General features: G+C 37.1%; 1 protein-coding gene across 1 annotated transcript; it reads left to right on the forward strand.

Moving 5' to 3' along the window:
- The first annotated feature begins 8,364 nt into the window (after nt 1-8,364).
- LOC140239866 (uncharacterized) lies at nt 8,365-53,472 on the forward strand. Its single transcript, XM_072319686.1, has 15 exons — nt 8,365-8,411; nt 34,293-34,383; nt 35,821-36,046; nt 37,281-37,406; nt 38,396-38,506; nt 39,591-39,762; nt 40,337-40,408; nt 42,201-42,272; nt 43,524-43,595; nt 44,204-44,275; nt 44,857-44,931; nt 45,808-45,882; nt 46,812-46,883; nt 49,368-49,445; nt 52,368-53,472. Exons 1-15 carry the CDS (start codon nt 8,365-8,367, stop codon nt 53,470-53,472), a joined length of 2,466 nt encoding a protein of 821 aa, XP_072175787.1.
- The last annotated feature ends 18,617 nt before the right edge of the window (nt 53,473-72,089 follow it).

The raw sequence follows: 72,089 nt of genomic DNA on the forward strand, positions 1-72,089 counted from the left end.
TATAACACCTACGCTTGCACACAAATACATGTATCCCCATTCCCTTAGGCCTACAGTAAGTATTCATCCTACAATTAGATGCACAGAGAAAAACAATATGCTCAATGAGAGTAGACTTTCCTATGTTTGACCATAAAAGAACATTATGTACAGTACATGTACAACATACAGACTGTACAGTGGGATATGCCAGATCTAGAGTTCAGCCAATATTCTGTACATAAAAATTTATAAGGGACTACAAAAAGCATTCAGCTTGTGTGTTTTGAAATGTATGCATGTCACTAGACAATACTCAGAGAGGCTGTGTTGTATTCTTTTGTCGGGGCTTAGAAATAATCAATTTTCCTTCGAGCTCTCTAGCTGAATTAGGGAGTCTTGGTACGTATGTACGACATGTAGTTCTGGTACGCCCACTGCATCTCCATGGTAACAGGTACCTGAAAATTTTATCTCTCCTCGTGAGCACACAGTAATTGATACCACTGCTTACCACCTAGATGATGCGATAAGTGTGTCCTTTGCGCCCCTTTGCTTAGGCTAATCTGATAAGCAACTGGAAGTCCCTTTATCAATTAGAGTCATTAGCACAGAAGAGAGCCTAATGAGGACAGTGGTTGGCACCATAACCAATTCAAATCAAAGTATTAAAAACAGGACCTCTTTAAAAGTGTGCTATTATGATAAAGGTAAAGAACAGAACATTGTGGAATTTCAGTGTTGGCTTTTATGTGGAGAGAGAATGCCACAATGCTCTTGGTGTGAGACAAAAACCACTATGTTCCACAGGATATTATACCACAGCTTGAACATAAAACAGTTTACATCTCTTACATTTCTTATTTGTAGGTTTGAGGACTTTCTTTTCCAATGGAAATGAAAGAAAGAAAAACCCTACTTTGATTAATTGACTCTACATTGTACACTGCTGTATGTCATCTTGAGGTCTTGATATTAAAATGGGAATGTTAATTAGATGTATATCAAAGGTTATACATTTTCTAGAATGTTGCATATCTGCTATGGACAAGAAGTGTTACACACTTTTTTTTCTATCAAATTCAGATTAATATTTGAGATGATTAAAATGTGCTTTGGTGGACAGAGCTTAAAGTGCAATAAGATGTATTGCATGCACATACATTGTAGTTACAGGTTTGTACAATGTACATCTGTAGTGTACATGTACATTACAATGTACACATGTAAGTCTGTAAAATTGACCTGTTGTTTGGATCATCGTTTTAGATAAAATCTATGATGTTGTATAGAGACTGTTACAATAATTCCTAGAATTTTCGTTCAATCCAGTTATGACTGTTGTAGACATTGATGGTGTGAAGGTACAATAAAGGCCTACTGCAACTACACTGCCCTACTTTGGCAAAAGGAAGCAAGTGACAAAAGTGACATTTCTCGTAAAAGAGCAAAATGTGTCTGTCATTAACAATGACGTCAATGGACTATCATGATGTCTTATCTAACATATCTCTGGATAGTAGGATGAGTGTTTCAGCATGAAATTTGGCCTGGAAGAAAAGCTCATTATGTGAATTATGAAAACATCAATAACTCAAATTTGGATGGTACAAGTATGTCACTAGCTTCCTTTTGCCAAAGTAGGGCAGTACAGATTAGTAATAGTGTCACTCCATTTTAGGTAGTGTATGTCAAATGTACACTGTACATATTACATGTGAATAAAAGCATGATTCTGGGGGTAACTTGGACACTTTGCTGTGATACATTGTAGAATACCAGGGCTAAAAACTTTGACCAATCATCTGCTTTAAAAATCCAAACACAACTCAAGGCATTGCAGCAAACAATTGTTTTTTGACAAAGGTATGATTTGGGCACCATTAGGTGACTTTATTTAGCTTTGAGTGGGACAAGCCTGAATGTACTGTACAATGTGCAAGTCCAGACAATTTTGACTACACTGTAGCTGTACTCAACACCTTTACATGTACGATAATGTAGTGCAAAAAAAAAAAAAAAAAAAAAAAAATGGACCATGCCGACCACAGATTCTGTATTTTGTCATTTAATTCATTTTTCTCTTTACTTTTGGATGTCATTCTCTTTAATGCCAAAACTGTGAGTTACATACATTGTATCAAAATCAATCAAAAGTACATAAAATTGGCAACATTTGCATGCTTTCAAAATTTGATAGTGTGTGTTTGTGTGAGTGCGTGTGTGTAGGCCTATTGTAGGTAGTGCAGAGAATTTTTTTTTTTTTTTTTTTTTTTTTTTATCTGAGAAGATTCAGCAATTCAGGAACAGTTCCTATTTATCCAAAGACACACAATTCATTGATCATTGCATTCAATAGTTTAAATTTCTGTGAAGAATTTAACACCAACACCAAAAAAGCTGATGGCATGAAGTCATAAAGAGCCTATAGATATGTTAAAAAGTATAAATCACCCGTCAAATCTATCCGGATATTTTGGTGGGCACTTGCAAATCCAATATATTAATGCAAGCAATTGAACTTCTCAGCAACCGTGTATAAAATGAGACTTCACTGTATAGGCATCACTGATAGAGGGCAGTATTAACAAAACACTTGAGGTATTGTTTGCCCTTCAGACTACTAGTAGGGGGCGCAAGGGATTTTTGGTTCAAATTTTTCCAAAAGCACCAAAATTTGGCACACATGTAGCCCAAACCATACTATTTCGATTTTTGATGGGCGCCAAGAAGGGCGCCCTCTGGGGCGGCCATATTGGCAAAATCCAATATGGCCGCCATATAGGTTTAAAGGTCACCTGCATTTGAAAACATAAAAGGGTTACAATCATTTAAAAAGTCAAGTTAAGAGGTTTTCTGGGTCAAGGAATTCGAATCTGAAGTTGTTTTTGTGGTTTGAAGTCAATTTGTCCTTATAAGGTCACCTTAAGGTCATAAAGGGGTCAAGCCATTGTATTCATAACAGTTTATTTTTAAAAATGGCTTGTCGATGGTCAATATTCCAGGAATGCCAGCCTTAGTAATAGAATTGCAGTTGTCGACGGCTGAAAAAAGGCGTATTTCTTGTGAAGGGCGCCCTCCAGGGCCGCATATTTGCAAAATCCAATATGGCTGCCACCTACGTTTAAAAGCCAGTATAACAATCAAAAACCTTTAAAGTGTTACAATAATTCGAAAAGTCAGCTCTAGCGGTTTTATGGGTCAAGGAATTCGATTCTGAAATTATTTTTATGGTCTGATGTCAACTTTTTCTTGTAGGGTCTCCCTAAAGGTCATTTGGAGTCAAACCATTATAATTATTTACAATAGGTGATTTAGAAAATGGCTTGCCTATAGTCAATATAGGAGGAATGCCAGCCCTGCTAATAGAATTGCAGTTGTTGAGGGCTGTGAGAGAGGGAGAGGTGGGCTTTCTCACGAGTAACATCAATATGAATTATCTGCTTTCGTATTAAGATTTCAAACACTAGGTATACACCCATGAATTATAATAAGAACCCCTTTCTGAGAGTAATTAGGTTTAAGGGATCTTACTTAGATCCTTATTTCACAATTAAATTTGAAGACTTGGTAACCCTTCAATTTCATTTTTAATGATTACTTACGGTGATTTTTTTTTCTGCATCATTTCAATTATGGCCTGTTATAATATGGCTACACAAGCTTTGAAGTAAGGTTCTGTCCAAAGCTATGGAATATCATAGTTCATGCCACAATCATTCCAATAACTATTTTTACATTACAGGCGCTAAGAAGAAATGTCCTCACCGACTGGTCATATTTGAGGAATTCAATATATTTGCATCTCCTTTAATGACAGCCAACAGAGCTAATTAGAATTATGGGTAATGCCCTTTCAAAGAGTTGTCAAGATTTGATTATTGGATTATTATTTTCATCTTCATCTGCAAGGAATGCAATAAAAACATACATATATGAGAAATAGATTCCTGTTGCTACCTAATATATTAATAGTTTAGCAATAAGGGGAGGGGGCTACTCTATATATAACAGCGTTCTTGACGTTGCCACTAAAAAGAGAAGTGTTTTTATTTCTCTGTTGCAGTTCAGGGATCCTCAATCAGAATAGATATTCATAATTCAGATTAAAATTCATTGGAATAATAATTATGAAGATCACTCCTAATCTGGATGAAAAAAGGGAAAAAATCTGCCGTGTTTAAGGGAGTTTTTAGTACATCAGGTAGGCATCAATTTGCCATTTTCGAACTTGTGTAAGAAAGTTCGACTCTAAAGTCCTTACAGGAAATTTTATGTGCCTCCACAGCTAAATATGCCGTTCAGAGAACATGAAGGTCCTGGTGACGCCATGTAGGGAACAAGCATATTTCACAGGTGCCACAGTGACACCATTAATAGGGTACAGATTAGATATGCTACAGTACAACTTCATGGCACCTTCTAAGGTCTACTGAGATTCTATCCAAAGTGCTTGGACGCAAATTGGTATGAAAGCACAAGACTTTATAAGTTGGTATCTCGTTGGTCTAAAGACTATAGGTTGCAAGTCTACTCTCCGCAACATCTCTGCGACGCATCTGGAGACGAGCCCAATCTCCAGGATTTGCCGGAGAATCGAACATTTCCGATTTTTTACAGAGACTATTTTCGTCTTCCAGCTTGTCTCCGAGACGTCTACGAGACGTCTCTGAGAAGTCTCCATCACTGTGTCCTGTCGTGGGGACTAAATTTGTCTGCAACATCTTCGAGATGTCCCCGCATATTGTGGAGGCCGTAATAACGTAATGGCGACGAGATGGAGAAGTCGCTGAGAAAAGACGTATCTAATAAGTCCCTGCGACTACAAAAGTCGTGCCAACATCCCCGTGACTTCCAAGCAAATAAGTTGTCCCTTTGTTTGAAGACGTCTTGGACGTCGCCCTGGAAAACGGTTTAGTTGTGATAGCGAAAATAATTTCTTCGAGACGCTGGCATTGCGACAATGTATCCTCCCGTCAGATAGGCCCTCAATTCCCTCCCCCACCCCCACTTTAAATTTGCAGCAATATCAAACTACTGACCATGGCTCATCTGACAACTGCTCTACATTGTGCATTTTCACATTCATTCATTCATTCATTTCATTTTTTTCCATTTCCATGTTTTCCACCTCCCAATGCATGACTTGAAACAGCTGTGGTGCAGAAGAATGAAATTTGGTACTGAAGCATTGCGGAGAGTGGCTGATAGTACTAGTAATTGCCATGTACCTGTGCCATCTTTCCTCCGACTCCACTCCCTGAAGTCAGGGATGACATCATGACCCATGCTGTCATGATTCCAGTAGAAACTCACTTGCAGCAGCACTCATTTTCGAAATGTTGATACAGCGCCTCTTGAGCAGATAGGGTGGTTTCTGATGATCTGCTCTCACGTTATGACGAGATGATGCCTACCCTTGTTGACACTGGCTGCCCCATAAACCTTGTTGCTCATCAGTCCTTGCTGGACATGAGCACGATTATTAAAGTAGTTAATGTGTCAGTGAGCTCTGGTTTGATGACCCATACTACTTAGGCATTTTGCATGCCACATCAAAGCAAGTCTGAAGTAATGTCACACCCTGTCAGTGCATGATGTTGTGCTCTGGAAGAGAGGTATGCTGTACAGGAAAGACCACGACCCACTCGTAACTCCCTCAGATCAAAGGGATTAAAAAAAGCACACTACCGAAAATGTGATGGTATGCTCATCCGTGCGATTGTATACTGTTTTCAGAAAATGCTTTCAGAAAACATTATGTCATCCTTTGTAAGGATATCTTTGCGTAGATCGCATCTAAGATGTTGGAAAGCTGAAGGGTTGTGAGATCACAATTCCTGTTGGATATTTCCGTCTCGAATCAGGTGCTCAGGATGAGTTGTCCGTCCAATTTATTCTTGGATATCTGTGCGCTGATAAATGAGGGCAGTTCTCTATTTTTCAATCGTAATTTTCAGGAAGACGCTACGCTCTTCCAATCATAACTTGAGATTTGAGTGGTGCCATCACCATCTCTTGTCAGAGGACCGCACAGTGTTGCTGCACAAAAATGTTAAGATTATTTTCTTCAGGATGAGTATCCCATACAACATCAATAGGTGTTCAGTCTCCCTAGTCATTTGCGCTTTCAGTTTAAGAAACGGTTCCGTTTGATAAAAAGAGAATTAAAAAAGATAAGAAAAAACCTTCAGCTGAATTGTCTTCACCTACTCTGATAAGATACTGCCATTAAAGGACTTTAATGATCGAATTTAGTTAACTGCCCCTAGAATACTGGTCTGACCTGGATTGAGGAGCTCCATTCCCTGGGAGCTTCGGCCATTGCTTCCTTCACTGAAGAAGCAGACGCTGTCTTGTCAAGGGAGAGCAGGCATACACCAATTTCAGCAGGAGGAGAATCATATCGCTTGCCTGCTGGAATGTTATGTAATTGACCATGAAAGGTGACGAGGTGGCTCAGTCGGTAGCGTATGGCTTGCGGTCTAAAGACTTGTGTTCCGGCGCGGGTTAGAATCCCACTTATCTCAAGTCTAGCTGAGCAATGGTGTGTGTAGTAGAGGCACAACACTTTGCACCTCATCACTTGGGTATAAAAAGTGGAAGTCCCTTGTGTGTAAGAATCACAAACCCAGACAGATGAAAAGATCCCGAATCGGCATTCCTTTATCGGAAAACTCAAGGTGCATAAATCGGTAAAGTGGTCCACCCCAAGTACATACGACTGACCAGCTAGCTGTATACGGGCTATCCAGCTATCTCGTCAGAAGGAAAAAAGAAGACAAAATAAGATTAGGCGTGTTATTACCCTCTTTGCCATTGCACCCTGATTCGGCACCTTGGAATAGGATGGCGGCCGTATCTAAGCATGTATATATATATATATATATATACAGTATATATATATATATATATATGTATATATTATATTGAGACAAAGAAAGGAAAAACTGATCAGAAAACAATTTATAAATAGTGAAAACTTTGAGCAAAGAAAATGAGAAAAGAAAACGAAACCAATGGAAGCCCGTTTTCTGTGCTCAAAGATTTCAATATATATATATATATATATATATATATATATATATATATGTATATATATTACATATATTTTTTTTCATCTATTTGCCATAATCATTATTGATATGTAGGGGGATGGAACCGCTCTTGGCCCTAATTGACCATTGAAGGAGTATGGAAGAGGTGACAAATGGGACAAAATAGGGGTACCAGTGAATTGCAGTTGAATGCTCACAGACACCATTTCGAAAAATGCACAAAATGCCTGATTTGACCCTTATTTGACCTCGAAAGTGACCTTGAGAGGTGAGAGTGACCTTGAATTGCAGAAATGATATTTAGAATCTCATTCTCTAACCCCGTAAAATCTTCCACATGGGATTCATAACATTACTCAACCTTTTCAATTTGTAACTGCAGTTGACCTTTAACCCGGATGGCGGCCATATTGGATTTCACCAATATGGCGGCCCCAAGGGTTTTTAGTCTTGGCGCCCATCAAAAATCGAAAGAGTATGGTACAAGGGACCTATGAGCCAAATTTGGTGCTTTTGGAAGAATCTGAACCAAACCGCCCATTTTGAGCCCTTAGGCCCCCAACTATACAGCAAACCTGAGGGAAATGTCAAGTGTGTGTATATCATGGCACATCAATCAAAATATATCCTTAGCTTTGATTCTCAAATCCAATCAATTTATAGTGACTGACTTTACCTTTGTACAATACAAAGGACATTTTACAGCAGGTTTGTATGAAGGACTATTAAATAACTGTAGATAATAAACATAAGTGTGGCAAAAAAGGAGAGAGTTAATGGCCAAGTTCAGAGACCTGTGTAAGTCTTGAGTATGGATTTGATTGAATTCAAACTCACCACATAGTTTACATCAGAATGTTAACATGTTCGGTTCAAAAGAATACAGCTGCACAGGTGTATGTGGTAAGAACTTCAATGAAGTGCTGAATGTACATGTACACCCTGTCTTCTTATCAATTTGTAAAGGGGCAACCCTTTCCTGTTTGTTGTTCTGTTGTTGTTGTTGTTTTAATCAGAATTTTTAAGTGCTGTATACAATGTATCTACTCAAAGTGGTACTTAAACCGGAGTAAGGTATACACTTTCTGTACACATGATAATTATTCAATATACCCCATGTACAGTTCACTTGTACCCGTAATGGCTACCAACTACTGGATCCACGGAGCGTCGAATGAAACTGCAATATCCTCCAAACTAATTCACCAATTGATAAGATGCATCATGTTGTCCTCCTGAGTCCAAATATGACTTGTAAACGCAAATACCTGGTGCATAAAAGTACAAGGAAACAGGTCACAGGCAGGACGAAATTAATACACAAAAGATGGGAGCCCCGCGAGAGGAACTGCTGCATGAGCGCTTTGAGTTCAGGTCAGTTTTCAAGTACAGTATGTCCCCCAAAAAATTACAATCAGATTTTCGCATTGATAACATCCAATATGATTAAATTGTCTAAATGCTACAACGCACTTCAGGGTCTTAGAATACAACATTTTATTGTAGCTCTATTTTGCAGAAAACCCCATTCGATGACGGTTAAGCGGTCAGAGAGAAATGTGGATTGTTGTAAAGCATGTCACGAGTCTGATTCTTCCAAGATTAGCACTTCGATGATCTTTGTGTGAATACAATAGACAGAACTTGGAGGGAAGAGATTCCCGACATCCTCTACAAAATTCCTCATAATTCTCCTTGACCACTGAAACAAATCAAATGCCACTGTAAGATGTGGGCAGTGAGTTATAGTTTCATACCCTGAATTTGTATTTAGATTGATTCAATATTTTTAAAGATATCATTGCGGACGTTCCCGTTGTAATTTTTTGGGGGGACACACGGTATCTGCAGTGTATCATTAACATCTGAATTCTACTCGGGGAGGTTTAACTCCTTTGTAAAAGGTGGTACTGTATCTGTCTTTTCAGGACAAGGACCATTCCCGTTTAACCCGTTGAGGAAAGGCTGATTTTGCTAAAACATGCACTTCCCATTGTACAGTATGTATGTAGACACTTGCCTGAGTATACACGACTCGTCCTCAACAGGTTAACCAGGCTACATTTGTAATGCTGCTACGTTATGTGTAGAGTCTTGTTCCTTGCCATCTATGGCCCATATATTATTTCACCATTTCTTTAATAATTCTTAATTTTCTCTAGATACAGAACTGGGGACCGTTTCATAAAACTTGTCATCACTGACAAGTTGTCATAGATGTGACAAGCTACTGAAATCCTTGCATCTGATTGGCCGAGAGCAAATTTGTCATAAATGTGACAGTTGTCACTGATGACAAGTTTTATGAAATAAGCCCCAGATCTTGTTTGGAAGTGAGTAAAGACTCCGCCAGGATCCAAGTGATGATGTTGTACTGGTCTGTGGAAAACAGCAGTGCTCTTGATACTTTCAGATGGCCAGGATTCAGTTCCTGTTTGTCAGCGTGGTATACCTGTACATGTCCATGCAAATTGCTGTAGCAGTGGGACAAAAGGCAGAATCTTTCCTCTGACACTCGGGCAATTTATGTAAAGAGTATTTTCAGAATTCTGGGAAGAGGCTTGAATGTTTCACTAGGCTATTCATTAATATGGTGACATGGTGAAGAAGGCAGACATGTTTTGTCTCCCACTGGTGAAAGAGCTCAGGGTCATTCCTTGAAGCTAGAAAAACAATTTGCCACAAATGTATCATAAGAATTCAATAGCATCTTTCTTTGCTACCACCTGGCTACCACTGTAACACTCAGCTGTTGACATCTGGAGTGGTGTGCCAAGAGGTGGTCTGTGCCTGCTTATTGCATTAAAAAATTAGGGTGGATAACACTGGGTACAGGTAGTGTATAGCATGTGACTTTGAGCAACAAGCCTTAATCTTGGGTGTGTTTACAAGATCTGCCACACCCTCGACCCTTCCCGCCATGTATCTTGTGTACATGTGCAGTAATTGCTTCCATGCACACTATAATATTTACAGATAGATCACAGCAGAGATTTCTCCAATCTGCAGTGCAGTGTTGCCGATGTCCGACCATTTATAACAAGAATGGCCTACAAATACAATGATCATTACAGAGTGTCTAGTAAATTACAGTTTACTAGCAGCCATCATGGAGCTACAACAAGTACAAGGTCTTCTCCTTTTTCTGGTGTAGACTCTCCAGTGTTCATGATCCAGTCAACCTTCAGGTCAGAGTGGGTAATGTACTGGCATCCTATTGAACATCCCAACAGTAAAGCTTGAGTTGTTATGCAAGTTATTACAGGATGCAGTACATGTAAACATTTGATACCCTCAGACTATTCATATTGCGAAAACTTAAAAGCATTAATAGCACAGTTCAATTCTACGAAATCAAAACATAAAATAGTGTTACATAAAAAAACAAGAAAATATTAAAGCATACACTGCAAAATTTCAACTTTTACAGCAGTATGAACATACTGTCGTATGTCTAAACAGTATGCTTTGATTATGTGTAGGCACCTGTATTTGTAGATTTTATCTTCAATGATATGAATCACAGATTGCTTTGGCATTCAAACTATAACAACGTCACCAAAAGCGCTATTTGTGTAAATTATATCTTGTGGTTGTGGTCACTAGACTAGAACTTAGACTTTGGAAGTTAGAGTAAACAACCCGGTTTGCGGCATGCTTTGTACAGAGTGCCTATTTGCACCAAGGGGCCACTTTATTCATTGATGAAAAGGCCCAATCTGGTGTCACTTCCCACAACACGTCGACAAAACCTTGCGAGTAACTGCGACCAGCCCGAACGTGAAGTGTTCGCACAGTATAACTGTGTACAGGGAGCACTCCGGGGTTAAGTTGTAACTCCTGCTTACGTTCTGCAGTTACATTGTAGGACTTAATGCCTAACCCCAGGGCGCTCCTTCACACAATTCGTGGGACTAAGCACACATGGACATACATTGTACATGATGTTCATTAACCCCGGCGCGAGGTGCTGTTACTACTAACTTAGAACTAGAAGTACATTTGTACGTGTTGGGGTTGACCGACAGATCGGTCTGTATCTGGTTGTGTATGTTCTGCGGAGACTGCGTCTGGTTTCACGGATCCCCTCTGGAGGAGAGCGATGTCAAAAAAATGAAAGACTCCTCCGGACAGACGGATCTTTCTGTCTAGTGAGCGTCGGGGTCGCTATTGTGGTTAGAACAGATGTTCATTAGAATTTCTAGCTGTTTTATTCATGAATGAAAGTGCCCCTGGCAGAAAACAGAAATACACTAACATTAGGCACCAAGGCCTGCCGCATACAGACAGGGTTGTTTAACTAGTAAAGTACGTAAGTAACGTTTATACAGAGACTGTTATCTAGAATCTAGTGTTATTAGTTACCATTGCTAGATCTTGTATGTGTTGTCTGATCTAATGTCGTAATGAGAACAAAACTGACAAATCCCTGGACCCTGGCCTGCGTACACTACTAACGTTAGTTATCTACCGACCAACACTCGCTGTATGTAGCCTGTACAACTGTAAGTCACCCTTGGTTATTTTTAATGTTAGTCCTTACCTATGTAGGAAGAGATGTCAACATCTCCATAGTCAGGGGACATTCCATTTGGTTCACCAGACATTCTTGGTTGGTGTGTATCTTTGCTAGTCCTTGAACCTGTGACTCTTGTGAGTGTGATAGTGATAGTGTCAATGACAATGGCTTGATGCAGAGCCGACGTATCAGTCACAACCAGCTGTTTCAACCCCTCACGTTTCGATCCCGCTATTAAACGTTACACAAAACTTTCTCCGGCCTCGATGGAATGTTGAAATGACTGCGAGTGTGATACGAAAACCGTGCACAATCACATGCCTCAACCTTGTCCGAGTTGTCGTCTGCAGCTCATGCAGTTGGTCTCCGTTGTGGAGCTGATGCAAAAGAACGTGTAGGCGGAAGGTTACTCTGTCTCGAAATGGTATCGGCTAGCAGCTAGTCGTAACCATTGATAGAAAGTTATCCCGTGACTTATTTTACTCTCAATCTTCTGTTAGCTCGATCCGTGACATAAACTCACTGACACTGTGTTACTTTCGCTGGATCTTCACGGTGACGTTCGCTGGCCGCTGCGCTCAGCTTGTTTGAATGTGAGCCCAAGGAACACTGTGATTGTGTGCAGGCTGCTGCTATTTTATCATGACAACTGTATAACTTTTCTTCTATGCTCTATATCACCTATCCACCTCGTCCTCACAGTTCGTCCGACTGACAGCTATTATGGGAATATTAACAATGCAACTCCGGTTCTTCTAATATCGACTTCAGTAATATTTTCCCAACTATATTCTGCAGACGTGTTGATGCCCTACGACCCCGGAAGAACTACCTGTTTAGCTAGCTTGCTGTGTACGTGTGTGTACTGTGTGTTGCAATTCTACCGATCAGACCAGTCCTGTGCATTACCGCTGCACGCTTCACACGCACAGAACTCTTACACAGCTGAAAGAGTTCTGTGTTCACACGCCGTGTTGTGGTACACGCCTACTTCTAAGAACGTAGTTTTAGTCTACCACCAAGGAACATCAAAATAAATGCGTACAACGAAAGAAACTGTATAGGCCTATGTGCTAAATATAGACATACCATAATTTACACTCAGTGAAAAAAAAAAAGTAAACTCTTTTTCGAGCTCAAAATTTTCATAGATGATTTTGATGAAAATCAATGTGTCATAATTATACCATATCAAAGCTAGCTATCAACCCAGTTGGTCAAAGTGAACACATTCGTTTCTGTCCTATGCAGGGCACAAAAGTGAAAATTGCAAAAATTAACATGTTGTCTTTCATTTGCAAGCGGCCTTAAAGATAACAATGATAACAAAAGATTACTTGAGAGACATGAATAAAATAGCAAATAATAAGTTTTCGCTGTCTTTATCTCTTTAGAAACCTCAAACAAAATCGAATTGGGAAATTAGGCCTAAAGGAGGAAGATAAGAATTTGCTGTCAACTTAAACTTCAAATGACATAGGGAGTAAGGGCACAAATATGATTCATATAAATAGAATATCTTTATTTCATTCTTTTGATTTAGTAATTTAAGAATTCATGAGACAATTCAAGAAGTAAATACTATTTACAAATTTTATTAATTGGGAAATCAATTTAAATTCCTACAATTTTTGTCAATAGTGTTTCTTCTCTCATTTAATTTTTTGAATTTGGATTTGACAGAAAATTATTCACCTCCATATTAAGCTTTTATTGATCTTTTGGGCTTCAAAGATATTATAGAGATCATAAGTTTATTTCTGTAACTTGATTCACGTTTTTTTGAAGCGTTAAAGTTGTCTTTTGTTCTTATTGTTACATGGGAGAGCACTTACTCATGAATTACCCCGAATTGTTTGTTTTTGTTTTTACTTTTGTGCCTTGGAAGAGAAAAACAAAGGTGTTCGCTCATGTGTAAAGTTTTCCTTTTCACTGACCTATAGTAGGTTGGTCTAGCTAATTACATAACCTTTCATATGGTAGAAAATTAATATTATGATACTTTAACCTTTAGACAAATATTCTACAAGAAATATACTTGAAAAAGTGTTTACTTTCTTCTTCTTCTTCTTCTTCTTCTTCTTCTTCTTCTTCTTTTTTTTTTTTGCTGAGTGTATATCAATAAAATGGAAATGAATGGACGATGAGAGTGTAAAATACGTGGATGATCAATACAATAAAAGGGGTGAGGGTAATCATTATAGTGTGGACTGCACAGCATTGTTTAGATTGTAAAAATCCAATCTAATGTACAACAATAATAATCATAATAAGCCTAAATAACAGCAATTCTCCGATATCAGAAGAAGCTGCCATGGACTTCGATTTTTTTTTAACTGCATGTTTACTGACATCACAGCGCCGGCGGAACCAGGGGGGGGGGGGGGGCATTTTTTCACCCCGGAAGTGGCACTAGGAAAAAATAGAACCTTGACGTGTAAGCGCGGTAAGGCCTTTATTTTTATTTATTTATTCATCTATTTTTTTACTTGTCAGCTAAAGAAACCCAGAAGTGGAATGTGAAAGATGCGCGCTGAAGACCTCTTTTTTTTTTCTTTCTTTTTTTTTCAAACCCGGAAGTGGCACCAACAGTATAAAGTGCCCCCTCCCCCTCCCCCTCCCACTTTTGAAAACGTGGCGCCGGCCCGGCATCAACCGATCACCCATTTGTATTTTGGAAGGAAACCTCTTGGCTCTTCATCCTGATTTTGGGACGTATATTTCCGCCTGAATTATTATTATCAGCAGTGTCTGCAGGAAGCCGTTAGTTTTGTTTGATAAGAACCTTATTTTTCCCCTACCATACCACACACAAAGCCTGTACATGGAGACTCTGACGGCCATCGCAAATTTTAAATCTCGTGGTGAAATTTACATCGAAATTCAGAACAAATACTTTACATGGCATTGATTTATTTGCGAATTTGTCGAAAATGCCTTTTCTAAACTAATTCACAAAACAATGACATTCTATTCAAAAACTGTATCAGACATTCGTGCATTGAATTCTGCTGCAGATTTCACTAACGTCTCACAAAATTTTCACAAGATAATATTAAGCAAACTTTGCAAGCAAAATTATCGCAAACTCTGTCTTGAATATCATCGCGATTTTTTTTTTTTTCCAAGAGTTATAGCTTACGTATTCGCGGCATGCATGGCATCATTAACCTTCACGGAGCTGGTATAATCTGATAATAGTCGGGTACCTAAGGGGGGTCACCGTGCACCCCCCCCCCCCCCCAGGACTCGTTGAAACTTACATTTTCAGGATCCTCATGACATACCAAAACATAATCAGGATGTTAACAAGAACGAAAAGTGGCTGTTCTAGGTGAAATTTAATGTATTCTATTGTTTTTCATAATTTCTTATGTATTTCTTTGTTTTTCAACTTTTTCAACTTTTGTTTTTTCTTTGTTTTTCTATTGGAAATTGTCACTGATCACTTTTCTACCATAGTTAGCACAAAACTAATCAATGAAAGTGATTAATTGTAAAAATAATCAGGTTTTCATGACTTTCATGACAGAGCACCTGTTTTCCATAGGAAATGTACACAAAAGCACAAAATTGTGCCGGTTTTGGGACGACATTCCGTTACAAAAATGGGCGTGACTTCGCAAAAGTATGTAGGGAAGTTGCAAATTTGGTCTCAAAAGTTGCGTGAGACTTGAACAAAACAAAGTCAAGTAAGTTTTGAGGAGTCCTGGGGGTGCATGGTGAACCCCCCCCCCCCCCCTTAGGTACCCTACTATGTAGGCCCTATACATGTAAGCACATATATATTACATACATACATAAGGACGGGGGGGGGGGGATCCGCCACCCCCCCCCCCCTCAAAGTTTCGCGCTATAAATCTGTCGCGAGGCTTCTTGACTTTGTTTGGTCAAGTCTCGCACAACTTTTGAGACCAAATTTGCAACATCCGCGTATACTTTTGCGAAGTCACGCCCATTATTGTAACGGTATGTCTCCCCAAAACGGGCACAATTTTGTGATTTTTGTGTACATTTCCTATGGAAAACAGGTGCTCTGTCATGAAGGTCATGAAAACCTGATTATTTTTACAATTAATCACTTTCATTGATTAGTTTTGTGCTAATTATGGTAGAAAAGTGGTCAGTGACAATTTCCAATAGAAAAACAAAGAAAAAACAAAAGTTGAAAAAGTTGAAAAACAAAGAAATACATAAGAAATTATGAAAAACAATAGAATACATTAAATTTCACCTAGAACAGCCACTTTTTGGTAACGGAAAAAGTACTCATTATGTTATACAATGCATTAATCTTACCGTATATTAATTATTGTAATGTTGTCTGGGGAAACTGGGGAAACCGGGGAAACTGGGGAAACTGGGGAAACTGTAATAAAACCAAAGTAAATGTTATTTTTCTTTTACAGAAAAAGGCAATAAGAATATGTACTAACTCACATTATTTAGAACATACTGATCCATTATTCCTTAGACTAAAAGTTCTTAAAGTTGATGATATACACAAATTTCAAACAGCAATATTTATGTTCAAATACACGCAAAATCTACTCCCACTCTTCCACAACGCATTTTCCCTTAACAGGGATGTCCATGCTTACCCCACGCGCCATCGTAATGATTTCCATTTGAATAACCCTAAACTCCTATTAGCTCAAAAATCAATTCGGCATAACGGGCCTGATATTTGGAATTCACTCCCTCTCCACATAAAACAGTGCACATCTCTTTATTCCTTTAAGGCAAATACAAAGAAATATTTCTTGGCACAATATCATACTGTACAGTAATCATTAAACATGTACCTCTTATACTCAACAACAAGGCAATATTTTGGTCCACCCCCTTTTCCTTTTCTTTTACTTTGCTGCTTGACCCGTCGCCCATATTATAACATATTCAATCATTTTCTTAGAAGTGCTGACCATCAACACTTTCGCGCTTCATCACCTGCACACGCACTCACAGGCACCTCTCCTGTTTACCAAGTAAATGTATAAAACTGGATTTACACGCATTTTAACATGGCCCATCCGTATCAGTGTTCAAGTACTACAATAAAAAATGGTAATTTAACTCTGGCTGTCCGTCTGTTCAAGCACGGCTTATAACGGCGGCCCTCTGCATCATATGTATAATCTTATATTATATATTGTACTGTGAATCAAGTCATTATTGGCCATATAAACATTTTGTATGTTATTTAACGTTTCATTTGTCTTTATATACAAAATATGACTTACTATGTAATATGTCAATAATATGAAATGCAGAAAATAAAATCTTTTCAAACAAAAAAAAAAAAAAACAAACAAACTTTTCGTTCCTGTTAACATCTTGATTATGTTTTGGTATGTCATGAGGATCCTGAAAGTGTAAGTTTCGAGGAGTCCTGGGGGGGGGGGGTGCACGGTGACCCCTCCTTAGGTACCCAAGTATAATGTGTTTGAATTTTGTGTATACATCGTAACTTTTTGACTCATTGTCCAAGGAAAGATTAAAGGGCGCCGGAACTTATTTTCCTTTCTTGTTGTTGTTCCTCATCTTCTTCATCTTAGCTGCTTCATCTTATTGGGGGGGGGGGGGGGGGGGGGGGACGTGGTAATGGAAAACAAGGACATTGTAATACCATGATCAGTGTTCTTATGATAGGCCTTACACTTCAATTATAATTTGTTCTATATAATCCAATATTTTATAAAGGTCTTCTTTTTCTTGCTTTTCAGGGAGTTTGCATTTTGCTGATATGAAACGCTGTATTCGAAGAGGCGAATTACATTATGTGGAAGCCTCGTTGGACAGGGTGGCCTATTATCGTGTATATCTTCTGATTTTTATTTTGTAATAAACAATGAGGTAAATAGATATTGTACAAGACCGGCGGAAGTTAAAAGACTAACCCAAATTTAAGTATGAGTTTTTACGACACACAACAAGATTATATAGAATAGTCTTCTCTATGGCCTCATTCAAGAGAAAACATTAAAAAAAATATATTGTAAAATCATTTATGTGCAATAGTGCCCTCCTGTAATAGACCCCTCATCATTGATGCTGTATAGTATTTATGTATATCAGTATTTTTATGTTTGTTTTGTTCTTTTTTTTTCATATTGTTTCGTCTTGTGTTGATCATAATTGTTACCTTTTGCTAGGGAGACCTTTGCTTCTTCTTCTTCCACACTCTGTATTGCGCATAATGATTGATAATAATAGTTGTCCTGAATTGTTCATTCTTTTTTTCACCAGTTGTGCAAGTTGTGGAAATAAAATGAAATGTTAAAAAAAAATGTATATAGAACGTCTCATCATCTTTCAGGGAACGCGAAAGTTTATACCGTCACACTCGTGATCATTACTTTTTCATAATATCAAATTTTTAACAGCAAACTAAACGATTCAACATAAGGAATTATGATTAGGCAAGAAGTATACAAAAAGCTGCTTCGGCATCGGATAGCCGTGTGAGGGCGCTGCAACCTGCAGCAATACCAAAACCATGGAGGAATTCATTGATTGCATCAAAGAATTGAATAATCATCAAAATAAAACAGGGCCGGTGTTGCGCATATTACTTAAAATAATAGCTTGCTCTATACATTTTTCATCTTTTCAGAGGAGTACTATTATTCCATGAATAGTTTGCTCCGTGATCCTAAAAAAAAAATCAATGTAGTATTACAAATTTTTTCTTCGTCAGCTGTACTTTTTTTTTTGCTGTAAAAACATTATTTTGTATAAATTACTATTGAAATGATATTGCTTTTGTAAATCAAGTTTGATTATTCCATTCGTTATTTCGTTATGTCACATCGTTTCGTATATACATTATTCGATCATTGTTGTTGTTGTTGTTGGTTGTTTGTTTGTTTGTTTGGTTAGACATAGTACCGTCACTCTGATATTTCGTTGAATTAGTTCACACATTCATTAAGATGTTTATTTGCTATAACGTGTTATTATTTCAGTCATCCGTTAAATAAATGGACCCTATTTTGTCTATTCATTCATTCATACGTGTATCTTTTTTTCCACTCCTCAAAAACATTTCCCGCTCTTTCAACATAACGGTCTACTAGCAATAATCAGATTGACACAGCATAGAATTTATGATTGATGTCGAAATAACACCTAAGAAAAGGAGCGCATTAGATGTTTAGCATAATTATAACATTTCATTCGTAGAATATACACGCGCAAAACTAAACTCAGGTAACGGGGGTAGAGGGATTTCGTGCATGCCAATGAATACGACGTCACTCTCCTAGTTTCGTGAGCGAAACCTATACATCTTAATGGTTGATGGTTGCTTTTATTTTGTATATCAATGATGAATTGGAGGAAATAAAAGACATGCAAGGGTGGATCATAAGATAAACACAAAAACATACACAAGTACTACACACATGTACCACACATCAGAAGCGGATCTAGAGGGGGGTGGGGGGGGGGGTTGCAACCCCCCCCCCAAAAAAAAAAAAAAAAAAAAAAATCTTATCTTTTTTTAACTTGTAATTTTATTTTATTTTTCTATTTATGGCAATGACCTCTTAACTTTACCAAAAATAGTGGTGTTTTAGATGAGAGAAAGCGCCATTTTCACACACAGATTTTCAAAAATCCTCCCTACTATCGGAGGGGGGACACCCCCCTCCCACACCCCCCCCCCCCCCCTCGCTCGCTCCGCTCGCTCGGGCTAGGTCGCTATACGCTCCCTGGCATACCGCCCCCAACCCCCTCCTTTAGAAAAAGCTAGATCCGCCCCTGCACATGCACACACACACACACACACACACGCAAATATTTTTATAGACTGCCCGTGATTTCGCCGCAAGAAAAGACAATAATACATATTGCACGTTCACAGCCTGTTTCAGACAGCCCTCTCCCCACCCAATCAATCCCCGAGTGCAAGCATCAATATTGTATTTAGGCAAAAATGTTCACAGATTCTGAATGGTTTTCCTTATTGGATCGACGCCATTTTCGAACCTTGAGCATGCGCAGTTCCTTAAAATGACGTCATTACCTCGACGGCCACGTTCAGGAGGTGAAATCGAAAAGTAACTAGTGCATGGTTATTGCAGAACTGATACTTTGTACCTTTCTCGCTGGCTCCGATGGTGGCGGTCTTATAGCATGAAAATTCTAAGGCTCACCACGGGTAGGTATTTCCCCATAGAGACGTGTGTTAAGATTTAGAATTGAAAAAAAAAAATCTGTAAAATAGCTGGGAGAAATGAGGTGTTTCATCTCCACTCACCTGGATAAGTGAGATGATTATACTCCGGCTTTCATCCATCAAATTTCCAAGGGGGGTTCTTCAGCTCAAACTCTGTCCAAGGGTTCGCAAAGCCAGACTACGAGTTCTTTTCACTCAAAAATCACCTATTTTCTGTACATGCACCCAAGCAAATAATCATAGTCCCTTTAAATTCCATGAAAAAAGGCTTTTATCTTCCAACCAAAATGCAGTTTGTAGAAAAATTCATACTCAATATCTGCAGCTATTCAGTTTTGTTGTTGTTGTTGTTGTTGTTGTTGTTGTTGTTGTTGTTGGTTTTTTTTTTTAACCAAACTATACATTTCTGATTTTCAATTATTTTTTCTTCATTTATTTTAGTATCTTTCGTACGATTTTGTGAAGCGGTCAGGGACATTCCATTTTATTTGGACAGGTGTGAGCCCTATAGTAGAGGTAATATTTTCTGAATTGATTTTTCAAAATCATAAAATGTGTTTTTGATGATATTTGCCCCTACATCATATGAGAAATTGCACATTGAAGGGTTATAAAGCTTCTCAAAGGGGCACTTTTAAAAATGATGCACACTGTTTGTTTGTTTGTTTTCAAAAATAAATCTTGCAGTGTTGATTAGTTCAACATAAGATGAATATATAGATACAAGCAGTTATCCTTGCATAAGGAGGTATCATCATCACCTTATTGTCTACAAACTACACTGTAAAAGACTTTTATTTGTCAAACAGGTTAACTTTATGTATTTTGAACTATTTCAGTGGTAGCCAAAACAAAGAAATACATTAAAATGCCACAATCATTCAAAGTTGTGTGATAATGACTACTTTATAATACATGAATTCAATTACTTTGTAGTAAGATCTAGTACCACAAGAACATAATAAGAAAACAAAGTGCAGTTAATCAGAGTAAGTGGGGGAGGAAAGGGAGGGGGAAAGGGAGCGAGGGTTTGACAGAATAGATCAACATAAACCAGCAGAACCTGTATAGGATGAATACTTCCCATTGACTTAATGTGTGCATTACATGCATACTCTTATTATTCAAGTAGAGGTCATATTTCTTAATTGATTTTTCAAAATCATGAATGTGTTTTCTATTATATTTGCACCTATATCATAATTATTATGAGAAATTGCACATTGAAGGGGTGTAAAGCTTCTCAAAAGGACACCTTTGAAAATGATGCATATTGGTTTTTTTTTCAAAAATAAATCTTACAGTGTTGATTAGTTCAACATAAGATGAATATATAGATACAGGCAGTTATACTTGCATAAGGGGTATCATCATCACCTTATTGTCTACAGGCACTTTAAAAGACTTCGATTTATCAAACAGGTTAAATTTATGTATTTTGAACTATTTCAGTCATAGTCAAAACAAAGAAATACATCAAAATACAACAATCATTCAAAGTCGTGTGATAATGACTACTTAAAGGGATCGTACAGTTTTGGTTGAGACCTTCAGGTTTCTAACATTTTTTGGTGAGATAATGAGAAACCTCTCAAGAAATATGAAAGAGCATGTAATTCTATGAGGAATTCAATATTTATTTGATGAAAATTGGTTTTGAAATGGCTGAGATATCCAAAAAAGAGCGATTCTAATGAAGTGTGGGACCCACACTTTATTACGATCGCTTTGTTTTACTTTGTTTTTGGATGTTTCAGTCATTCCAAACCTGATTTTCATCAAATAAACTTTTCATTCCTCTTAAGATGGTATGCTCTGTACTATATCTAAGTTTGTTCTTGATATCTCGCAAAAAGTTAAAAGCCCAATTGTCATCTCCACCAACGCTGTACCATCCCTTTAATTATTCATGAATTCAACTATTGTACTAAGATCCAGTACCACAAGAACATAATAAGAAAACAAAATGCAGTTAAGCAGAGTAAGTTGGGGAGGATGGGGGGGGGGGGGGGGGGGGAGGGAGGGATTTGACAGAATAGATCAACATAAACCAGCAGAGCTTGCACGGGATGAATACTTCCCATTGACTTGTGTGCATTACATGCATACTAAGGGCTCACACAGGTAAATATTTCCCCATAGAGACCTGTGTTAAAATTCAAAATTCAAAAAATTCTGTAAAATAGCTAGGAGAAATGAGATGTTTCATCTTCACTCTCCTGGATAAGCGAGATATACCCTTTCATCCATAACATTTCCAAGGGGGTTCTTGAGAAATACGACAGAACCTACTAAAAAGCAAAGCTTGTTGAGTGTAGGTCCCAACAAAAGCCTAGTGTGGATAACAGGATGAGGGGCACGGGTACAGTTAAAGACCAAACTAAAGAATAAACAGAAGAGAATGACTAGTAATACTCGGGGGTACAGAAGATTCTTCTCACATAATTTCATGTGTATGATGAAATGAGAACAAGCAACCACATACTGCACACTATATAGCAGTAGCTCCAATAACAATTTTGACAGGGAGTAATAATGCGAATGCAACATTATGGTTCCAACATTCCGGCTTCCATTGAAAATACACGGGGAAAGAGTCGGAGAATGGAAGACATGAATCTTATTTGTGATATACCAATCAGCTGCAATGCAGCATGAAAAAAGAAAGAAGAAAGAAAGAAAGAAAGAAGGGGAAACTATGACGGTATTTGACGAGACCGAAGATCTTATACTATAGAAGTGGAGGAAAACACCGATAGGCAGGAATTTGAGAGAGCATGCAACTACATGTAAGTATGCATTTAAGTCTGTTCACATGGCAACAACCGAGCAGTATATCAGAACATCCATGAGCATGGTAAAAAGGAATGTTAGTGCACTTTTGTGTTGTAACTATTCAATACATGCTGTCTGAGTTTATGCTTAAAGGGGATGGCTAGTAACTGATCAGTGGGAATCAGTGGGAATGCTGGAGGATGATTGTCCCAATCCTTGTGGGATTCATTTAAGAGTACATTATATATCTATTGTTGTGTGAAAATCATTTGCTTCAGAATGGTCTCATATTCACGTAATGTGCAGTTTAATGTTTCCAGGTTAGCGTGCCTGGTCAGTGACGGTGCATTAATCTGCACATTACTTGAATATGAGACCGTTCTGAAGCAAATAATTTTCACACAACAGTAGATATATAATGTACTCTTAAATGAATCCCACAAGGATTGGAACAATCATCCCTCAGCATTCCCACTGATTCCCATTGATCGGTTACTAGCCATCCCCTTTAAAGGATGATAATGACAAACAGCTTGTAACTTCTGTTGGGGGATCATTCCAATATTTTGAACCTGCAAACATAATTGTGTTTTTAGGGGAGTGCGTGGAGTGCGCGGGTGGAAGGTGATTTTGTAAGCGTCACTCTGGAGTTGGATAGTGATGGACAGAATTGTTTCTTATGAACATCCGTAAAAAAAAAAATCAAAAAATCAGGAAGACCTTTTGAGGAAAATTTATGAATTTATGAATATTTAATTTGCAAAATATGGTTGGGCGAAAAACAAAAATGTTTTTGTTTGTTTAGGATTCCTGTGTTTCGTGACAAAAATTTGCTTTAAAAAAAATTAAAGTGATTTTTCAAGGAGAGGTCGCTATCGATGTAAAGTCCTAAAAACTTTTTAAGTACTACATTTTCTGTGCATGCACCTAAGCAAACATAGTCCCTTTAAATTCCATGAGAAAAGCTTTCATCCTCCAACCAAAATGCAGTTTGTAGAGGAATTCATACTCAATATCTGAAGCTATTCAGTCTTTTTTTTTTCTTTGCCAAACTGCATTTCTGATTTTTTATTAATTTTTTCTTCATTTATTTTAGTATCTTTGGTACGATTTTGTGAAGCGGTCAGGGACATTCCATTTCATTTATAGGTGTGAGCCCTATTCTTGTCATACGATCGGTAGAAAGAGATTTTTCTCCTCAGTACTTAGTGGGGAAAAGCTCCTTGCATATACGGTTTGCTTTGTTCAGGGCGGCCACCTCCCTGCTTTGTTGTCGTCTTGCCTTTTCGTTCTTTAGTAAGCAATGATGAAGATGACGATGAAGATGCAGCAAGGCAAGCGAGCTTTTGGAATCGCAAGAGTAGGGATGAGTGTCTTTGTGTGAGGTCAAGGTAATTACGGCTCACAAAATGATATTGTAACTGAATTATGAACACTCGTGTGAACAGGAAGAATGACCAATCAATTTACGCCCTTGTGTGTCGCGTTTTATAAAACCTTCTCTGCCATTTTGGACAATTACCTTATGAGGCTCGAACGAGAGGATGCATTAATTTATATTTAAGAAGAGACAAAAATGAAACTACTCAAAAGCTTGTGATTTGCCTCCCCCCTCCCACTTCTCAGATTTAAATCCCTTCGTATTTCACAAAGATTTCCTCTAAAGTTTCTGGAAGTTGAAAGAAACAACTTGCCGAGTTTTTCTTGCTGAAACGGAAAAAAAACTGAAATGACGCAAACAATTCATGCACGTCAGGTTCAAAAGTGACTGAATGCTTCAAAGGAAAATCATCTTCATCTTCATCATTGCTTACTTGCTCAATTAGTTCGTTCAACTGACTTTCTATTTCATTTATGTATGAAAAAGAAATTCAGAAATCAAATCAAATCAAATCAAAATTAACAATGACTGACTAACCACCTATCAGGGTATATTACTTCCCATTAATCAATGGCCCATTCGTCGGGAATGAACTGCAAATTTCAGCTTATTATCCATGGACGGACGCCTTTCTTGTAACATGCATCGAGGGAAGAACAATACAAGATGATTTCTACTATTGGATTGTACACACAAGCACTGAACCCCACCCATACCAAGGCGGTCACAGATTTATCAGTCTTAGCTTCCCAGTCGTTTATTTGAATTGAATGGGTTAAGACCAGTTAGGAGAGTTATCCCTTGAGCAGGTATTTTCTTTAACCCTTTGCGTACATCGAGTGCTGATTGCACTGAAAACATCATAGTGTTGAACACACGGTCCAAAGTCCCTGACACAAAAAGGATTAAGGAACCTTAAAGGGATCGTATAGTTTTGGTTGAGACCTAATTTCAGGTTTCTAACATTTTTTGGTAAGTTAACGAGAAACCTCTTATGAAACATGAGAGAGCATTGTAATTCTATGAGGAATTCAACATTTATTTGATGAAAATTGGTTTTGAAATGACTGAGATATCCCCAAAAAAGAGTGATTCTAATGAAGTGTGGGTCCCACACTTTATTACGATCACTTTATTTTACTTTGTTTTTTGATGTTTCAGTCATTTCAAACCCGATTTTCATCAAATAAACTTTGAATTCATCTTAAAATGGTATGCTCTGTACTATATCATAAGTGTTTTCTTGGAATCTCGCAAAAAGTTAAAAGCCCAATCCTAATCTCCACCAATACTGTACAATCCCTTTAATCCTTTGCGTACATTGAGTGCTGATTGCACTGAAAACATAGTGTTGAACACACGGTCCAAAGCCCCTAACACAAAAAAGGATTAAGGAACCTAAACGTAATTTAAGTTTACACTGCATGGTTGTTGGTCTTCGGTAACGATCATGTGGAAAACGATACTGACATTAGATCTATACCCTTCCGATAGACCTAATTATTGTTCAAATCTGCTCATAGTTGAAGCTGCTACATATTTGTAGCGAAAATTCCAAACAATAGGTTATGATGATGATGATGATGTATGTTCGGTATATCTATTTGCAGGAAGTGGTTGGAAGAGAAAAAAAACATATTGGTTATGGTACATGGGTTTTTTTTTTTTCAATACACAGAAACAATACCCTAAATCATTCACTTGACATTAGAGATTAAAAGATTGTAACGTGACATTGTTTCCATACTTTACACAGGCAGGCTGCCAATGTGAAGCAGAGACAGTCGTACTCTTTTTATGTTTCGTTGTCAGAACTTTCAAGATACTTTGACACTTTGACACGTCGGAGGAAAGTAAAATTAACTTTTTGTTCAAATGAGTACTTTGACTTTCCTGATGCTGGGAAAATTTCGCGACTTGCGCATTCAAACGGTGCCCCTCCCCCCCCCCCCCCCCTTAGGTGTTAAGATTTGCGCTGTCTACTGAGTCTCGCTGGAGTGGAAGATTCACTGTATAGCTGTTTGATTATGTGATGTGATTGGAGTTCGTGTTATGTCTTACTCAAGTGGAAAATATCTTCAAAATCCATTCTACAGTAGATCAGAGCAGGTAAGGCGTTGGTCCAGCGTTTTCCCCTCGATTATCCCCTTTTCCCCTCGTTTATTCAATGCCTACACTGAAGGAGAGGAAACAGATAGCAAGAATAAGAACAACTGTCGAATATGGTGGGGTCTGACGAAATTGCTGAGCACGCGAGCTCGCCGGCGACATCCAAACGTATAAAAAGATCTTCAAGAATAAGATCACTTCGTATTTGTATTTGAAGTCAGCCGAAGTTGCAGGGCAGCCGTCGTTAAGGTTCATAAGACTTTTCTGAGATCCTCCTCTTACCCCGGTGCGATGGGAAGCCCACTCCTTGCCTGCCGGTTGACACTTGTCTGCCTCCTCTTCGGCAATCACATTCGTGGTATGATTTACAAATTATTTTCTGCTTTCCTACTTTTCAGACCGTTAATTTATGTTTTCTATAATATTCTCAGAAAGATCTAGCTCTATGTACCTATTTCAAACCCTTAGAATCAATGCATAAAATATTGTTAATTTCGGCTTGTTCCTTTCATTTCTTCGTTAGAAATGCTGGTGCGACTTAAGTGTATGGAAATGGATTTGGGCGGATAAAGCTGTTGTCTACAGGTACTCAGGTGGACGATTAATAAGCATGAAAGCGTAGTATGTAATGTAAAGTGTCAACTAAACCGATCATACACGTTAAGGTGCAGACACATAATACAAGCGTCACACTGATTGGATGCATGGCTTCATTTGTTTCGTTAATGTCTTTTTTAAAACACATTATGCATTTCGCTTTTTTAAAATTTCCTATCACTCTCATCACAAACTGCCAGAAGTACTAATAGGTCACACATCAGAGTATAGTCACTGCATTATAAACCTAGGGAACGGTGATGGATATTAAATTTTTTTGTTTTATAATAGCGATAAAAGGGACTATTGGTTGGAGTGTGTGTGTGTGTGTGTGTGTGTGTGAGTGTTTCGCCCATGATGCCTAGAATAGTTATTTTTGTTGTCACTATCAAATCGACCATCAATCCTGAAACAAGAGAGCGATTATGAAAAAAAATAATGATATTTTCGAAGCTATGCCGCAGACATATCAATTTCAATTTTTAATTTCAATTTCAATTTATTTCACACAAATCAGTCACATGTAACACAAACCCCTTGTGGGGACAAGTACATTGTTTTGTATAATTACAAAAAAAAATTGAACTAGGTTGATGTTTACATGGAATGTTGCGTGGGGACCTTGAGAAAGCACAGCTTGTTAAACAAGGTCCCCTGAAAAAAAAAAAAAAAAACAAAAACAAATAGTACATGCAGATGAGCGGAAGTGATATACAATGTATAGCAAAATAAATAAAGGGCTGAGGTGAGAAACAAAAAACAAGAGGGAAGTTGGGAAGGAAGAGATGAGAAAAAATAAAAACGGAGAGAGTAATGGCATACAGTACAAGTAGGCGTAAATCAAGGAGTTTCGAGAGATGCAGTTACAACTGACTATAATTATTCGATCAGCTGTCAGTTTTCTATGGATGGACAAAAGAATTCCACAGGTGCATGTGCCTTTGATGTTCGATGCTTGAAGCCGCCATTTTTCTGAGCAATCTGAAGATTCATTTTTAACGCTAACATAATATCGGGTATATGCTGCTCGTTTATATATCAAATGCAATGAAATTTCACCTACTGATAAAGCATATAAAATAAAAGTCAATTCCGTTCGAAAATATGTGCAAGAGTGAAAATCTTACCTGCATTTTGTGAAAGTGTTTGAAATTTTACCCTCATGGAAAGCCACTTTTTTCCTTATTTCCGCCAAATGATATGTTATCATCTTCAAGTATAGTCTTGATAGTTCTTTATGAATTAATATGTCAGATTAGCGTACAGACACGTACAGTCGAGTAATATATTTCAGAAATATTTGAGCAATTTCTGTTCGCGCACCCCCGTGCCTTTACCATTGTCTACCGCCCATCGTTTGTAAGTAGGGATAGCGAAAAGTAATTACCATCACAAAGACATATTTTGCTAATTTTGCTAATTGCTAAGTCTTGAACCATATACCCACCAAAGGCATCAATTTATTTTATCTAAATTATTCAAAACACTTTATTCCATTTAAGTAAGATCAAATTGTCACACTGTGAGATACACTCACAAATTAGAGAAACTATAGATATTACAACGGACAAGACAGTGTTCAATCAGATCTTTACAAAACAATCGTAATTAGCTGGATAATACTGAATTTGGAATCAGTCAAACTAACAGTGAATAATGTGATGTCTTAAATACGAACAAAATACAGTATGGAAAGCCAAGCGTAAAACATGCAATAACAATCAGACTTGAACAATATAAAAGATCTAATAATGAACAAAATTAAATTTTTGTCACCTAAGACTTTAAAAAAAGAGAGTAAAACGGACATTTTCGTTTTCTATGCAAACGATTTAGTTACACTAGTCTTCACAAGACGACAAGAACACTTCTTTTGCAACATTAAGAGAAAACGTTTTTTTCACCTTGTATAAATGTATTTCTCTATCACATTACTTTTATTGATTTGACGTGGGATTTCCATCGAATCATTTTTTTTTTGCGATAACCACTATTTTTGTTTGTTTCTGTGTTGCGCTGTATTTATATTGTATCTTTTTTAATCTGTTAATGCATTTATCCGTTTAAACTATAGAAATGAATTCGAATTGCATTTTGTAAGAGTGAGAAATGTCACATATGATTCCGTGATCAGCCGATTTACTTAAATGACTGTACTTTTTATCTATTTTACTAACATAGACGAATAAAATTACTATAAAGCCCTAAAACACCAAAATGCGTTTCACATTAGTGGCAAATGTAGGACTATATTGTATAGACAAAACTTATTTTTCAGAGACTTTAGAAAAACATACCAACACGTACTTTCATCTGGATCAATTGCCGCACTTTTGCACATCATACTTCAGTATCAAGATATGCTCGCGTGTTTTTACCATCTTCCAAGAGTGTGGAGCACTGATGACGTGGACGAGAGTGGATCTCTACTCACCACTTCAAGAATTTTGATTGAATTACTGTTTTGGATTGACATCATATCTTGCCAGGTAGATTAAATTCCAGCAATAGCACGCTCTGTGTATTTTTAACAAGTAAGTATTTGTCTCAAAGATAAAGAGACGGACTCAAACGAGAAATGAGAGGAAAAAAAAAAACCCTCTGAATCCAAGGATCCTTCACCAAAGAAAGAACCTGAGGTACGGGGCCAGGAGCTGCATGAACCGGGAGCAGACCGGTGAGCCTCCTTCGGGAGTTCTCCCCTCACTCCAGCTGCTCAACCAGCCGAGGACCAGTTGAATTTCTTTATTGTTGTTGTAATCAGTTGTATTGTATTACATAATGTATTTTCTCTTTGTATTGTTATTATAGGAATTGTTGTAAAGCGCATAGAGACTTCAGTGTAACATGCGCTATAAAGCAGAATGTATTATTATTATTACTGAATGGCCCGCATCTCTCCAATTTTTACGGATGTGAACAAACGACCAATGAGGAGACTCATTCAAGCTATTGTCGATGCTGTAAAAGAGGAGGTGACTCAACGAGTTTACGAGGTCATTCAGCTGAACGTTCATGAGCAGAAGGAGAAAATTGCAACGCTCGAATCATCTTTTCAAGATCTCTCACTGTAGCTGAAAGAAATGCATTGTCTGTGTGAGGACCAAGAGCAATACTCACAGAGACAATGTCTTCGTTTTCATGGAAACCCCGAGGGACAAAATGAAAATACCGATCATCTAGCCATTGACACACACCGCTCGCCACCATCTTGGAATCACTCTATGACCCCGGGCACATTAACCGTAGCCATCTAGCCATCGTGTCACTTCGAGGTACTGGAACCGCGAATCAGCCCAAAGAATCAACGGCCAATCATCATAAAATTCTGCAGGTATAAAACACGACATGAAATCTACTCCGCCAGATCCAAACTCTAGGACACGGATATTTGCATACACGAAGATTTCACCACCAAGAGACAAGCGATTGTCAACAAACTTCGTTCTCCCACAAAAATCAAGAAAGTCTGGACGCTTGACGGAAGGATCACTGCTCTCAGTTCGGATGGCAAAAAGGTCTCCATCTTCAGCCTCGCGGACATCGACTCGAAACTGTAAGCCAAACACTTAAAGTGCATTATGACTTTGAAATATCATTGGGGTTTTTTCTGTGCTAAATCTGTGAAAAATAATCAAAATGCCATAAAATGTGTTTGTTGTGATATCTGGATACATCTTTCATGTTATTCTCTAGTTTTATTTTTTTTTCATTCCTCCAAAGATTGGATGTGTAATCGATGTATCTTTCTCGAGCTGCCTTTCAATTCATCATACCATGAAACTCAAGATAATGTTGATTTTAATATGAGTCACTCTTCAGTCAAAATTGTAATAAATCAAAGTGATTTTTCTATTGATCAGCAATCGTTGCAATTCAAAGTACAGGCCAAAGGCCTAAAATGTATAGTACAGTTGAATGTGAGAAGTTTATTTCGAAATGTAGAAGAACTGAAAACTATCACGTCCGATAATACAATAGATATTGCTGCTTTTAATGAAACTTGGTTAGACGATACAGTTAAGGATAATGACATCAACGACGATCATTACAGGATTATACGAAAAGATATAAATCGACATGGTGGAGGCGTCATTTTACAATCCATGTTCGCGACAACTGTCATTTTGAAATTTTAGATCATGCGTCTCTTCAGTCCGTGTTTGGAAGCCTTAGCTTTCCTTATGCGCAAGAAATCTTCACAGCCATTTATTTTCATAACATTGAATGGTCCCCCCCCCCCCCCCCCCGTGGTCACTCCGAGTTAATTGATCATTACGAATCTTTGTTGTCATTCATCGCTAGTTTCAATCATTTATAGCACCATGATCATGGGCGATATCAACTGTGACATTTTAAAGAAACCTATCAAGGTGACACAAAACGTGTGATGCAGATCACGATGTTTATTCTTTGCAGCTTGTAAACATCACAGAAAGTACTAGTGCCACTGATACGTCATCTTCTTTGATTGATTTGATGTTAATCAATAGAATTGAATTAGTGAAATCCATTCCATGAATTTCATTATATGGAGATCTCCGTCTACTCACTTCCACGCTAGCCCCGTATATTAAGCTATAGACATTTTAAAGACGTTGAATAGTAGATTTTTGATGATCATGTAGACGTTACAGTGTATTATATTTTCACAAAAGATATTGATGAGGCTGTCAAAGTATGGGAAGATTGTCTCATGGAAACTGTTAATTTGTTTATGCCTGTTAAATCCAGGAAAGTTAAAAGTTAATGTTCTCCTTAATTGCGTGACTTCGGAAATTATTGATCTTATCAAACGATTACGAGATAAAATGAAAAGGAAATCAAAGAAAAAAAAAGTGATACTATAAATATTATGAGCAGGAAACTGAGAAACAAAGTCACCTCTGAAGTTATGAAAACAAAACAAAAAAAAGTTTTATCTAGATAAGCTTTCTTCAGCTGTGGGAAGATCGCTGATATCTGGAAGATTTTGAAATCTATTATGCCTAATTCACAAGGTAATTACCCCCAAATTAATGCATTCGATTCTGAATTAAAGAGAAATGGGTTAAATCGACATCTTTTTCTGTTGGGCAAAAACTTGCCTCTGAAATGGAAGAACGAACCAATATGTCACAATATGAAAATGATATTTATATTGATGGTGATATTCAATTTAGATTTCACGTAGTTTCTGAGGATGATGTACATACTATCTGTAAGAAACTTAGGAATTTGAGAGATAACATTTCAGTTGGTGGTGGATGGGATTTCTTCTGAGATTTTGAAAATGAGCGTCCCCGTCGTTGTGCCTTGTTTGACGAATCCAATCATTAATAGATCTTTGTGTGAAAATAAGTTCCCCAAAAAGTGGAAAATGTAAAAGGTTAGTACCATTTGATCTGGAACTATCAATCCTCCAAACAATTTTTGTCCTATTTCAATATAAATTATTGTTTCTAAATTGCTTAAAAGATTTGTACAATGACAAATGGATTACACTGTACCTTGAGGAAAATAACCTTTTATCTCCCAAACCAGGGCTCGACACTAACGGTGGCCCGGTGGCCCGGGGCCACCAAAAATGAAAGTCGGGCCACCAAATTTCAAAAAAGGGCAAATTTGGTGGCCCGCCTCGGGCCACCAAATTTTTTTGGAAAAGTATGTCAGTAAATTCGTAACTTTTTGCGCCGGAAATTAGCAGTTAAATTTGTTTAAAGGATGGATGAAAAGGACTGCATGAGTGCCTGAGAGTGAGTGTTGCAAGTTTGTTGAAGCTTATTTATGAGTAGATATGTCCAACTTCTAATTCTAACTATCATAAAACTTAAATATTTGACTTTTAAATTTTTTTATTGTTTTTCGGGACACCAAATTTTTCTCTCGGGCCACCAAAAATTTGAAATTTAGGATTTTGGTGGCCCCATCGGGCCACCAAACAAAAAAGTTAGTGTCGAGCCATGCCCAAACAATTTGGATTTTTAGGCGAAAGCATTCGACAATCACGTCCTCAGTCGAGGTGACAGATGAATGGATGATAGCTATAGATGATGGTAGCTATGCAGGGGCCGTATTCATAAACTTGAAATAGAGCGTTTGACTGCGTTAATCACGATTTGCTTCGACTCAAACTATAATATACGCAATATTGGCATGATTGGGGTATCAGATGAGTGTCTGCCATGGTTTACCGATTACCTGAAGATGCGATAGATTTGTATTTTTACGTAATTCAAAGCTTTCAACTCCATTACCCATATCTTTTGGGGACCCTGGGCCACACGGATCGATTCTTGGTCCTCGTTTTTATCAATAATTTGTGCAGATATATACCTAATTGTTCAGTTCAATTACATACCGATGACACTGTTGTGTATTTTTCTGATAATGATGTTGATAGTATACATACGAATCTTGATATTGATCTGGTTTTTGTTAAACAAAAACTGACTATCAATTTTGAAAAAAAAAATTATCTTATTGGATCAAGACACATGTTGAATAGATGTAACAGATTAGATGTTGTTTTTTTGAATGGTGAACTAATAGAAGTGGATCATTTTAAATACCTTCGTTTTATCATTGATTACAAACTGAAATGGGATATTCATGTTGAGAATTTATCCCCCCAAAAGCTAAGAAATAAGTGAAGTATAATCTCAGCAGACTTCGACTTTTTAACCAATGAATCTATCTGAACTTGATTTATGAGTCCATTATTTTGCCATTATGATGTCATATTCGATTCATGTCATAACAAATAATATCAAACAATGTTACTGCAATTTCTTCAAAATCGCGCTGGGAGGATTATCATGAAAATAAATCCTTACGAACATTGTGTTTAACCTACAAATTGATTCTGTTTTATATTGGTCTTCTCTTGAATCTAGACGTAGGAAGCATTTGAACGTGTTTGTATTCAAATCAACTCGTAATAATGTTATCCTCATCCATGAATGATATATTCCAACCTTTCATGTTACTCATCTCTCCGTAAGGCAGGCATTGTTCTCCCGAAGCCTCATACAGAATATTAAAAAAGAATAACACATTGTAAGGGATCAGTGCAATACAATACACTACATTATGCCTTGGAATTGACTTCAAAGTCCACATATTATATCTTTAAAGGGCTTAGAAAATTGTATTTCTGATTTTATGCGATTATCAATATGTAACATGTAAATGTCTTTTCTTCAGTCATTTTCTTACTCTGTTGAATATACTTAAATACCTATTGTGTATATATCACTTTTAATAATCGAAGCCTATATAATTGTATATAATTCTCATCTGAAATATTACTCTGAATGTTTGCATTTTTTCTTATGTAACAGTATATACTGCTTAAAGTTTCTCATGTAAGGGACCCCTCTGTAAAACCGCGCTGTTACGATAGCAGCGCTGAGTGGCGTCATCTCTCCGTTGAAGGTCTATTTTCACTATTTTCATGTAATATATCTTTGTTTGTATATCCTTTTTATGACGGGAAATAAATACAGTACATTACAATACAGTACAGTATAATACAATACAATACAATACAATACAAATTGTATTATTAGCCATTTGCGACAAAATGTATTCGATATTTCCTTGTAATTATTTCCTTCATTAAGAAAGAATACATACTTTGGTCGTTGCCAGAAGCTTAGAGCCCTAAACTGAACTATGAACTAACATATGATTCTTATGTTTTTGCCGTAGGAGGCTGTGGACAGTGTGGTTTTCGTCATATTTGGAGCATCTCTTCACCAAACCTACCAGACAAATACCCACCGAACTTCCGAGGAGAATGGTCAGTTCAGACTTCAGAAGACGAGCCGGTAAACGATGAATGATTTCTCATATACTCATAAAAAAATAGTTCGCTGTGCACCTGCCCCCCCCCCCCCATCCCCTCAAAACAAAACACACACACACACACACACGCACACACACACACACACACACACACACAAACGTCTCCCCTCCCTCCACTCCAGCTTCAGGTCTTTTCAATACTCGGCAATTTTGAATGCTGTTCAATTATTAATAAATCTGTGAGTGTCTATAGTATAATGATAAAAACGTTGACTTTGTCTACTTTGTACCAGCAAGTGAATTGAATCATTAAAAGTGCAATGTAAAGGCAGTTACAGTGAATGACATTTAAAAGAAATTATTCACCGCAACTACAGGAAGTTACGTGCTCTCCCCTAGGACGTTTTAAATTGAGGACATCAAAGCAGAGAATTAGTCTCATTAGCAAGGGACCCCAATGGAGCATATCAGTGAATCTGATTCCCACTTGAAATATCCTCCACGATAATCATGTTTCTCTTAAGAGACACCACTTAACGAATGTCGATCACTCAAAGTTACTGAATTATCTTGCGTCTTTAAAGGGTGTGTACCTGTAGTTCTGGTCAAGGTGAGGATTTAGCTTTTACGTTTTGCGAGATATTCAGAAACCACTCTATGAGAGGTCGAAGAGCATCCAATATCTAAGGGGTATCAAAAATTTATTCGATGAAAATCGGTTTTGAAATGGCTGAGATATCCAAAAACAAGGTGAAACAAAGAGATCCTAATAAAAGGCATGGCCTGTCGCCTTTTATTATAATCACTTTTTGGATATCTAAGCCACTTGAAAAACAATTTTCATCAAACATTGAATCCTTCTTAAAATTACAGTCATGCTCTTTCATATTTCATAAGAGGTTTCTCATTATCTCACTTACCGATGTTCAAAACATGAATCCCACCTCAACCAGTACTGTACAGTCCTTTTAATGATAAAAGCTAGCTTTGATACTTTATGAAAGTTGAAAAATGTTTCCTAAAACAGCATTAATGATACCACCAGTGATTTGAGATGAAAATACGAATAACTAAAGTGTATTCAGGGCGTAACATTTAGTAAGCTTGCCACTTCTTTCCACTTCCATTCCCCCGTTATCCAGACTCTTTGATTGTAGAATTCGATCGTTGATACGAACAGACGTTATTGCAATACTGTTATGACTAACACAACTGGAGTCATAGCAGATGAATATGAGGATAAGATACGCTATCTTGAGAAACTCCTTATCCTATGAACTATAAGACATTCACTAAGAACAAGATGACTGCATAAAATTCCATTATGGTAAAAGGCACCTTTCAGCTAGGGATGTACTCCTTTGTGGCTAGCGTTTATCATACATGTACATACAATATTTATGAGTTACAATGTACTTTCTTGACACTAAAGGTTACGATACAAATTAACGTTCTGGAGATCGAGCGACCTTGGGACACACTCACAGTAACTCACCGGTTTACTCACAATAACAGCAGCAAGACTTTCAAGCTGTCGAGCGGCAATGTGACGTCACTGTTTCTACCGAGTGGCAGTCACACAACAGTCCAGTTTTGCAGTGACATCATGAGGGAATTTGATGGTTTTGACTTGGATGTGTATTCGTCTCTCATTGATAGTAAGAATTTTTAGGTTTCTCTTCCTGTCTTCCTTTCGCTATATGTCCACTTTAATCATGGATAATTTTGAGTTTAATGCATGCAGCAATGCCCTTTATTCCACGTTTGAGATAGATAGTTTCGACGGTTTCAGTTAATTACATTTCCCCAGTCAGTAAGACTGATACGTAGGGTATGTTTGATCTTCCTAGAAAGTACAAGATTTACGTAAAACACATGTTATCCGACATGACGCTATGAAAACATCGTCATTCGATTGTCTTTGGTAAGAAATTAACGAAATATGATTAAATTTTATGTCTTTTGATGTAGTCACCATAGGAAACATCTTCCAAACCTGAAAATGAGAACGAAAGATGTATAAAATTCATCACAAATACATTGTAGTATGGGTGTGACCCCCAAGTACGATCTTGAAAACTTATTCCATTAGATGTATGTCAGTATGTTGCTTACCCCGTCTACTCATCTAGACGCTAATCTCAGAATAGATTTAAGGGAGACCTTTTGCTGACCATGTCATCAAGTCGCTAACCGACTGTTTCTCGAGTAAGTCATTCACTCAACTGTGATATATCGTGTTGTTTTGATAACAAGATTGCGTGTTGAGCTGATCATCTGTTATGGAAACGCCCTTTCTGAGTCCCTTTACCCAATACCATACCTATATATACCACTATATAGCTAACACAACTTGTACACTTTGTGCACAATATCTTGGCGATCCCAGGGTTTTCTTCTTTCTTTTTTTCTTCTTCTTAAACGCAATGCAATATGCTCTAGTGTCATATCGTATAATGACTATAGTTGACTGATCATTATTATGAGCTCGATTCATCAAGGGCTGGCATTATGTATTAAACTTTTCAGCAAAAAAAAAAAAGAATATTCGTCAGTTACTTGTACACCGAGATCAACGGAAAAATTGTGAAGTGATACAATCATCTGCGTATTATAGTTATGTCCATATTCATATCAACTGTTTGAAAACTCAGCTAAATTTCACAATGTCTTAACTTTCTTGATATTTATCAAATTTTAATCAAAATTTCTTTGTTTTTCTTGTAGAATGCTACTCTTACTTATCGTTAAGTTTTAGCCTCTCCGGAATTCTCCTTTAATATATCCAACTTGTGCCTCTTAACTGCAAAGGGAAACTTATTTCCATTTGAAAGTATTCAAAGCAAACAAGTTGATAGGCAAACTGTACTGTTATGTTCTTGGTGCCTTCAGCCACGCGTGGAAGCGTTGATCTTCACGGCTTTGTGTGTTCGTCGGGACTGCAGACGATCAAGACTGTAGCCAGATGTGATCACGTGATCGATTGCCATGACTTTTCTGACGAGATTGGATGCGGCAGTGAGTATCCGCCTACTCGAGTGGATGAAAATACAAAGACAAAGGGCCATTTACGCACACTCTTGCACACATTTAGGTCTCTCCTTTTCTCACATGTTTTTTTTTCCTCTCTCCCTCTTTTTCCTCTCCCTCTTTCTCTCTCTTTGCAAGTGAGTAAAATGCATTTTAGTCCAACAGTGCTTTTTATTGAAACGAAATTTTCGACGCATACACACGTCTTCTCCAGGGTCGACATGAACAACGGGACAATTAAACATGACTCAACAATCCTAAAGCCCTAAAATTCTGCAATTGACAAAATATAGATCATTTAGCAGTTAGCTGCAGGTACCAGCTAGCACTGCCCAGTTTCCAACAGCGCATGACGTTATTGGCATGAGTGGCAGCTATGTGGTCACCTTTCATACGCGCTCCCATTAAGCCCGGCCCATCTAATTATACCGTTCTTTGGTCGCCGTACGTTCATACGCACAATGTACGATGGAATGCTGATTCGTTATCGAGTTCTAGTTCGAAACGATGCTCTGACCGTCGTTTCGTTATACGTCGTTTTGTTAGTCAGATTTCGGACGTATAAATTCGTCGTATAGCTATACCGTTTTAGTATGATTTTTTTTTTCTTACGTTTGCGTCTGAACACCCTGACTGTTAGCTGCATGTGCTGGCTGTGATTTACACTTGCTTGGAAATATCACGCTCGAATTTAACAGTGTGAAAAGATTTCACACTGTGTTCACACTGTGATTCTCACACTGTGGGACACTGTGTTCTTTCCAGCAGGGAAATTCAAATAGTACATGACTTTATTTCCAATGATTTGTTTTTATGGAAATAACGTCATTTGGAGGTATTTCGATAACAGTCAAAACAACATTAACAACAACATAGTCAACCTTTTAAGGGATTGTAGTTAAATCAAATGTCGATTAAAATCTTCGATTGAGAACGATTTTTTTTTTCGACTGACATTCATTAATGACGTTTTTCAGACTGCAGTGCTGAGTTCTTCGCGTGTCGAGGAAGCAATATCTGCTTGGCAGCGGATTACCAATGTGACGGTGTCAACGACTGCCCTCTATCGGATGATGAGGAAAACTGTGGTGAGTTTCACCAGAACTTTTATTTGTCTCTTATCATGGATCCTAAGAATGTTCCTTCATCCATATCAATTTTCATAAATGTCACATTTAATCTTATATGAACTCTTAATGCGCAATTTGACAATGCGGGAACAATAAGGGGAAAAAGTTTGAAATTGGTCAGATTTAGGAGATGATAAATTTTCATGACCATGATAAAAAAGGCTCAGTTCTTTTACTCTCGACAGCATAATAAAGAGGCAAAAATGAGAAATTACTGTGAATATGTATGCACATGGGCCTGGCAACACCAACGTTCTTTATAAAATGTATTGATGAATATTAAAGAAAAACCCGCCGATTTAGCTTTGAAGAATAATTACCCCCCCCCCCCCCCCATTTTGAAAGGACTGAAGCAACTTGAATTGTTGGCTCTGTGTTTGTAGGAGTGGAGGTAATGAGTGGAGGTACAATTTATATGACTATGCCAGTAATTAATAACTTAAAGGTAGGGAATCCCATTTGCATGCCCTAAATGAAGAGTTGTATAAATACAGTGGTATGTTGAAGAGAGTATCATTTTAGAAACTCCCATAAAGTATTGAAAGTGGAAGGTAACATTTAGTATATTTTTATTGACCGTTAGATTTTGAATTGAATTTTTTTCGGGGCTCACCGTAAATTCCAGTACATTACTAGGCTACCTTTGCAGACCCATGCACTGTATGTGTGTCCATCATGTATATTTTGTGAAGAAAGTTCATCGAAACTTACAAACATTTCTATATACATTCTTGCCACACACTCTACATGCTATTGCATCAGCTCTTATACTTTTAGATTTGTGTTTATAGATAAAAATACAGAAGACTGCAACAAAAAGGCTTAAGTGTGGCTGACACACAGAACTACTGAGTAGTTGAGTTTTGTGCATTATTCAAATTGTAGATAACTGTTGACTTCCAAATTTCTTAGCAGTGGCCTAAACAAGTCCCCTGAGGTTCATATTCAATGTTTTGCTGCATTTTGGGAGGTCTGTAAAAGGTATCCCCTTAATACCTTTAAGGAACGTTGTAGAAGAATATTTAATGGTACAACTCTGCAGAAACTCATCGGTGTCCACGGGGTTGTTCCTGCGGTGAGTCGCCTTACAATGGCAGGCACGGTCCCCTTCAGCCAGCCTGTGGTCAATCACATTGGCTGCCAATGTGGGTAAACTGCTCCAACGGCTGGAACGAAGAATACGCGAGGAAAATTAGGAAGAAGGCAATCCTATTGTAAGTTTTGCTGCCACAAATGATTTTGTTTTCAAAAGTTCATGTTTAAATTTCTGGTTTATTAGCAGCATGTTCCTATTCTTCTGTATTTGATTTTCAGTTGAGATGAAGATAAGTCATAAAAAGTGAACCATGCTTTTCCCCCTAGTGCGGGACTACATACGAGAAACTTCTATAATGAACTTGTTTCAGATTTACTACGTGTCTGTTTCGTTCCTAACTATAATTTATTTGTCTGGTAATTCCAGCTGTGTAAAGGTTACGTCGTACACTCTTTGCCACTGTATTGGTTGGTAAACATTGCTCTACGAGATGCTTGAGTCCCCATTATTAGAAGTATTTATACAACTACAGTAAAGCAGAAAGTATAGTGGTTGTTTTGGTTGTCTTCTTTCTCTCTAGTTACGTTCAGACGATGATTCTTAAGGTCGAGGATAAGCTATTAAACTTTTAGGATAATCTCTATGGGGCGCCAAATGTCGCACTTATCTTTGGAGTTAAGGACACTTGGCGCCCCATAGACCTTATCTTTGGAGTTAAGGATCACTGTCTGAACGTAACTTCTGTAATCCAGAAACCTGATTGGTGCAAATATCGGAGATTTGGCAGCTGGGTCATTCGAAGGACTGGAAAACGTGCACACGCTGTGAGTTCGACACTCGACTCGTCTGAGACCTATAAAGTAGCATAAGGTTACATTGCAAGAGTTTAGGAATTAGCATACCCGACACTGAAACATTTTTCATGACAAATTGATAGTTTCCTTCCTATGTCATCAAATTCAAGTAATCAGCTGAACTTATAGGGATGGCATAGTATTGGTTGAGATGAGGATTTAGCTTTTTAACTTTTTTTTTTTTTTTTTTGCGAGATACTGAGAAGTAAACAAAGCAACCCATGATAAAAGGTGGGTGACACCTTTTATTATTCTCACTTTGTTTTGGATATTTCAGCCATTTCAAAATCAATTTTCATGAAATAAGCTCTGAATCCCTCTTAGAAGTACATGCTCTTTCATATTTCATAAAAAAAGGTTTCGCATTATTTCACACACACACACACACACGCACACACACACACACACACACGCACACACACACACACACACACACAAGTTGTGAAACCTGAAGCCCCATCTCGACCAAAACTATACCATCCCTTAAATGACTTGGTGCATATATGCTAATTAAACAAACACTGAGAAAGTTTCGAAATCCTTTCTAAGACGAAATGAGACTATTCTGGGATAGACGTGACAACAACAATCCTGTATGGTTCTTGTACTAATCTCCTCTCGCATTCCTTCAAGTATGTAGTACACAATTCCATTATTGCATAGGATTCATGGCAATAGATGACAGTAATGAATATCCATCAGAAACTGTGAAAGTCTGCCGAAGATATTAAAAGTATCAAGCTCATGGAGAGTCTTCCTTTGGCATTTGTCTCCAGATTTACTTAAGGTAGCTGTTATTTTAGCTGTCATATTGTCGCAGATTTTTAATTTCTCTGATTTCGTGCAATAATTCTTCCACATAGCTTCTTCTGTACAAAACTACTGGAAATAAAAAAAAAAAAAACCCGGAAACGTCAAAAACTCCTAAATAAGATTTGCAGCGTTAACCGCTGCATGCAATCTGGATTTTTATTTGGGGGTTTATTTGGTAGTTCGTTGCCATGGAGACAAATGATCAAATGTGAAACTTTGCGGAGATGGAAATTCTTGAGAAGTAGGTTAGAAATAAGCTATTTCATTGGACTAGATTGCACGTTGACACGGCCCACATTGCTTCGTATGTACAACAAATGATTAAAGATATCGAATTGCCTACATAATTGATACCTCGATTCATGATATCCCTGCTGGAAAGAACACAGTGTCCCACAATGTAAAGCACAGTGTGAACACATTGTGAACACAATGTGAAATCTCTTCACACTGAAATTCGAGCGTTTTAATAGTATTGTCAATCATCAATTCACCGAGTGAAACAGAACAGTATTTTGTGAATACCCTGCGAAAAACCACACCAAAGTCTGAAATAATCTTCACATTGCTTAATTCGAACGTTTTTCACATAGTCGACTATATGAACACAGTGTGAACACACTGTGGGACACTGTTCTTTCCAGCAAGGATATCAAGTCCATCAATACACATATTATCCATACATTAAAAAAGTTTGTTTGATACGTGCACACTGACACACTCTCTTTATCATTCAGACCATCACTTACAACTCCATAGAATCGCACGATTCATTTCCACAATTAATGTTGGTGCAGTCAAATGTAAACAATTACATATTTTGCTATCTTACATGACCTTTCTAACCTCCTACTGACTCTTTTCAGTTATCAGAGTGCGTTAGATTCAAATCTAATTCATCTTCATGATTTTATGATTATTACTTCGGCGTTCGTTTCTCTTTCTGTAGGGATTTATCTTCAAATCACCTTACCCACCTACAGCCTGGTATCTTCGACGGACTCCATCGCTTGTGGAAACTGTACGTATAAACATTATTACAAACGACGTTTACTTTGTCTCACTTTGTGTCCCTGCGTGATGTTTCAGCAGTTACAGTTGAAGAGTTAAGTGCCATTTTCAAACATTTTAGAGTTCTGCATCAGATAGAGGAAAATAAAACATTTCCAATGGTGCCTCACTTAAGTTACATGACAAGGACACTCTTGACATAATAATTAAACAAACATATCAATTATCATATTTCTTTGTTTTCTAGCAGATTTTAATCGCAAAAATCACATAACAAAAAAAATGGTATTAACTCGTTTCACGATCAAACTCTTCAGTTACAGTTAACATATGAAGAGTTCGTTTGCAAAAACCGATAAGTCCATTTTTGAAGATTTTGAAGTGTGGTCTGTGTCATAAAGTACAAAATAATACCTTTTAAATGATATAATGGTCACTATATATAAAGGTACATTTTTGAAGTTATGGTCAAAAGAAGCAAAAATTTTCTTATTATTCTCTTTATTTTTCTTGACCTTTAATCGCAAATATCTCCATTTGGCAAATATGGACTTATCGGTTTTTGCAAACAAACTCTTCATATGTTCACAGTCATTATAATTGTATGTCCCGATTACAAATGGCATTGAGGACACCTGCTGATTGTTTAAAGATCTGTTTGAACATTAGTGCTGACGTTTTTTTTTTTTTTTTTTTTTTTGCAAAAATCGAAAGTCGACACTTCTCCCTTCTCTGTTACCCCATTCCCTATTTATGAATGATTGAAGGTTTAAGTGAGTGTGAACAATATTCTAAATAGTTTCGATGCGTTAAAAAAGGAAACGGTATATATATATATAATATATATATATATAAAGAGTACATTTCGGTGATGTTGTTTTGTTGTTAGATGCAAGAATACGAATGACAGAAAATGATTACATAGGAGGTTGATAACGAGTAAAACATAGAATTGAATCCTCAAGTTATTTTCACATTTAACTCAGAATACAGATAGTTCTCTTGTTTTAAGTTGTGATGTAAGTCTGCAACGACCATGGACAAAAAGTTCATTCCATGTTGCATACACATTGTAATAACATTACTCTGCCATTAAGATTGGTTTATACCCTTTTGAAGACAGCTTGACACACATCAGCGTCAGCATTCTTGAAAATTGTATGTGATACCAATTTTGTAAGATTTTCAGAGGATTAAAAAAGATCGACACCGTCTGCCTCCACATAGCGATTACTCTCTAAATATTTAATCCACCACACAGAATCATCTTTAACAACAGTGTGTCACATTTAGAAGGAGGCACATTCAGAGGACTGTACAACCTGCGCCTATTGTAAGTACGACCACCGGCATTGATAGTAGAGCTAAGATTCACCCATAAACCAAACTCCATAACAAACGAGGGGGAAAGAAAAGGTCGTAAATTTGTTAGATCTGGGAGGTAATACTGAGGACAAGGGGCATGAAAAATTTAGGGCCATGTGGTTAATATTATTAATCTGTACAGTTCTTGCAGCAATGAAATGTTGGAATTAGAGAAACCATACAAATCGCTCAAAGAAGAGTGGAAATGACAGTGAATTTATCCTCCGAATTACAGACTATCTGACATAAATTGTACTATGTGATAATACGAGTTTAGTGTGATATAACCCTCCAAGAGTGGGCGATGCAGTAAACGGATATGTTCTAATCTTATCCTGCGTTTGTAGATATACCTAAATCTGGCAGACTGTTATTTAATAGGACGTTTTTACCGAAGGCTGGTAAGCATAATTATCTAAAACCTAATTACGGATGTAATTTTCATACAAAAACAAAATAGCTTATTCATCAGAGAAAATCGACTAAAAGCAAAGAATAGTCGATATTTGCTGTTTTTGTTGCTTGTTTCTTTCTTATCAAATCTATTTTACGAGCTCTTTTCCCCTCCATACAAAGGTATCTGGAAAGGAATCGTATTTGGAGGCTGGAGGATGGCTGTTTTCTGGATCTTCACAACTTGTTCTTCATGTGAGTACATCATTACTGCCAATTAATGTAGATTGTGGTATTTATTTGCCTGGCATAGATAAAGGTATTATGATTGTCACCAAGTGTTATGTTCGAACGCTGGTTGTAGAGTTATTGGTACGAGTGTTTGTTACATTGCTCACAGAGTATTGATATTCACTGATATTGTATCATAACGGAAATGAAATCAATGAAAAGATATACTTTGGAATATTGCATTTTGTCTGAATTGATGTGATTTTGATTTCTGCTTTACTCTTTGATATCATTGTTCATAAGTTTCTTCTTTTTGATTTTTTTTTTAAAAAGTACAACGATGCATTCCTATGCATAAGAAGAAGATGGAAGATGGAATCCCACCATCAAGTTTAATTGTTTTCTGCTTTGTTTTTGTTTACTTTGTATATAGTTATGTATCTTTGTGTATGTTTTTTATTGTATACTCCTAAATTGATGGTGAATAAAACTGAACTGAACTGAAATTAACTTTCTGGATATTGATATTTTCTATTATATAACATTTATGGATCTATTCCAAATAAATGTCCTGTTTTCTAACCTGTCTTCTTATCTCACTACAGCGACTTTGATAGAAACCAGCTGACAAACCTCAGTCCAGGAGTCTTCAAGGATTTAGGCCGAGCTCTAGAACGACTGTAGGTGTATTTCATACTATTAAAGTGATAGTGGTAGTTGTAAAGATTGTAATTGTAGCAGCACTGGCACCGATAGGTGTGATGACTTTAACATTGATAAGAACAAGTGATGATAGTACCAATAGGTAATGATATCAGTTACGCTCAGTTTTATTTCTGCATTCTATTTTCAGTACCGTATAACATGATTGTATGAAATATATTCAGTAATTATTATGTAGTGCAATATTGTAGGGGGAAAAATCTACATAATAGACATAAGCAGTGCCAGATGCGCTAGCAGTGGACTCGTATACATAGGACGTATGAACATTATGAACTCAAAACCCGAGATAGTCTTCACACAATTAGCAGCTCTCTTCCTATAAGGGCCCATACCTGCCAGTATCATTACCCCAGTATTGCGGATTAACCAATCGTGTATACATTGTTGGAACAAGAGAAACGTCATGTAATTCCTTCAAACGAAGATGTGCCAAGTTGTCACTACTTTAATTATGAAAAATTTGGAACACATATTGCATTTCTTATAGTTCGTTCAAGGAATACATACAAAATATACTCGTTAGACACACAAAAAAGCTTATGTATCCTGCTTCATCAATGAGATCAATTTGTAAAATCAAAACACATTAATCGTATAGTTAATTGTGTGACTGTATGATATGTGTTGTCGTACGTATCCGTAGTGGAGATACTGTTTATGGAAGTAAAGTTTATGTGACATACATTTTCTTGCTATTTCTTAAATCCTACACAATCAGTTTGTACAGAGAGAGAGAGAGAGAGAATGTCAAAGTTGAATTTCTATCCATGTTATATTTTGGAAAAGAACAGGACAGTTAGTAAAATGATGCTACAATCTTTATTTTTCAGAGTTCTAACCCACAACTTTATCACGGAGGTGAATGCGACATTATTCACGGGTATAGAGAACCAGCTATCCATTCTGTAAGTGGAGTCCCTTCTCGACATTATAGGACAAGTTCACCTTCTTATAGAAATGTGGGATGAGTGAATGCAGCAATATTAGTAAAACACATCAGTGAGAGTTGAGGAAAATCGGACAATCCATTGAAAAGTTATTTTTGAAGTTTCTGCTCCGTCACGGCTGGATGAGAAGACTACTATAGCTTCTGATGAGTACAAGGATCTAAAGGAAGTTTTAAAAAGATTCAACATATTTTCACTTTTCTCGCATAACAAAAAATCACTCGACTTCCCTCTTTCAGAAGGCAAGGGGAATAATATTAACCTTAACATACGTCAGTAACAAGTCGAAGAAATGCGCACTTTATTCAAAACGTAAAGTTTTGTGAAATTCTCTTTTTATTTTCCTTATATCGTTCTACGAATGTGACATCATACACTGTGGTAGTCTTCTCATCCAGCAATGATTGCGCAGATACTTTAAAGATTCATAACTTTTGAACGGATTGTCAGATTTTCCTCAAACTTTCACTGATGTGTTCTACTAATATAGTTGCATTCACTCAATCCACATGTATATGAAGGTGGACTTGTCCTTTAACCGTATATAGTTCGTAAGCGTATCATTGCGATGCCATGTATTTGGAAAGGTTTTACTTCGTCATGTGTTCGTATGTCATGTTTACGTGCATCATCACATCTGTCAGGCAGGTAGAAGCAGCATGCAGAAACAATGACATATCAGGGTGTTTTTTCCCCCACATTTGAGTATCAATAGAGTGTTTATTATCAAACACAAAGAATTAAGACAGAAATCGTTAACTTTATTTGTTCACGATGTAACATAGTCTTTGCGATGTAAAATTTTCTTTTCAATGCTACTTCTTTGGCTCACTTTTGTGTACTGAAACATACATCTCAGTAATATTTCTTCTTCATCCATGTTGCAGCTCATTTCAAGGTAATCCGCTAATGCGCATAGCAACCGGTACCTTCAAAAACCTGAAAGCGCTCGAGAACTTGTAAGTATTTTGTCTGAAACAAAGATTATAAGGCAGATAACCAAATTTCCCCGCATTAGTAAATTAAGCAAGCTTCGTTTCCCCTCCATAATAAAGTTGGCAATGTATCAAATTCAGAGAAATTTGATGTTTCCTTTCTCTCTATCTCTTTTTTTCTTTCTCACTGTGTTAGTGTAATTTATGAAGACCCTCGCGTGTGTTTTCAGAGCATGTATATATTACATGAATATGAATGTATGCTATTTGATTCATAGTGTCCTAAGTGATTCAGCCGTCAGATTTCTTTCTGCATTCAATCAATATCTACCGCTACCATCGACTGCATCGTTGTACGTGATGACGAATAAATTGTTGGTAAGAGATTGGTGATATCAAGGAGCTACTGTAGTAGCTCCTTGGTGATATTCCCTGATTCTAAATGAAGCCCCCAGTTATAATGGGAAGACATTAGAATTAGAAAACTCTACTAAACGAGTCCAGCACAAAGGGCGCCTGTCATTAGGTAAGAGAAAAGATTGAACTTGGAATGCCGGATTGTTTTAAATATTAGGAATAGTACCATCTCCTGTACCAGCTTTTCCTATTATATTATATCCTATACGTGTAGTTGTCAACGTACAATGCTGTGTGTATAGTATGTTGTCTATGTCTTGTGGGAGAGCCACAATATGCAACTGTAGCACTGAACTTTTTGGGGTGGGGGAGGATCTTTCATAAAAACAGATTTATCACGCAGCGGAAGGATTTTGTTGGTCTAACTGGTTGCTTGTACGTAGTATATTTAACATTCACCAACACTCAATGATGTATCCCCACCTTTCGATCTACTAGAAGGGAGTTTCCTAATAAAATCATTAGTGTCTCAGCTCCCTAATATCACTCAAGGGCAGCTACATAATATTATGCACACCAATATACATATTGCACATGCACACCCTCATGCACAATGCACATATGCCCACCAGATACAACTGTATCAGTAAAGGTGACTTCAACATCAGTTGCTAAAATCTATCAATTCAAAGGAAATGATTACTCTTTAATCGTTGATTATAAAACACACAGTATGGGTTTATGCCAAGGACATATCTAATTTCCTGGTCACATATTATACTTGTGTGTATAGCCACACACAATAGTTCAATAAAAAGCTGTGACTCATAATATGACAACTTGGGATTGAAACCCTCAGAAAATCAGAAAATTGAAAGTCAGATGAAACCCTCAAAATAGAATATCATTCTACTCTGAGGGTTTCATCTGATTTACTGTAGTATTTCAGCCGATTAATTAGGTTTCAAGAGGGTCATCCCTCCTCGAAGCTCAATCATATGTGTCAATCGGCTGAAAAAAGATGAAAGCGAAGAAAATTTTCTTAACGGGTTGACGAAGCATCCTCTTCCTCCAAAAGATAATTAGAAAGAGGAAGAGGAATAGCTTGGCTGAAGCTAAAAAAAAAAAAAAAAAAAAAAAAAAAGTGGGGATGACTGTACCATCTTGCTAGACTGATAGGGGTAAATACTGTAACCAGGGGGTAACTGGTTGTTCAAGTAAAGCAAGTCAGTAACTTAATCGAACTCACATTGGCATAGTAATTCTTCATCCACTACCAATCACAGCAGAATAAATTTTCTAAGATCTCCATCAGTCAAAAATACTCAATTAAATTGTTCTTTTAAACTTTTAGTAAAAACGGAATTGTCCATTTTCAGAGAAACAGAAAATTGTGTTCTCTCCCATTTGTTGCTAGGAAATAGACAAAAAAAAGTTACTTGGAATGGAGAGAGAGAGCGAGAGAAGTGAAAGGGACAGAGAGGGAGAGAGAGAGAGAAGAAGAAGGGGTGCAGTAAATCCCCATCCCATGGTCTAGTCCGGCATATATCAAGTGTGCGTTGCCATGGGAACCACGCAGTGCACTTTATAATGTGTATGGTCCAATCTACACTGACCATAGCATGAGTGACCAAATAGGAATGTACATTTACTATACAGTAGCTGACTTTCTCTTTGAAGTTGACATAATTCTTACATATAGCTTCCATATGCTTAAAGGTACAAGAAATACTTTCATGTTGCACTAAACATGGACTACACAACGGTAACAGCCGACACCCTCAAACACTGACAATTGTCAAAACATTTGGATGCCGTTTGTACAAAATAAAAATATTTTAGTGACACTCGTTTCAGCTGAAAGAATTCACGCTGTGCAAGACTCCCGAGGCGTCTAGTTCCTTTGTTGTAAGGTATCATGGGGAAGTTAAATGTAATTATGTAAGTGAAATATTGCATCATGTTCTCCATTACAGCATAGTGACATTAATTTTCAGTCAAACAGTACAAATGAGCCTAAGGTATAGATGTGTATTTTTATATGTTCCGCAGTTTCGTTTCAAATTTCAAATTTCAAATTTCAAATTTCAAAAGAAATTTTGGGATTCTAATAAATTTTCCATCCTTCCTTGTGTTTTTCTCTCAACAAAGATATATCTTGGCACGCCCACCTTCTCCCCTTCTGCTCTATCCTGACATATTTGACGGATTAGACCACCTGGACACCATGTAAGACTTTTTACTTTGTTTTACGCTGTCATCAGTTTCGTTGGGTTCACCTAAATTGTCATGTGTGATTATCCAGGAACAGTTTAGCGATGTCAATGTTTCAGTTCAATAGCCTGACAATAACTAAGCAATCTTTTCATCCTTCTTGATAATGCATTTGCTGCAGAGCTATGATCAGAAATGTTGCAAGACGTCATTACAGCTAACAACAATGGATCTCTGCGTGTATCATGACAGTCTCCATGGAATTTAGATAAGGTCTCTTAAGTTACTGCATGTGACACTATTTGCCTTAATTGTTAAGCTTGCAACAACGAAGGAATTTGGTTCAATTTTTTTTTAATGCTTCACTTGTTTACTGGCTTTATTTGTTATACTGATTATTTGGCGTCTACAGCCAAGAAAAGAGGGGAAAAAAGGGTCCTATTCGAAGACCAGAGAATAACTTTTTGAGTTACTTAGAACATTTTCGATCTGAAAGAGGGTTTGACCAAAAAGGTTTTATCAGGATATGCAGTCCTAAAGTCGGTTCTCGTTTTTGTTTTAGAGACAATTTCTTTTCCCGACAAAGCTCACATAAAATGCAGCATCCTTAACTGCTTAATGTGCTACGTTAAATTTATCAAACTCATAAACTTACTAATCTGTGATTTCGCTCAAGAAGAATGGACCAATGATATATTTCATGAAACTAATTTAAATGCATAATTTAGTAATTCAACCTGAAATGATATGAAGTCAGCTGTCGTTTTTGTTCTACAGTAAAAGTAAGTCTAAAGTAAACACATGTTCATTACAATTTACATTTTCCACATTTTTACAAGCCATGTCGGCACGTCTGTTTTAAAGGGATTGCATAGCTTTAGTTGAGGCCTAACTTAGGTTTCTATATTTTTTTTTTTTGAAAGATAATTAGAAACCCCACATGAACTATGAAAAAGCATGTAATTCCAAGAGGGATTTAATGTTTATTTGATGAAAATTAGTTTAAATGGCTGAGATATTCAAAATACTTCAATCCTATTAAAAAAAAAGAAAAAGGTGGGACCCACCCTTTATTAGGATCGCTTTGTTCTATTTTGTTTTTGGATTCCTCAACCAATTCAAATTCATAGATTTAAGTGGCTCGATCGAGCGGGCCACTAACGAAGTTAATGTCGAGCCCTGCATTAAGTATATCACATGGATTCCATTTCACGGGATTTTAGTTGACGTTATTACTTTTCTATATTGCTCGCTGACATGATTAATCGCTTGTGTTTTAGTCTTGGCGCCAGAGGCTGAATCTTGTTTTACCGTCCGCCCGATGGTTTTTCATGGTTTTTACGCTATTTGAAGGCTGCTGAATCCGAATCTGGATGATGCAACTCTTGCATCCTTGGATTCTGAAGTATTCAAGATGGTCGCCCAAAATTGAAATTCCCATTTCCTTATAGATGGAGAAAAAAATTGAAAATTTGATGGTTTCAACCTCCTTCAAGGATGCTGAATCCGAATCTTGATGAAAAAAAAAAAATCTTTTGCATACCTAAGGTTTTTGAAATATTCAAAATGGCCGTCAAGAATTGAAAGTTTAATAAAAGTATTTCCTTATAAAAACATGAATGAAAAAATTAGATGGTTTCATCCTATTTCGAATCTGGTTTATGCAACTCTTGCATCATGGAGTTTTTCGAGATATTTAAAGGAGATCTCCGGATGATTTTCAGACTTTTACATACCGACATAATGAACAACTATTGTTTGGTTATACCTGGTAATGAGTTTCAGAATTTGTAGTAATGGTGATGAGGAATAGGAGTGTTTTCAAAATTTAAAGACGAATCACAATGAACAAGGATGATGACATGGCAGCCTCACTACAAGAATGCTTGAGTAGGGGCTCAAGGAAGCAGAACAAAAGAAGAAAGCATGCATAAATTCTACACAGGTTAACTTGTAAAGCACGGGGTATTGACATGGATTACATTGCTACATTTCTGAATTGTGTGAGGCTTCTATGTCATAATCTTTGTTCTGTGTAGTTCGTTTTGGGGGTTTTCAGAGTATTGGTTTCTGTGCTCAAGGACCACAATAAATTTCACAAGTCTATACATGGAGCTGCTGATTTATGTACTACAAGGTGTGAAATTATGAAAATCGTCTGGAATGCCCCTTTAAAATGGCTGCCAAGATGGATATAAAAAAAAAAAGTAGTGAATATGTCAAAAAATCTTAAAGGATTCAAGAGTTGCATCAAACAGATTTGGATTCAGCACCCTCGAAAAGGGTAACAACATCATTGTATTGATTTATTCACCATTCCTAAGGAAATACTCGAATGGGATTTCCATTTTTGGCAGCCATCATGGATTTTAAAAAAAAAAAAATCCTCATTGATACAGGAGTTGCATCAACCAGATTCGGATTCAGCACCCTCGAAATAGGGTAAATATATCAATTTATTCTCATTTTTTATACGGAAAGACTAGACTTAACATTAAACAATTTCAATTTTTAGCTGCCATTTTGGATATCTCAAAACCCTCAGGGATACAAAACTTGTCACATACACATTCGGATTCGATACCCTCGAAATAGGTTAGAACCATCAAATCTATTCAACTTGTCATCATCTAAAAGTAAATATACAGCACCCTTGAAATACGGTACAACTTCATTTTCTTGTCCAATTTTTCACCATTTATAGGGAAATTTCAGATTTTTGGCAGCGATATTGGCGACCTTCTTGAATATCTCAAAACCCCTCAAAGATGCAAGAGTTGCATCATTCAGATTCAGATGCACACCCTCGAAATAGGGAAAAACCATAAAAACAACAACAACAGCAACAACAAACAAACAAACATCGGGCAGACGGGTAAAACAAGGTTAGGCCCAAAATCTGACTTTGGCACCAAACTATATTCCATTCATTTTCAGAAACGTCTACGACCCACGCATATGTTGCATATCTCCAGGAGACTCTGTGTGTACGTTAGGTGAACCAGCTCACCCCCTCTTCACCTGTCGAATGACTTTCCTACAGAATCCTCCTATCAAGATTTTCATCTGGATTCTTGGGATCAGCGCACTTATCGGAAACTCCTACGTAATTGTTCAGAGACTGCGAATTAAGTTTTCACATAACACGGCCAAAGTCCAGTCCGTCCTAATTTTGAATCTTGCAATCTCTGACTTCTTAATGGGAATCTACCTCCTGATCCTAGCCATTATGGACATCGTCATTTCGGATTCCTACTTCTGGGAGGGGCGGGCCGAAGAGTGGCGAACCAGCAGCATTTGTCAGGCGGCGGGCTTCATCTCTGTACTCAGCAGCGAGACGTCGGTTTTCTTGATTACCATCATCAGCCTCGATCGAGTCATTTGCGTTCTCTTTCCATTCAGTGAACATCGCCTTAGTGTAAAATCAGCTCGTGCGGTAGTAGGAGCGACCTGGGGACTGGCCCTTCTCCTTAGCATCTTTGCTGTTGTACTGAATTACCTCAACCCCGACGCTTATGGACTGAGTGACGTTTGTGTGGGCCTGCCATTGATTCGCAAGAATTCTGGACTCAATAGTATCGTTGACGAACGCACATTCGCTCAGATTGGTGTTGCGCGGTATGCCACCGTTGCGGCGGCATCGGAGTCAACTTGGCAGTTTTCCATCGTCCTGTTCCTTGGAGTCAACTTCTTTTGTTTCTCCGTCGTACTCATCACTTACATCATCATCTTCATCTGGGTGCGGGTTACCAGGAACAAGGCGGGACGCAGAAACAGTGAAGGAGCTGAAATCAAGATGGCTGCTAAGATGTCACTCTTGGTCGGTACGGACTTCTTTTGCTGGATGCCTATCATCATTCTAGGAATACTAGTCCAGAGTAACATCGTCACACTCAGCTCGGACGTCTACGCCTGGCTAGTGGTCTTTGTCCTGCCTATTAACTCATCAATTAACCCTTACCTGTACACAATCGTGGACGCTATGTCTCGTAAACAGAAATTCAAAGAAAAAACCAAGCCTTCAAGATTCACCGCATCCTAATTCTTCTGTTGCAACTTACGGCTTTGGATATTCTGGCAGTGGAGAAAGTTGAACTCTTTTCCAATCATTATGTGTACATTATTTTTGAATTAAAAGAAAGAGACGGGTAAAGAAGGGAAAAGGAATAATCAGTAATGGAAAAAATATTTTTAGGCACATGACACACCCTACGACGTTTATGAAGACTACGATAAATTATGTTAGATACATCATTAACGCTTCTTTTTTATGTTTTTATTGAATAGATAACATATGTACAAAAATGGGTATGAACACACTTGAAGCACCAGAACAAAGCACTGAAAAATAAGATATAAGAAAGTAATAAAAGAGAGAGAAAAAAAAAAATGCAGTCACAGTTAAATAAGAATATATGCTGACCCGCGGGTATCCACTATGATGTATCGCATTAATTTCAGCGAACTACCAGTATTCGGCCCTCCCCCAGAATGACCCGCAACCCGACCACTAACCGACTGATTTACTGGTTGGACCTGGACGGCCGGGACAGATTCCATTGTCTTGCGTTACGTATTTTAGAAGGTGATGTCTCACCTCCCTGCACTAGCTTACACTGACATACAAGTCACCTCCCTGCACATACCAACATGCAACCAACAGGAGATTGACCACCACACTCATTACTAGGGAGGCATGCCTCCCTGCTTATACATTAATCATTCGCACGTTCACAAAGTAGATTGTTACGATAACCATGGAACCTGCCCCGATATCATTAACGTTTCTTAAGTATGAGAAGGTAATAGAACCTCGAACTGACATACCAAGTCCTGTGTATTTTCTGTGTGTGTATGGGATGAAAACAAATAAACGAACAAAGTTTCAATAGTCTAATTAAAATCGATTCTACTTGAAAGAAATTTGTACATATTCCTGAAACGTTCTCCTTGTTCTCTCAGATTTATAAGAACTACTTCACGCAGGGAGAACAGATTATGAACACCTCGTTCACAGACGTGTGGCCATCACTTAAAAAGGTTCCCTGAAATCCAAATGCATGTTAATTTGTGTTGATTTATGATGCCCTCAACATTGGTCTATAAAGGGCAATTATCCCTTGGGCAATTACCCCGGCCCCTTCCCCTGACCCTAATCATAATCCTAATCCTGAACTTAATCCTAACCCTAACCCAAACTCCTAACCTTAAACCTAATCCCAACCCTAATCTTAACTCATAAACCTTACCACTAACCAGTACTTAGCCGCGGGGTGATTGCCCTCTGGGGGTAATTGCCCGGATACGCCTCAACACCACCTTTGCGGTGAACCTAATATCTAGAAACATTCCATATAGTTTAACAATTTTTTTCTTCTATTTTTCTGTAGATTACTCTTTTGTTAGTCACATTGATAATACAGAAACATGTTATACAAGTTATGCTGAGTTGAGGGGAAGGTGCATTCCAATGTCTCTTGTTAAACATTTCAGTACTTTTAAGCAATGATTGACAGATGAGGTCATCTAACACCCGTGGTGTTAAATCTAACACCGATGATTTTACAGTGTATAATTAAATATGCACCGTACTGTTTGCATGAATAAGTAGTATAAACTTCTTTGTGTGTAGAAATGAATTTTTGTTGTCTTTATCACGGAGACTTGAATAGAAATCAAAATGATGATGCCATGGGTGTATAATTACTTGTAATCATATTCATTTCAGAACATTGTATTTAAGCCTATATACACATACGGCCCGATTGCAAAAATTCGTTGAACAGTAAAAGTTGTTCTAAATGATCGAATTGTGGCTCTGATGGCATTGTATTTTATTGCTTATTCTTATAATTGGGGTCTATTAATTTTGATTTTCCAACGTTCATGCATACTCTCACTACAAAGGTAAACCCTATACATGTCCTATCAACCAGAGGCTTTTCCCAGGCCTGTCCAACATAGCAACAACAAAATTGCATGACTGAGGGGGCAAAAAATGGGTCTAGTGCAATTACCCCCTGGGAAATTACCCCAGACCCTTCGCCTGACCCTAACCCTAATCCTAATCCTGAACCTAATCCTAACCCTTAAACTAAACCAAATCCTAATCTTTAAGCTGACCTTATTACTAACCAGTATTTAGCGTGGGGGTTGATTGTCCTCGGGGGTAATTATCCTGGTACCAAAAAAAAAAAAAAAAAAAAAAAAAAAAAAAAAAAAAAAAAAAAACTCACTTGTATTAAATGCATAGCTTTAGCGCCCGGTACGCGTGCCGCACACCCACCTGCATATCATGGGACGTGGGATCGCTTACGCTTTGTGGGCCCCAACAGCCAAAGGGAAATGTGGATTTATTAAAAGCAGCAACACTAGTAGAACACATCAGTGAAAGTTTGAGGAAAATCGGACAATAGATGCAAAAGTTATGAATTTTTAAAGTTCTGGTGTTGGAACCTCTGGATGACGAGACTACTAGATGTTATGATGTCGTGTGTGGACAACATGAATTCCACAGAAAAATCACTTTTCTAGCACAATGAAAGAGCACTTGACTACCCGCTTTCAGAAAGTTTATAGATTCAGAATGTTTTTCCTCACGAGGTCAACACCACTTTCGAGTACCACTACAGTTTGTATGATCTATACTTTGTACCATTCTTGCTTGCTCCGATGATGGAGCTCTTTATAGCACATGAAAACTCTATACGATTGTTCAGGGTGGTCCCCTTCCTGCTGACATTTTCTTTCTTTCTTTCTTTCTTTCTTTAGTATTAAAGCAATGAGAAAGAGGAAGATGAAGATGCAGGCAGGCAAACTAGTTTTTGAGAAGAGTGGGGAGGAATGTCTTTGTGCTTTGCGACTCAATAAAATTGTGAATGAATTATTATAGCACATGTGAGCAAGAAGAATGATCAAGCACTTAGCGCTCTTAAATAGTCGCGTGTCATACTTTCTCGACCATTGTGTACAATTACTTTCTGAGGCTCGAACGAGAGGATGCATTTTCATTGGGGAAGAGGCAAAAAGAAAAAAACCCAAAAAACTACTCGAAAGCTTCTTTGCCCCTTCCCCTACTTCTCAGATTGAAATTCCTTCGAATTTCATGTATTGATTTCCTAAAGTTTCTGAATGTTGAAATAAATAACTGCAGAGTTTCTTTTGTTGTTGAAACGAATAAAAAAAACATGTTAATAGGGATCCTGTCAGGTTCACGAATGACTGGCGTGTTCAAAGAAAATTACTAATGACTGACTGACCACTTGCAGGGTCTATTACTTCACATCAATCAACGGACCATTCGTAGGAAATGAGCTGCAAGTTTCAACTCATTATAAAGCGACGCCTTTCTTGTAAAATGCATCAAAGGAAGAACAAGACAAGACGATTTCTACTATTGGATTGTTCACACAGGCGCTGAAACCGCTGAAACCCACCCATACCAATAGTTATTAGTTATCAGTCTTAGCTCCCCAGTCGTTGGTGAATGGGTTAAGACCAGTCGCGCTGAGAGTATAATAATCATCTCATTAATCTTAACCCTCAATGTGTGTAGTGAGTGCTGATTGGCACTGGAAATATCATAGTATTGAACAGACTGTCCTAAGTCTCTGACACAAAAAGGGTTAAGGAATTTCTATGCAGTTTGAAATTTACTCTGGTTGTTGGTCCTCCGTAAAGAACATGAGCAAAACTAGTCTCTCATTAGACCTACGCCCTTCAGATAGACCTAATTATTATTCAAACTGTCAAATCTGCTTGTTGTTAAAACTGCAAATTCGAGAATTCCCAGCAATTTGTTATTCTTTAACTGTAACTATAATGTTCAGTGTATTTATGATGATGGCAATGTCTGTTTACAGGAACAGTCGCTATTATAGCATGAAGTAGTTGGAAGAGCAAGAAACCGTGTAGATGGTACTTGTTTTTCTTCAAACCAAACAGTGAACTAAATCGTTCACTTGACATTCGATATCAAGTTTGTCACGTGACATTGTTTCTGCTAATTGGTACAACAGAGACAGTTATACTCATGAAACTTTTTTTTATTTTATTTTCAGAACTTTTAAGATACTTTGTCAGTTAGCAATGCGGAATGAAAGAAGGGTCATTTTTTTTTTTTTTTTTGTAATCCGTACTTAGATCTCCCTGATGTGAGGGGAAAATTCGTGAGTTGCGCATTCAACAATGCCGCCTCCCCCCCCCCCCCCCCCCCATTGATGCGCTGTTTGTACCCGCTCTTAAGGAAGACTATAGCTTTTTATTCTGCGATATGTTTTGAGTTTGCTGCTATGTCCCACTCAAGTGGGAAATATCTCAACAATCAATTCTACAGTAGTGCAGGTAAGGGATTGGTCCAACCCTCTCTCACGTTATATGCCTATAACGAGAGTGAAAAGATAGCAAGGATAAGAACATGCTTACTGCCGAAAAAGGCGCTCTGACGAAATTGCGGTGCACCAGCGCGCGTGCGACATCCAACCGTATAAGAAGATCTTCATGAATAGGATCGCCTCGTATTGGTATTTCAAGTCAGCCGAAGTTGCAGGGCAGCCGTCGTTAAGCTTCAACAGACTTTGCTGAGATCCTCCTCTCACTCCGGGATGATGGGAAGCCCACTCCTTGTTTGCCGATTGACATTTATCAGCCTCGTCCTCGGCAATCACATTCGTGGTATGATTCACTAATCATTTCTACTTTCCTACTTTCCAAATCATTACTTTCTACTTTCTATTATTCTGAGAAAGATCGAACTTTATTTGTAGGCCTATATCTTTAAAACTATGAGATTCAACGAATAAGACCTTGCCTTCATCAAATTGTTCTTTCCATTTCTTCGGAAGCAATGCCGGTGCGACTTAGGTTATGGATATGGATTCTGGTGGATAAAGCTGGGATTGTCTTTACTGCTTATGAGATTGGGCGATTATTAACAATGAAAGCACAGAATAAACTTTAAATATCAACTAAGCCGATGTTATAAATACACGTTAAAGTGCAGGCACGTTTTATAAAGCGACACACTGATTCGATGGATCCATCAAATTGTGTCGCATATCATGTACATGTTTTTCTTTTTAACCGTATGCACTCTCCTTATTTCCTATCCTACTTACAAACAGCCAGAAATACTACTTATATAGGTGACATGTCAGAGTAGTCGAAATCATGTACATGTTTTTCTTTTTAACCGTATGCACTCTCCTTATTTCCTATCCTACTTACAAACAGCCAGAAATACTACTAATATAGGTGACATGTCAGAGTAGTCGCTATATTATAAACCTAAAACGGCGATGGCTATTTTTGATAATGATCAAAGATAATATTTTGGTTGATGTATGTATATGTGTGTGTGATTTGTGTTTTCGCCTATAATGTCAAAAAAAAAAAAAAATCGCTATTCTCATTGGTGTGACTGTCATATCGTCTATCAATCTTGAAACACTGGAGTGACCATTAAAAAAAAAAAACATATACACGAAGCTGGGCGTTTTACCAAGAGATCGGGGCAGACATATTCAAAGTGAGCGAACGAGAGAAAGTAAGCCACAGATATATTTACTGAAACAATAATTGTCTTCTTAGTCACGGTTTACTACATTCTTTTTATTTAGAAACGACATTTGTTACGAAATACTGACTGCTAAGTCTTTAACCATATTAAAATGAAAAAAATATCAATTTGTTTCGTTTAAATTACTCAAAACGCTTTATTCCATCCAACTTAAATGCATAATTCACCATTTACAGATGAAACAAAAAGCCAGCATTAGTGCTTCAGAATGGTTCTAAAGTGTGAGTTAGGGATGGAAACAACCAATGGAAACTTTTGAACCAGTACAATCAATGTTAAGTAATGTTGAATATACAAAAGGTGAACAATGGTTGTAATTAAAAAAAATCCAGACTAAACCATCTACAGGTATGGTTTAATGAGGAAAAATAATGATATCTCCTGATATTTTAGACTCTAATTACAATTATTTGGTAGGATGTTTTGTGATGACCTACACATTTTGCATCAAAAGTGATATCTTGAACATTTCTAAATCACTGCTCCCAAAGGTAAACAGGACCTTTAATCAAATTGTCACACTCTGGTCAGATATTCTCACCAAGAGAGACTATACAGCTATAGGAGACCATTATAGGAGTATCACATTAGATGCATATAATTCCAACTGCTCAAACAATGTTAATAACCAGATTACAATGAAATGGAAATGAGTTGATCAAACAGCGGAGAGAACAAATTACAGTATAAAAAGCTGAGCATCAGACATAATAATCAAACTTGAACAACATAAAGCTCTAATAATGATCACATTATTCCTAACAAACCTAAAGAAATGAAAGTAAAACTGACATTATTATTTTCTTAGCAAAGAGTTAAATTACACTATCCTTCACAACAAGAACATGAAACCACTTCTCTCGCAATTACGAAAAAACACCAACCGATTTTCCACTTCGTACAAATGTATTTCTCTAAACATAACATTACGTTTATTAATTTGACAAGGAAGTTATTTATATTCTTTTCTTTTCAGGTAACCTCCTTTTTTTTGATCTCTGCATTGCGCTATATTTACATTGAGCCTCTTCTTATTTTATATTGTTTATGTTTTGTACGCTTGAAATATGAAGGCATTGTGTAATGTCCGAAGTATTTCAATGGTGGTCCCTTGATCAGCCGATTTACTTATAAATCAGCAATATAGACAAATGAAATGAGTTATCAAACCTTTAGCAATTCTTTAAAACGCTATTTAGCTGCTTTTCACGTATAGTGGCAAAATGTATTTGAATAGACAAAATTTATTTTGATAGAAAAAGCTATCAACATTGTATTTTCATCTGGATCAATTGTGACGCTTTTGCCCGTTACACATCAGTATCAAGATATTATGTTCTCGTGGGTTTTTTTTTTCTCCATTATTCAAGAGTGCGGAATAATGCCTTATTAGCCATTTAGAACAAAACATATTCTATGTTTCTCAGAAATTGCTTCCCCCATCAAGAAACAACAATGATAGATGCTTTGATCGTTTGCAAGAAGCCTATAGACCCTTAAACTGAACTACGAACAAACGTATGATTCTTATGTTTTTGCCGCAGGAGGCTGTGGGCAGTGTGAAGGTTTTCGTCATATTTCGAGCATCTCTTCACCAAACCTACACGACAAATACCCACCGGACTTCCGAGGAGAATGGTCAGTTGAGACTTCAGAAGACGAGCCGGTAAACTCTGAATAATTTCTTACTACACACACACATGCACACACACACACACACACACACACGCGCGCCCGCGCGCGCAAAGATCGTTGTGTACCTAAAAAAACAAGTGTATATGTAAGGTATATTGTAAGAGGTATATCCACACATCAATTTTATTACCACATTGTGTATAGCTATATAGTCGAAGCTGTTAGTTATAACGAATTCCGTTAACTGTAAAGCCAAGGGGGGGGGGGGGCTTGGGGAACTTTCGTGTTGTTGCTGTTGTTAACGAAGTAGATTATAGAGAAATTGTTCGAGAGATAGCCAGACTAATAAACTGAAAGACAAAGACTACTGGGGGTAAGCCAGATGCTTTCAAAAGTTTGACAGTTTAAGGGGAATGAAACCTTAACCAATATGAAATCAAGAAATACTAGTAGAACATATACGTATATCTGTTCTTTGAGGAAAATCAGACATTCGCAGTAATCCGCACGTTATAAATTTTCGAAAATTTCGCACCTCCGCATCGTTTGAAAAAAAAAAAAACAACACACACTATAAGAACTTGTCATAACAGCAATAATAATGGTTGCTATTTGTATAGCAAACAGGTCCTGACGCCTTTTGCTACTCGTGGCGCTTAAAAAAAAGAACAAAAAAAAACAAACAAAAAAACAAAAAAAAATATGTCACAGTAGGACAAAGATATTACGATCTTATAACTAAAATCCAATATGTATTGATAGCTAATTGTTTTCATTTTTCTAGCGTCATGAAAGAGCACTTGGAATACCCCATTTCAGAAGGTAGTAGGGATAATGTTATCCTCGACATATCAGTAAAAAGCGGAGGGAATGCGTACTTTTCTTCTTCTTCTTCTTCTGGTTAAGTCTGCCTCCTTCAATAGCCTGAAGATTCTTGCAGACTGGTGCTATTTACATTATAATACAATTTATTTACAGATATTTACAAGCACATAGAAAATTTGACGAAAACAACTAGCCACTGTGATCAACCGTTAGACGGTTTCGAAATGATCCCACAGATGGCGCAGAAACAATGTCTGACGACAGGGAATTCCAGTTCCTTACAGTTCTTCGGAAGAACGAATGGCGATGCGATTCAGTTCTCGAATATGGTACCTGATAGGAGTGTAGAGTGTGGTTCCATAACTATGCTCTTTTTTTTTCTTTCCATGGGCATGAGTCATGTCTATTGAATATGAATGATTAGCGGAAGATTTTTCCCCTTGTTAATACCATTGTTTTGATAATGTCAAGAATGAAGTTCTGCAAGCTTTGTCTTTTTAGTGGGTCTCTCCATTATTTGAATTTAGGGTATTGTTTACTTCGCTGTGATCACTTCAGTTTCATGAAAATGTATAATTCTTGTAAGGTTCCACAATGATTGTACTCTTTTCATATGACATAGTTTTACTCGCCTTATTTTCTGTTACCACAAAAGTGATGTCTATGATTATGTGTTTGTCGAAAAATGAAATAAAGAATTGAATTGAATTGAATTGAACTGAAGTTTTCTCGTTCAAGAATCTACGAGCGTGACATGCGGGCTGATCACACCACAGAGATATAATAATGCTGTGAAAGGTGGATTATGTACATGATATGAAAACAGTGCAGTTCTTCTCAAAAATTTTATATCACTCGGATTCGAAATTATGCTCACCTATCCATTTTATACCCCCAAATCATAACAATTGTTTCACTATAAAATTCTCATTGTTTAAATTATAAATCTTTAGGTATTGGAAAATTAGTTGCTTCTGTCTTCTTTTCTAAAGCTCCCAACTCCAGAACACTTTATCAATCGTTTTCTTCTTTTCTCTCAACTTTTCCTATTCTGGTTTCCCGTAATTCTTGTCCCGTAGTTTCGTTTCTGTCTTGTTAGGCCTATGATATTATACTGCCCCCCACATGTGTTGTCCTCCTCGGTCAAATGACGTAGAAAATACTTGAAAGTTCATATTATTTAAGTAGTATATATATGTACCCGTTCGCACCTCGTGGAGCAGTGGAGCTGTGGAGCGGTGGAGCTCCACAGCTAATGAATATTAATGAGATCATGAATAGTGATGATCATGAATATGTATGAATATGTATTTATGTAAATGTACATGCATTATGTATGAGTGTGAGATATAATAGTCTGTGAACGGGTGTGGCAATAGCAATAGTGAATTGTGGAGCAGTGGAGCTCTATGACCTAGCATATCATAATTATTAGTGAGCTTAATTTATGAATATGTATGATTATGCAATTATGTTAACATTGTATAAACTATGCGTACGCTGTGGAGCTATGGAGTGATTGATGTAATCGACGTTTTGATATTTCCCATGTTCATGATACAATTTCTTTCTTTTGTTTCACTCTAATTACAAGTCGCACCTAGCTTCAATAGTTTACACTCATTTTTTTTTCTTGTAATTTTTTTCCGCGTATTCTTCCACGAATATATTTGAAAGACTTCGAGTTGTTTGAACCCCTATTCGTTATATTAAGAAATAGATAAGTTATTGATCATACCATGCACATAGACCTCATTGGGTCAATGTACGATGTCGTGACCATGATAAAGAACCCACATGTCACAGTCGCATCTATGAGCACTCTTTCATGCGTCATCCACCATGATGGAACTCCACTGCTCAGTGGGTACTCGATCGTTATCTTGCGAAAATCGTGTGTACACATTTAAACATGAATATACCTTCAATGGTATCACATTTCCGTATTATCGGGTAAACATACGACTCCGCAATTATTGTTCAAAACACTATCTGTTACTTCACACATGTAAACACTATATACAAGTTTGTGTGTCTACATGTTTGCTTTTCCAACATTGTGTAGAAAACTGACTTAAATCTCTTTCACAATTTAGTACGATAAAATGATGAACGTGATGAACTAACGAAATGATGAAATGACAAAATGATTACACGATGAAATGATGAATAATGATGAAACGATAAAACGATGAAACGATGAAAAAAGGAATATTGCTATCCTAATCCATTCTCACCTTTGATGTCAGTTATTCACACCATGAGATTACGTCATGCAAATTCATATAAAATCTTGCATCATATAAACGCGCACAACCCTATCACACCATAAACTCCACATAAACCCTCAAGTTCATGCGATGTCAAGTCATGAATATTCATACATTTTGCATCATCTTGGAACTTCACTGCTTCACGACTCCGCTGCTCAGCGGGTAAGTGATCAAAGGCCTATTATCTTATGATCCTACGTCGTGTTTACACATTTACACGAATACCGGTAATGATATGAAATTTTCTGTATGTATTATCGTGCAAGCATACGACTCTACAACCTAACTTCGCAATAACCATAGAAATCATTTCAAGAGGCTCGCTCTCCACAGCTCCACAAGTCTCACCTGAGCGTGCTTAATCTTACAATCATACATTATTGATACGCATTTGCATACATTAATATTCATATGCTAGGTCATCTTGTTGGAGCTCCGCTGCTCCATAATTCGCTTTTGGTGATGACTTATCCTTATCCTACGAATTTGCATAGCTATATTCATATCAACCTTTCGTATTATCGCGCAAAATCATACGACTCCACAACATACACTCAATACCAGCCATACAATCAATTGGAAAAAAAGACCCCTTCACAGCTCCATAGCTCCATAGCTCCATAGCTCCACAGCCCCTTAGCCCAAACATAATTTATATACTTACATATTCATGAATAAAGCTTATCAATATTCATATATTAGTCGTCTTGGAGCTCCACTACTCCACAATTCACCATAGATGATGCTTAATATCCTTCATACATTACCGGTATATGCATTTGCATTTACTTTGTATCAACCTTTCGTATCATCGTGCGAGAATAAAAAAACAAACAAACAAAGAAACAAACAAAAAAAAATAGCCAAAAAAAAAAAAAAAAAAACTAGACTCCACAATATGCGCTCCACACTGTAAGCCATACAATCCGTTGCAAAAAAAAAAAAAAAAAATGTAAGTCTCCACAGCTCCACAGTAGTATGCAATGTACTTAAGCCCACTTGCGTTACTGTCACGCCCATTCACAAGCTAAACATATCTGTGTCATACATTTAATCTTTGCATATGATGCTGATTTAATTTACCCTTTCATATCATCGTGTAAAATCATACGACTCCACAACAAAGTTACACTCCATACCAGGCATACCATCGGTTGCAAAGAGTCACTCTCCACACCTCCACAGTTCCACAGCTCCATAGCTTATACATAATTCATGTGTATTTACATAAATACATAATCATACATATTCATGGTAAGCTCATTAATATTCATATGTTAGGTCATCTTGAAGCTCCACAGCTCCACAATTTATTATTGATAATGTTCATTTCTTCGCACCTTACTGTTATACGCATTTGCATAATTATATTCGCATCAACTGTATACGTGCAAAAATCATAGACTCCACAACATACACTCCACACTAGCCATGTTGCAAGAGAGTCACTCCCGCTCCACACATTACTCCACAACTCCATAGCTCCACAGCGTACGCATAGTTTATACAAAGTTAACATAATTGCATAATCATACATATTCATAAATTAAGCTCACTAATATGATATGCTAGGTCATAGAGCTCCACTGCTCCACAATTCACTATTGCTATTGCCACACCCGTTCACAGACTATTATATTTCACACTCATACATAATGCATGTACATTTACATAAATACATATTCATACATATTCATGATCATTACTATTCATGATCTAATTAATATTCATTAGCGCAAGCGCATTTGAACATGTATGTCTATGGAAAATGCGCTATATAAATGTATTATTATTATTATTATTAGCTGTGGAGCTCCACCGCTCCACAGCTCCACTGCTCCACGAGGTGCGAACGGGTACATGTATATAGTACTTATTTATTCTATTTGTATGTATTTCGTTCCTTCGGTTAAGAATAAAAGAGAACTGTACAAATACCCCAAATGTCAAAAGGCCGTTATCCAATTCACACGAATAATTATTGCTTATCGATAACAGTTTCCTCCCCCTGAATGCTTTAAGATATACCATGAAATATTATATACGTATCATTCACATAATTTCTATTTCTTATGAGTACTCTTGTTTATATTTTCATGTGAAAAATGTTTGATTTTGATATACTTTTATATTTCTTTCATACAAGTGGAGAAATAAAACTGAATGAAATTGAAACTGCATTCCACTTCAGCTTCTGATACGAGTGAACATGCTGGAGATCGAGCGAATGTGGGACAAACTCACCCTTAGCCACCAGACCAGACTTCGTGGTAACATCAGCACGTTGGAGCTGGTTAGCGGGAATGTGACGTCACTGATTCTACCGAGTGGTGGAGTCACAAAAGTTAAGTTTTGGAGCGACGTCATAAGGGAATTTGGTGGTTTCGACTTCGATTTTTATTCGTTTTCCCATAATGGTAAGTATGATCATCTCGTTTATTTGTTCATTTGTGAGTCTTGACTGTGTTATAATCATGTACTTTGGTATATTACCATAAATTGTACTATTTTTGCGGATCTTGCGAAGGCTAATTTTAATATAAAGATTCACATCTTCATGTAGCCTTCTAGTGTAGAGTGCCATCAGGTGCCATCGTGTGACCTTCTGCAGACATCGGTTTTGCCTCGTCTAATTAGTGATCGGTTGTTAACCAAGTTCGGGGCCCTGATTGTCGTGAGAGATTAAAATTCCAAATTAGTATGACTATCTAGATCTTGTGTCAATTTCGGGACAATGTGACGTCACCTTAAAGTGTCTCCTGGCACATCCGATGAAAGGCGAAATAAACTTCTCGTGTTCAACCAATATTTCAAATGATATAGTAATTCATTTTATAAAATGGACTTTAGAATCTCTACAATCTGATTGGTCATTATGCATTGACTTTCACTGATCCTCACTTAGCCATGCGTCCGGTAAAAGTCCGAATGCATGGCTCAAGCCGTGTACAGTGTTGTTCAGTTCAGTTCAGTTCAGTTTTTATTTCTGCATTTCAAAATCAATACAAATCAACAAATCAACAAAATACTTACATAGTCATTTACACAGCTAATATTCGTAACGTTTGGATCTTGTGTATATACATTTTCTTTTTTCAAGAACGAATATCATATATGAAAGGAAGCAATAGGAAATGATAAAAATGAAATGCAGGGGACCATCATCATAAGCTAAGCTTGACGTGGAAGATGGTCCCAGGTAAAGAGATACATAAAGAAAATCTTGCCACTCACTGAGTGGGGGGTAATTGTGCGAAGGGCACAATAAAGAGATACATAAAGAAAATCTTGCCACTCACTGAGTGGGAAGTAATTGTGCGAAGGACGTGCGGTGCAGTGCGGTGTGCATTGTGTTGGGATGAATCTTGGTTTGTACGTTGAGTGTTATTTTGTGTATCAGTGTGATGAGGTGAATGTTACTTCAGTTATGGCCGTGAACTCATTGTTTAGGGTGTTTGTTGACCAGGTGGTATGAATATTTATGTGTCAGAAGTATACTGGATTATGAGGGTGTTTTTTAGTTCTCGTTTAAAAATGTTCAACGACGTACATTGTTTTAGATTAGGGGGTAAAGAATTCCAAATATCTGGTCCATTATGTTTTGATGATTTTTGAGCTAAAATGATTCTGGGGTTTTCGAGATGGTAATCGGACGACTGACGTGTTGGATATGAATGAACGGTGGAATTTGGAGTGAAGAAGCCATCAAAAATTTTTGGAAGAAAATTAAATGTATATTTATACATAAAAACAACAGTTTGAAAGGTGTGAAGATGAATTTTCAATGTTTTTAGTTGACGAAATAGGGGATTGGATGGGGATAAGTAACGGGAATTGGTAATCAAACGTACAGCACGTTTTTGGAGGGTAAGAATTGGATTAATTTTAGTTGAGCCACAGTTTCCCCAAACGATATTGCAGTATGTGATATGTGGTAAGATCAATGCATTATATAGAATAGTCAGGGAATTTTGAGAAATGAAGTTTTTCAGTCGATATAAAATTCCTATAGTTCTTGAGACAGACGTGTGGATATCATGAATGTGATCGTTCCAAGTTAAACTCGAGTCAATTGTGATTCCTAAAAATTTAGTAGATCTTACTTCAGTTAAGGATAATCCATCAATATTGATATTATAACTGCTGTTAATGTTCTGTGAAGCAGTAGGTTTGAAACGTATAAAATTTGTTTTAGAGACATTAAGGGATGATTTATTACATATAAACCATTGGGAGACTTTGTCTATTTCCGTGTTCAGAGTATTAGACAGTGTTTCGAGGTTCTCATGGGAGTAAAAAAAAATATTAGTATCATCCGCAAAAAGTATAAATTTAAGAATTTTTGATGTATTTATTATATCATTGATATATACAAGGAACAGTAGGGGGCCAAGAATTGATCCCTGGGGAACACCACATACAATATTAGAATTCGGAGATTTAGATGACTTAAATAGTACATATTGCTTTCTGTTGGATAAATAATCAATAATCCAAGAAAGTGCTAAACAATATCTTTTTAATTTGTAAACTAATATATCATGATCTATGGTATCAAAAGCCTTTGATAAATCCGTGACAATTCCTATAAAATGTTTTTTATTTGCAAAAGATTCAGTAATCTTATCTAGCAATTGAATTATAGCTAAATCGGTGGAATGGCCCTTTCTAAATCCAAACTTATTAGGTATAAGTAGGTCATTTACATGAAGAAAAATGTACAGGCGTTTATGAATAATTTTTTCCAGAATTTTAGAAATACTAGGTAATAACGATATTGGTGTATAATTTGTTAAAAGAGAAGGGTCGTCTTTTCTTTTGAAAATTGGAACTACTTTCGCAATTTTTAATGAGTTTGGGCATATTCCAGAAGACAGTGAAAGATTGAAAATGTAAGATAAAGGTGTGGTTATTTGTTTGATGATTTTCTTCAGTATATAAACACTTATTTCATCATGGCCACTAGATCTACTTGGATTTAATCTTTTAACAATCTCCAGTATTTCTTCCTCATCTGTTGGGGTGAAGAAAAAGGATTTGTCGCAGTTTGGTGGAAGAAATTCAGTAAAGTTTGAATGAACATGTTTGTTTTTTATTTTTGAAGCTAATTGGGGGCCAATATTTACGAAGTATCAGATATTTCATCAGGGTTTGTGAGTTCTTTATTGTCATTATAAAAAACGGACGATGTTTCCTTATTATTTTTACCTGTTATTTCATATATAGTTTCCCAACAAGCCATTTACGTTATCCTTTTGATTATCAAACTTATCGGAATAATACATTTTACGAGAAATACGAATCAAGTTACTGAGTATATTTCTATACTTTTTTGTAATCTGTAAAATGTTTTGTATTGTGGGTAGTAATCGCCAGTTTATACAATTTATTACGGGTTTTTATTGAATTGATGATTCCCTTTGTAATCCAGGGATGCTTGTTCTTTCTACGTGTTTTTTTCTTAACCAAAGGAATGTTGTTTTTTTTCGATAATAATATAAAAGGTGTAGGTGTACTAGACGCACAATGGGCAAAAAGTTTAATTTCATGTGCTGACGGGCCCATTTTACTAACGGATCAATGAGAACTGGATGCTCTCATTTAACTTTCATGACTTTGGGACAATGTTTAAACAGTTCCAATGTTAAACTCGCGCATCCCAATTTTCACCAATCCACTCTGTCCTGTGCATCATTTTATGACAGAAAACGCGATGACAAAGTTTCGCCGCTATCATGAAAATAACCACATCCTACTTGTACATTATGCAAATGTTAAAAATGGAGATATAGCACCCGTCAGCTTTGAAAGAACAAAATGCTTTATTAATACACCAGAGACAATAGGAGGCGCTGTTCTAGATGACTTCATATGTTTGTCGGGACTACAGACGATCAGGTCGATTGCCAGGTGTGATCTCGTAATAGACTGTCACGACTTTTCCGACGAGGTTGGATGCGGCAGTGAGTACTTATAAACTAGTTTCTATATAATTATCACATGTGCACGTTGGTACAAATAACCTTTCTGTTTTTTCTCAGCTGGTTTAATAGGCAATTCACTCCTTTTCAATGCAACATAATGAGTACGGATATAAACTTGCCCGACGAAACAATATAGAATTCATGAATAAACAAAGGATGATCTCGCATAATTAGGACCAGGTGACCTAAATGATCCGTCAATCAACCCGAGGGGGGGGGGGGGGAACCATTTCATTGTTTTGTATTGAATGCATTAAAATATGTTTTTATTAATATTGCTAAATATGACCCACATCGTGCAAGCTTTGCTTTTAAGCTGGTTCCTCATATTACACGTCAATTATATGTCCTTTTGTACATTACATTATTTTGTACATCACACATTACATATGTACATTTGTGCAATTTTGTTTCAAACTGACAATTGTGTTAAAAACATTTCTTATCCAAAATCAAATGGAATATAAAACTTGTATGAAATGTGGAATATGGAACATGAATAAAAAAAATACTAGGCTTGCTGCCAGGTGGAATTACTGTCAAGTACCATTTACAAGGATTGCATGAAGGAAAAAAAAAACAACATATATAACAAAAGGCTTATCTCAGTGAATTAAAAAACTATCATGCCTCTTGGAACGAATGAACTTTTTCTGCTCATTCGCAATGTAGAACTACCAACAGGCTTGTAGACAGAAGAGATAATACTCGCCTCTCTCTCACTCACTCTCTCCCTATGTCACCTTATTCCGACTTTCTACAGCAACCCTAAGATAGCTTGTCAGACACACATACACACACACGCACACACACCTTAATGCATTTATGATTTTCGAAACGTGAGTGCCTTTTTTTTTTTGCATCCCTACAGATGGCAAGTACTTCCTTCATGATGTTTAATCATGTTTGATAATATGAGACAAGCAACACAGTGGACAAAATGGCGGAATTCAATTTCGTTAAAGGGGAGAAGACTTTTTTATATCGTGCATTTTCTAGTACTTTTAAGGCGATTTACTACCACCACTGATGTCACGCAGATTGCAGTGCTGACTCGTATTTGTGTCGAGGAAGCGACATATGCTTGGACGCTGACTACCAATGTGACGGCGTGTACGACTGCCCTCTATCGGACGATGAGGAAAACTGTGGTTAGTTCTGTGTCCAGAGCACTGCTGTTATTCCGTCATCTAAAATTTTCGAAAGGATTTCATCAAATAAATAAAAAGGTGGAATTTGCCTTCCTTGGATAAATAGATGAATGAATAGATACATGAATAAACGAGTTAGTAGCTGAAAGAAAAGATATGATTTGCAAACGCTGTATTTGAACCCTTTGTGTGCCACATTTATTCACTATTCATAGGTTTATATGCAAAATTGTTGCACATTTGACTCATTCGCACAGCTAGGGTTAATCATCTTTGTGACGTGTTGTACAGTTTTATGTTTTAGAGAAGTAACTGTCAAGCTATAGAATTCTTGTTAGGAATAATACACGGATTGTATGCATAATATTTCATCCACACAGAAGCAAAACATTTGCCCAGGGAGGTGTGCAATAATTAGCATTACTCCAGGATTTGAGAAAATTGTGCGGGAAAAAATAAAGTGCGCCTGAACAAAATACAAAATCGGTTACCTCTATCAGCACGGTCAATAATAGAATGCGTCGTGACCATCGACGTTGAATGCCGAATAAATTCAATGCTTTTATTTTCTACGTGATAGTCCAAGATTGTATCTTTACAAGAAAAGCGAGGGACTTGTCGCAGAGTATCTAAGTCTGTCGAGGGCAAAAGAAGACGAAGAAGAAGAAGAAGAAGAAGAAGAAGAAGAAGAAGAAGAAGCGCTGACAGAGCTAGTCCCCTTCACAATGAAATAGATAATTATGTTTGCAGTTGAGAACCCATGGCAGGTGGACCTACGATATTTCATAATCCAAACACCTACTTAGATTATCATGGTTTCGATTGAATAAATGTTTATGATAGAGTTCTGTTGTTTTAATTCATTGTAATGAGAAGAATCCGGCACTTTTTGGAATTGAAACTCATTAACCAGACCTGCCCCCCCTTTTTTTTATTGATCTGTTTGCAGCTGGACTAAGTTTCTATTCGTCTTTGTGTCTTTTAGTCTTGTGTCTTTTAGTCATGGTGTACAGCATACAATCTTTTGCGAAGAAATTAGTGGTGGTATTTCCTTAAACTATGCTTGCAGGTCGTTCATGAATATCATTACTTACATAAACAGATTGTCTTAGAAGAATTAATGAATGGATGTATGCTCTTGGGAGATACAGGTAACGCATACCTGCAGAATTTGAATCGAACACACGTATGTTGTTCAGTCTATTCAGGGAGGT

This window comes from Diadema setosum, chromosome 16, assembly GCF_964275005.1.
Source record: "Diadema setosum chromosome 16, eeDiaSeto1, whole genome shotgun sequence".
In the NCBI taxonomy this organism is placed as follows: domain Eukaryota; kingdom Metazoa; phylum Echinodermata; class Echinoidea; order Diadematoida; family Diadematidae; genus Diadema; species Diadema setosum.

Bases quoted from the DNA above. Each gene is read 5' to 3' on its own strand.
- LOC140239866 (XM_072319686.1), top strand. From the start codon at position 8,365: ATGGGAGCCCCGCGAGAGGAACTGCTGCATGAGCGCTTTGAGTTCAG. The intron at 38,507-39,590 runs GTGAGTTTCACC...ACAACTCTGCAG, and splicing joins GGATGATGAGGAAAACTGTG to AAACTCATCGGTGTCCACGG. The intron at 43,596-44,203 runs GTAAGTACGACC...CTCCATACAAAG, and splicing joins CTGTACAACCTGCGCCTATT to GTATCTGGAAAGGAATCGTA.